General features: G+C 35.1%; 2 pseudogenes; both read right to left on the reverse strand.

Moving 5' to 3' along the window:
• Positions 1 to 1,179: 1,179 nt before the first annotated feature.
• Positions 1,180 to 53,639, reverse strand: LOC116582704 (annotated as a pseudogene).
• Positions 53,640 to 66,719: 13,080 nt separating this feature from the next.
• LOC116584052 lies at positions 66,720 to 67,726 on the reverse strand (annotated as a pseudogene).
• Positions 67,727 to 72,089: the final 4,363 nt, after the last annotated feature.

Genomic DNA, 72,089 nt, shown 5'->3' on the forward strand with positions numbered 1-72,089 from the left:
AATCTTGAAAAAAATCTAAATATGACATCCTAGCAAGTTTAAAACTTGTAGCCACAGGGAAATTTGGACACTTAAGAAAATTTTCAAGTCTAGAGAAATGAAATGTCCTTTTAATAATCCAATGAGAAGTGCTATAAAATGATGGGAAACCAATAGACTGCAAACAATTGACACTGAAAAGGGGAAATATATGACACTTAACTGCTGCCAAATACGAGTCACTAGCCATGTACATAATAGTAATAATAATACCACCAATTAAACAATTAAGATGTATTTATCTAGGGGCGCCTGGGTGGCTCAGTAGGTTAAAGCCTCTGCCTTCGGCTCAGGTCATGATCTCAGGGTCCTGGGATCGAGTCCCACATCGGGCTCTCTGCTCAGTGCGAAGCCTGCTTTCTCCTCTCTCTCTGCCTGCCTCCCTGCCTACTTGTGATCTCTGTCTGTCAAATAAATAAATAAATTCTTTTAAAAAATGTATTTGTTTATATGTTCTGAGATTTATGTCATTTCAATCTATACTGTAAAACCTATACTAAGGTTTGCATCATTACACAAGCATCCCTGCTATAGGAATCCTGACCAAGCAGGAAATAACTGAGAGAACAACATCAGAACAGAAATGTAGGTGTTGCAGGATAACAGTTATTTTGCTAACTTAACAATTTAATGATTTTTACTTGAAGGAAGGCAGAATTTCAATTTTATCTGTTTACCGAAATACACAATGATATTTTTGCATATTTTGAACTAAATCATTTCTTGGAACACTGAACTTACCCAAATAGGCTGAAAACTGTGATAGGTCCTCAAAGTCATGATTTCTCCCAGGAAATCACTTATTCATTAAAAAAATAAAACAAATAGGGGCACCTGGGTGGCTCAGTGGGTTAAAGCCTCTGCCTTCAGCTCAGGTCATGATCCCAGGGTCCTGGGATCGGGCTCCAGATCAGGCTGTCTGCACAGTGGGGATTCTGCTTCCTCCTTTCCCTCTCTCTCTCTCTCTCTCTGCCTACTTGTGATCTCTCTGTGAAATAAATAAATAAAAATACTTTTTAATAAATACATAAATAAATAAAACAAGTGAGCTAATGAATGCTCAACCTTTGATCTAATATACCTACATATTATTTCTTCCTTAAATAGTTGTTAAATTAGTTAATTATTAATTATCACAAGTTACCAACGGCACCTTATCTTTTTCTTCACCGCATCCTTCTCTGCAGCTTCCTTGGCCCTTTTTGCCTGGATGCCAAAGAGCCAGATATCGTTCCAGACCATGCAAAGACTGGCGAAGCCCCGGAAGTTCCCAGAAGTCTGGAATGACTCGGATGCTCTCTGTCTACTGGACATTCTCTGGGGGGATGACCCGTCCTGGCAGCTGGGGAGCCAGTCTGAGTTCTTCAGCAGGGCTGTCTCCCTTGCTGCGGGCTGAGGGCTCTGGGGGCAAGAGGATGAGCTTGGAAAGGTATTGCTTCCGCTTTGCCATGCACAGCAGCCTGCAGGGATCTGGTGGACTTGCTCTACCTTCTTGGATCCACCGAGATCCCAATGGTCTGAGCAACCGTGTGGATGCCAGCCACCTGCAACTCTTCCAAGCTGAAGCCCCTGCCCGCTCGCACTTTGGTGTGATGCCTCCCCCTGGGCCCGAAGAGTCTGGACGCTGGGTGCGGGGCCACAGTGCCCGCCTTGGCTTGTTTGGGCTTTGTGTCTGCGGATCTTCTGCCCCAGCGGGTTGAACCACGTGGCCACAGGCCACTGCCAGTCCTCGTGGAACTGGAGCTTCAGGATCCTGCCCTTGCACTCTGGCTCCTGCCTGTGGCCTACTCCGAAGGAGAACAGCCGCGGAAAAGAACCGGTGCTGCAGAGCACCCTGGGATGGTACTGGTTCTTTATTTCAAAACCAAAAATACAACGACAAAATCAATAGATATATTTATGTCAATAAATTAGAGGACAATAATGTCTCATGTGTGGAGAAATCGAGAAGATAAAAAAAAGTATAGGGGATTACAGAAGAAAAGGAAGCAGAAAAACTGAAAATAATGGAAAGAAAATTTTCTCAGGAAAAGAATAAAACTGATCATGAAGGAAATAAAAAAAGGAAGGCACTATATAAAAGATGGCCCTGGAATTTTGTTAAAGAAATATGGTTTGTGCATGTGTTTGTGTTTTGTTTGCTTTGTTTTGTTTTCTCTGTATGTTTGACTTTGCAGCTACAGAGGGGTTTTTCACATTTACAGCATTTGAACCAAACTTTTTTAGAAAACAGAAAACTGAGGTAGAAAAATGACTCTTTTGGCCAATATTAGTCTAAAGCCCATTCCAAATCAACGCCATAATGGCCTACCATAACATTCCTATCCCTGTCTCTTCCTCGTATTCTTTGGGAGTATTTCTTTTCCGATTACAAAATAAACTTGAAGATCGTGAAGCATTTTCTGGAATATTTCAAGCTTATTTTGGTTACGCCTCATGCTCCTCTCCAACCTGGCAAAGACATAACCATTACTGAAATGTCACTTCAAACATTTCAGTTCTTTCACAAAGCCAGTAAGTAACTGAGTACAGACAGATAGTAAATAAACCCTTTGCAATCTGTCTCCGCAGATTCCAATACCTTTCGTTAGAAAGAAGCTTATGATCATGCTAAATACTTTAAAAAATGTAATGGGCAGACTGCAGTGGGACAGTATCTTAGATTGTACGGATAGGCTTTGCTTAGTATTTTGGTGACCATGAAAATGGAGGACACCTTAAGTTACCCTCACCCTGTCCTGAAAAGATGGCGATTCATTGTTTGTTTTCAAAATAGTGATATTTTTTCCTGCCCTTGGTGATCAAATGCAGAAAATATGTGAAATTTTGTACATTGACTGTAACAAAAGAGAAAGGCCTGAATATTAGGATATTACTTGAAGACACTATCCTTGTAAATCAATTAGAAAAAAGTTTTATTTTGAATACCCTCACTCCAGTTTATAATTCTTCTATTGTCATTAAATAATAATACATGTTTATAATTATTTTTATCAATTTACCAGGTAAATTTCTGTTGAAAAGCACATTACATAGAACAGATGTGGAAGGCATTTTGCTGGTTTACTAGCCTAAAGTGCTAGAGCAATGGTGACACCTAGTGAAAGAAGAGCAAAACTGGTACAATAATCCTTGGGGCTATTCAATTTTCATAGATCCTTAGCCACTATAACCTATGAGAAAATAATTATAGTAATAATTAAAAAGTATTATCACTGATGTACCTTGACATATTCGATGATCTTTCTTTTCTGGAGTGTGTGTGTGTGTGTGTGTGTGTATGTGCATTTTCAAGCAAAACAAGTAAGGATGTGAAAATTATGATTATTCATTGAGAACATAGAAATTCAATTTATTTGTCAGGTAATAAGTAATTTTTCAAATCACAGATATATAAGGATATAATACCTTTATTTCACGCTTGATATTTTCTATCTTTGTCAGGAGTGAAACCAATTTAAGACCCTCAATCGGTTAAGTTCAACGTAGAAGAATATTGAAGAATCCCTTCCTTATCTTACTCATTAAACTTCCTTATCTGCCTTCTAAAGGCAGTTCGGTTAAAGAATAAAGATGCTTCTTCCATGGTCTGAAAGTGAATATGCAAATGTGATGCCAGCTCCTCAGATGTAAACAAAAATGGTTTCTTTTTCTATATTCCCTCTACATAGAACTTGCAAATCAGTAAGGTGTTCAACAAACTATTGGTACACAGGTTGATACATGCAAGCCTGAGATCTCTATTAATAGGCTTTGTAAGATATCTAAATTGTAAAATACCACAATATATGTACATGAAGTTATCTGTATCAGGGTGGTGATACGTACAGAGAATAACCAAAGACAATGTATTTTCCTTCCTTCACAGTCAGATTTCTGGAAATTTGTTGAATTTCAACTATAGAATCTCATGATGCTATTCAATTATCATATGCTATAATGACTTCATGAAACATCACAGTTCTTATAGAAAGTAATAAATCTTATAACAGTATTTTGAATTTTATTTGTTTTGTTATAAATAGTTACTCTGAAAAAGCGAAGAAACCAAGTTCTAAGACATTTTCATGGTAAACTGTTGGGAAATTTCTAATGTTATTTGGCATCAGCAATTAATTGTGAATTTTTGGCTCTTCGTATCCACCTCTTGTATTATAGAATATAGTTTTGTTATTTAAGCACCGAAAAAGAAATGTAGATCACCACATGCCCACATTACTGACACACTAGATCTTTATGGAACCCCAGCTGGAAGGGCCCACCCACCCCATCGGAGAGTCTTGAATGGCCTCTTCATTTTGTGTGGACTAAGGTTGAACTCTTTCACAAACCCTGTGAAGACTTTTGACACCTGGCCCCTACCTTCTCCCCAAACTCCTAAAACAGCCCAACCCTACACATACCACAATGCGGCTCCCAGAGAACTCTGTTCTTCAGTCATATTGTGCTCTATCTTCTGCACATTTGTCCTATTGCTTCCTCTGTGTATGGCATTTCTCTGGTGGAGAGGGAAGGCACGTTGGTGCCAACTCAAAACAAAAGCAAGTTCTACCTCTAGTTCTGACCATTAATGGCTTTTTATAAATAATGTGTTATCTCCATGTCTCAATTTCCACATAATGTTTAGATGGCTGAACGAGAAATAGTATGTATAAAGGGCTTGGCAGAAAATAAATGCTCAATAAATATACTAAAAATTGTATTCCTTGAAAAACTTGCTTCAAAGTAACTTTATTTGTAAAACTGCCCTTGAAGCACCATGCATGTTAAGTAAATTGACCGTGCATCTGTTATAACACTTCTCACATTACATCATGACCCATGATTCTTAATTATTTTTTTCCTAGCCTGGATCTGAACTCTAGAATTGTGTCTCCAACCACTGTACATTACTCTTGAGATGACCAACTAAGTACACCAAACTCGAAATTTCCAAAACCCAATTATTCATACCCCCACTTCAAAATATGCTCATCTCAAACTTTATCTGTTTAATAAATGGATTCATCATTCAATCTGTTGCCCAGGCCAAAATTCTATTTTCTCTTAAGTTCCACAAACATTCCAATACCAAATCTTTTGCTTTATGATTTTTATCTCTAAGCTAACCTTCATAAGCTTTCTCCAAATTGTCATCAGCTCTCTATTAAACTTCTATAGCAAACTCCTTACTCTTCTCTTTACCTATGCATTTTCTACCTTTAGTAGAAAGGTAGACAATTATATGAAATACCTACCCAAATGCTTATGGCTATGTTTATGCATAAGTCATAGGACTTATACCAATATTGGACCATTTGTTAGAATAATATCCAAACATCTTATTCTTGGAGGTAAGTTCAGCGTGATCTATCCTACCTCCTTTTCTGAACTTGTGTCTTGTGAGACTCTCCCTAATTCACCACAGCCCAGTCCAGTTTCCTCCATGTCCCTTGGGTGTGAGTCTTCGTTCAGACTGCTAGAACAACAACAGATTGGGTGGTTTAAACAGCAACTTATTTCCCATAGTTCTGAAGGTTGGGAAGCCCAAGATCAAAGCATCAGCGGATTTCGAGTCTGGTAAAAGCCTGCCTGCTTCCTGACTCCTAGAGGTCTGTCTTCTTTCCATGTCCCCACATGGCAGTAGTGGAATGGGAGCTCTACAGAGTCTTTCATACGAGGGCACTAATCCCATTCCTGAGTACTCTATCTTCACGAATTACTCACTTCCCAAAGGCCCCATGTCTTAATATCATCATATTGGGGATTAAGATTTAATTTAAGAATCTTGGGGGAGGGACCACAATATTCAGTCTATAGCAGTAGTCAATCTTATTCCCAATTTGGCTTTTGAATATGTTACTCCTTCTGACCTATTTCCCCAGAATTATTCACTAAGTTCATTCCCTCATTTCTCTGCTCAAATGGAAATGACAAATCATTGCTGATTACATCACCATATAAACACCTGAATCTATTTCATTTACTTATTTGTGATTTAAGTATTTTTAAGTCTTCCTACTCTTAAAATACAACCTTCTTAAGGAAAGTGCCTTGAAAAGTCAATTCCTTGCTGCATTTTCAGTGGTTAGCAGAGATTAGGTGTTTAAAAGGTTAACTGTTCTCTCACACTCTCTTTCAGGGGAACAGTGAATGGAGTTAATGCTCCACATTTTGGAATATTAACATTGTAAAGAACTGTACTTGCAACAAAAAGATTTATAACAATAATATAAGAACGTGTTAAAAATGGATCATAATTGTAAAAAGGACCAAGGCTTTGCTTTGTCTCTCACAGAACTTAAAATAGATGAATCACAGAATAAGTCTACTTGAAACTTGAAATCAGCCCAATAAACTCATTTACCACAGACCTTCCAGTTCTTAATGCTATTCTTTGAATAGCAAGCACTCACTAATCATCTCACACCTATTCACCTATTTTATTTATTTATTTTTCCTACTGCTTCCATTTTGAGTCAGGCACTTTCACTTCCCAAGTTTGGACCAGCATTTCCTTACATGATTGTGTTCCCATAGCTTTCCATCAGCTTTTGCATCTGCTTTCTGCCTTCTGTCATTGAACCCCCCCCCTAAGAAACCCAAGTCCCACATTTACCAGAGTTATTTTCCCCATGCCAATACCCTTCCGGTGTGTTTGTTCCTCTTGAGGTTAAAGATTCTCATCTTGATCCACTGTCAAGTAGCCTTTGCAGAAGCTCTTTGTCATTTCAGAGAATGTATTGTGAAAAACAATACATTTTTTCTCCTGTTTCTATTAAATATGTCTCTAGTTTAATGAAAAACACTATAGGAGGTGTATAGTTGCAGTGGAGAAACAACACACCACTGTGGTAAAAGCTTAAACCCTGGCATAAAATAACTGAATTTTCAGATTTTCATCCATTAGCAGCTTGGTGACTTTGAACAAATTACTTAAATCTTTTAGGCCTCAGTTTCCTCATTGGTAAAATGTAAATACTCTACTGATGATGTTATAAATTAAAATGTGAAAAATTCTATACTGTCGATATGTTAACATCAACACTATATCCTGATGTTATAAATTAAATGATAAAGATACATTGTGAAGTGTATAGTATAATGCCCGAATATACTATATACACAACTAAAATTGGATAGAGTTATTATTCAAATTTCCCTGAGTTTGATTTTACTTTTTATATTGAAAATACATAAAAATATGTTTTTAAAATACACCATCAAAGATAGTTCCCTTATTTCACTTGTTTAATATTAGAAAAGATAATAACACTTTCAAAATGTTAACAGATTTCATGTTCATTGTATTACTCTATCTTAACCAACTCATGGGTTAAGCAGGGTATATATTAACAAGTGTTTAAAGTCAATGAGTATAAATATTGTTAAATTCCACTGATAAGTGAAATCATGGTATTTGTCCTTCTCAGTCTGAGTTATTTCTCTCAGCATAATACTTTCTAATTTTCTCAGATGCACAGTTTCATCTTTTTATGGCTGTGCATTATTCCATTCTGTATTTACACCACATCTTCCTTATCCATCTTTCTTTGATAGGCACGTAGGTTGTTTTCATATTTTGATTATTGTAGCTAATACTGCCAATGAACATGCAGTGTGTATATCTTTTTGAATTAGTGTTTTCATTTTCTTTGGTAATACCTATTAGTGGAATTATTGGATCATAGGGTATTTGTTTTTGTTTTTTTAATGCAATTTTAAAAAAATATTTTATTTATTTATCTGATAGAGATCACAAGTAGGCAGAGAGACCCACAGAGAGAGAGGAAGGGAAGCAGGCTCCCTGCTTGAGCAGAGAGCCCCATGCAGGGCTTGTTCCCAGGACCCTGAGATCATGACCTGAGCCGAAGGCAGAGGCTTTAACCCACTGAGCCACTTGGGTGCCCCTAGGGTATTTGTTTTAATTTGGGGAGGAACCTCCATACTGTTTTCCACAGTCACTATACCAATTTACATTTCCCCCAACAGTTCATGAGAATTTTCTTTACTATGCATCTTTGTCAACACTTGTTATTTCTTGTATTTTTTTTTTTAATTTTAGCTGTTCTAAGGTGATATCTCATTATAGTTTTGATTTTCATTTCCCTGATGGTTAGTGATATTGAGCATGTTTTCATGTGTTTGTTGACCATTTGTATAGCTTCTTTGGGAAAAAAAAAAGTCTATTCAAATTTTCTGCTTATTTTTTAAATTAGATTGTTTTAGGGTATTTTGGTGTTGAGTTATGTAAGTTTCGTATATGTTTTGAATATTAACTCCCTATTGGATATATCATTTGCAAATAGCTTCTCCCATTCTGCGGGTTGCCTTTCTTTGTCAATGGTTTCTTCTTTCACTGTGCAAAAGCTTCTAATTTTGATGTAGTCCTAATAATTTATTTTCACTTTTGTTTCCCTTGCCTTAGGAGACATACCTAGAAAAATGATACTGTAGCCAGGGTCAAAGAAATGACTTCCTGTGTTCATTTCTAAGATTTTATGGTTTCAGATCTCACATTTAAGTCTTTAATCCATTTTGAGTTATTCTTGTGTACGGCATTAGAAAGTGGTCCAGTTTTATTTTGTGTGTGTAGATGTCCAATTTTCCCAGGGCCATTTATTGAAGAGACTTTTCTTTCCCCATTGTATATCCTTATCTTCTTTGTCATAGTTTAATTGACCACATAATTGTGGATTTATTTCTGGGTTCTGTTCTGTTCTGTTGGGTACTGGAACTTTATGTAACGTTTTGTACCAACTATCTTTAAATTAAAATAATAAAATAATAGAAGATAATTAGTAACGTTGGGTCCATGGTCAAAGGAGCGAGACTGATACAAATCGAAGGTCAAGCAAAGCTTTATTTCGTGCCAAGCATCAAGAATCAAACTGACCGGCCAGGGCCGTCTCTTGCAAAGAGGCGACCTCTCTCTGCTTCACAGACTAGCTTTTAAGGACAAAGGCCATGTGGTTGGGCCTGGCCATGCATAGGTGGTCAATGAGATTGTAACACAGAGAAAGCTGCACAGTCCTGCTAAGTCACACATAAGTGACCAATTGATTACAATTTACCCTATAGTAGATATTTGAACCAGCCTATCACCTTGGTCAGAATTGGCACCCAAAAGGCACCCAAAGGGCGGGGTCCATGCTCCTTGGTAGCTAGGGAGACAGTATGCACCCCCCCACCCCACCCTGCCGATTGAATACATCCACCTGTCCTGACCCACCCTTGTTTTTGGGTTTTGTTACCTGGGACTAGTTTCCAGGACTTGTTTTAAGTCCCCTTGGGGAAGGGGGGGACAGGGACAGTTCAAGTTTTACTGTATAAACAACAAGGTCATTGTTTAACCGGATGGAATCGCTCTGGCTAAATAGGCCCTTACAAGTAAAACTGGACTAGATAGACTAGAAGTAATTATTTAGAATACACCCTAAAAATGAAAAAAAAAAAAAAAAAGTAAAGCCAATGTGTATAGAAAGGTTTAAGAAACCTGAATATCTTCTACAAAATCAAGGTCAACACTAGAATCTAGATTTTCTGTAGCCTAGCAGTCCGGGTTATTAGGCTTTTACAGTATATCTCATTAAAAAAAAATCTGTGAAATCTTTTGATGAAAATAAAATATATTTATTAAACATTTATTCTTTCAAGCATTGTTCTATATAATTTCAATGCATTTATTCACAAAACCTAACTTATGAAGTAACTACATTTCTAATTCCCATTTTATAGGTTGAGAATCTCTAGAAGTTTAGTAGTTTGCCCAAGGTCATAGAGCCAATGTGAAGAAAATATGAGATTTGAAGCAAACAGTCCAACTGTGAACTCAGACTTTTAGGTATTATTTTCTATGGCTTATCATAAACCCATGGAAACTTTATTTCCCATGCTAGCATTATTTGAAATTAAAAATTAAATAATAGGACTAAAACCAAAACATAGACTCATTTGGCAGTCTACGACAAAAACAAAGCAGTGACAATTTAAAATAAGCTCTCTTAAATTGCATGAGCAAACTATGAGTTTATGATTATGACCCCCACTTGAGAATTGCTAATTTACAGAGCTGTGGCATGCTTAAACACAAGGCTATCTTTAAGAGCAGCTAAGCATTATCTGCATTTACCTAGTGCCAATTACTAACTACAACAATGTGCAGGGATTCAAATGCAACTGCAGGATTACCTCAGGATAACGAAGCCACTAACTCAGGTCTTCAGTCACACAGTTGCTTAGAAAACAAAAGAATAGGGTGAGTACTCTGGAGGTATCTTTCATGTGTTGTTATCTAGAAAAGAAAAGATAGAAATGTTGCTGTATGAAGTAGAACCATTCTATAAATCAAGTGATTTATCGTTTGGGATTTGAATCACACAATTCATAGAAGCGTTCTGTGAACACAACCTTGACAGGAATGAAAATATGCTTTAATGTGACAACCGGAAGCCCCAACTCATATTATCCATGAGTACTGACAAGAACCAGAAAAAGATGATTACTGAATGTGTATAAAATGGCTATTAATCATTAATCTTAGTCCAATTTTGAGTTCTAAAGGGCTGTATATGCACAATTTGCTTAATGTTCACAACTACCTAGTGGATTGTTACCTCTGTTTTCTGGAAAGAGAAATTCTGACTTGTAAAATAATAAAACTTAACAAACAATGACAGGTAAGATCAGAATCAGGGCCATCCTCTTTCTCGACTAGCTACTTTTCAATCCATGAGCTGCTCTGATGCCCCGAAAAAGACATCCACAAGATGACCAACAGTGACTAACATGAGATAGCAGTGTAAATGGTACATCAGCCTTCGGTCTTAAGAATTTGTATTTTACCTGAATACAAATTCAGTAAAAGCTTGGAATAATTGTTTTTAACTTAATTGTTAGTTATTTTGCATGCCTGAATGCTTATGGTGTTTTATGCAGTCAATTAATAAGAACATTCTAAGTACATAGCAATCAGAAATCCAAACAGCTCAAAGTATGTAAGAATCAGAATTTCCAGAGTAGCAAGTTGGGAACAAATATTAGTTTCTGTGGGAATATTTATGGATTTTATAAACATATGTGTGTGTGTGTGTGTGTGTGTGTGTGTGTGTGTGTAATCTGGAATCCTAATACTTAATAGGATAACCAGCAAAGCCATGAATCTATCCACATAATAATCTACAAGAATTTTCTGGATTTTTAAGTTAAATATATTCAAAATCAGTAAAAAGAAAAGGAATATGTTCTGTATGCAAAGAAATAGATCATGCATATTGTAGTTAGCACTTCTCTACATGAGGTGTGAAATGCTGATTTGATGGAAGGGAAAAAAAGATACTATATCAAAGGAGAAAAAAAAAACCTCCTGTATTGATGCAAGAAAATTTTCATACTAGTACAAGTAAGGTATGATTCCCTAATTTTCAAACAGAGCAATTACAGTCACAGAAATGAAGCCTTTTGAGTATTTTTCTGCATTCTTAAAGGTTGTTAAATACCAATGAAAGTAAAAAAGCTTTGGAGACTGGCAAATAATTAAAATTCGGGTTCGTTAACAAATGGGTTTTATGACATTGAGAAAATAATTGAAACTCCTCGACCCTCAGTATCTCAATATCTAAAATGGAGGTATTAATTTCATAGAGAGTTGCTATATAGAGAAATAAAAATAAAATGTTCTGTGATAAAAAGGGCCTATAGTAAAACATAGTATTTTTTTCCTGATTCTTGTTCTAAGAGTTGTCTGGATACAAAAGGGGTTATAAAATGTTTCCTAGATATTAATGAAATCTGACAGCATTCTTCATGGGGGAAGCTATGCATTTTTTTTTTTAAAGATTTTACTTTTTTGTCAGAGAGAGAAAGGGAGAGAGAGTGAGCACAGGCAGACAGAATGGCAGGCAGAGGCAGAGGGAGAAGCAGGCTCCCTGCCGAGCAAGGAGCCCGATGTGGGACTCGATCCCAGGACCCTGGGATCATGACCTGAGCTGAAGGCAGCTGCTTAACCAACTGAGCCACCCAGGCGTCCCAGAAGCTATGCATTTTTTAATGAACAAAATTAAACATAGTTCCTCAGTTCTTTTCTTCTCTGAGAAACGTTCCTTCCTTCTCAACACTTTTTGACCTACCCCTCCCATCTGCCCCGAAGGGTAGATAGAGCACTTGGAACATTTGTGCTGAGATCTGAGAGGTTTTATGAATGATTATGTCCTTTAATAACTTCACAGATGCATCTGGGCAGCAAATACATTCTTCTACACCAAATACACTCACTAGAGCATTTCTAAAGAAAATAAAACAATGAAGATAATAAAATAAACTAACATATATAAAGTTACAGAGTATCTACCATTTGCCTAGATTATCTCATTTAATTCTCAAACAAGCCTTACAATGTTAATATTGCTAATATTGTGATTTCCAAAATATATTTGAAGATCTAGGCATTTATAAATATTTTAATAAAATAATATCTGCTTTAGATTGATAGGCTAGATACAAAACTATTAATGTGATTAATATCCTGTAAGATAATAACCCATACACTTTGAGGTTTTATTTTTTTTACTGGATAGAAAAAATTTACATATCTAGTAGACAAAAGTCTACAAGTAACATGTAATTTCACTAATTCTCAGACATTTAATAAACAGTGAGCAAGGAATGAACAAAGTACATTTCCAAAATTATTAAGTAGTCCTTAGATGGGTCTATGCTACTAAATAACTACTTACCTTTTAGTCTTATTTCCCAGTTTTGATACCCTTTCTTCATGTTATCAGTGCACCCATATTTCAAGTAATTCAACAGAATTTTAGATAGTTTGGGTCAGGTCTTCGAGGTGTTATGACTGATTAGTGTTGAAGACAAGTTTAGGACCTACGGTTTCTTGTTTCAGACCCTTAACTGTTACCTATCATACTTATTTTATGTGCTTGGGTAGAATTAATTTTCTGTACATTTTATTCTACTCTATCCCTTCCATGCAACCTTTTCTTTCCAGTTGCAGCGTGGCTATGCTGTATTATACCTTGATCAGCAACTAATTGAGAAAGATAGGAAGGCTAGTGTTGCCAAGCTGTATTCAGTAAGATCATACAGATACAAATTTTTCTATGATTTTTGGTGAAAAGCCTGTCCTGACCCAAAATTACATAGTATTAAAATCTGACCTGAATTGACAGAAAGCTATCTAGAGATTTTACTTACCTGGCTAGCATGAAATGTTTCTTTCATTTTACTGTATAACTATGGATGTTTGAGTAGAGTACTGTTTATAGCAACATTGAACGTGTTATTTCCAAAAGAAAAAAATGTTTTTAAAAAATTCTGAATTCAAGAACACATCTAGTCCCAAGATTTTAGATAAAGATCCATACTATAACAGAAATGTTCTGAAAGGGAGGAGAGGGTTTCCTGGTGAACTGCTCTGTGACTTTCTAATGGTTCAAATTCTTTTATTTTTTTTTTAAAGATTTTATTTATTTATTTGACAGACAGAGATCACAAGTAGGCAGAGAGGCAGGCAGAGAGAGAGAGAGAAGGAAGCAGGCTTCCTGAGGAGCAGGGAGCCCGATGCGGGGCTCGATCCCAGGACCCTGAGATCATGACCCGAGCCGAAGGCAGCAGCCCAAACCACTGAGCCACCCAGGCGCCCCATAATAGTTCAAATTCTTGATGTTTTAGCTTGACTGCTCTTCCTAAAACATCATTTCCAACTTCCCTGGCCATGCTTGTACTCACTCTATCACACACACACACACACACACACACATCTATTGCTATCTCTCTATCATCTAACTATCATTTATCATCACATCATTTATTTTCTTCCTATTCTCTATCTCATTTACTGGAATACAATTTTTATAAAAACAGACCTTTTTTATTTTCTTTTCTTCACTGCTGTAATCACAAGAGCAAGTAACATATAATTGCTAAATGGTAATCATTGATGGAGTGAATAAATAGAATTAAAGTAGTTTGTATGTCTAATCCATTTATATTTTTATCAATTTTTCAATACTAGGACTTGAAAATTGTTGTTGTTAGCCAAAAAATAATTACTTCAGAATTATCTGGGAAATATTTTTCAAATATCAGAACCTAAAGTTAATAGCCATTCTGTCTGAGCCTTACCAATTTTTTTTTTTTTTTAACTGTAGACTGGTCAGAAAGTAATATGCCTTTGCTTAAATAGCATTATTGAGGGACGCCTGGGTGGCTCAGTTGGTGATGCCGCTGCCTTCGGCTCAGGTCATGATCCCAGAGTCCTGGGATCGAGTCTCGCATTGGACTCCTTGCTCAGTGGGGAGGCTGCTTCTCTCTCTGCCTCTGCCTGCCTCTCTGCCTGCTTGTGTTCTCCCTCTTTCTCTCTCTCTCTGACAAATAAATAAAAAAATAAATAAATAAATAAATAAAATCTTTTAAAAAATAGCATTATTGACATATAATTTATATATCGTATACTGAAAATATTTAAAATGTATAGCTTGGAAGTTTGGGAATATGGATATACTCACAAATTATGACCACAATTAAGATGCCAAAACAATCATTGCCCCAAAAGTCTCCTTATGCCTCTTGGTAATAGCTATTTCCTCTCCTTCCTCTACCTTCCTTCACTACCACACACTACATCCCCAGGAAATGCGCATCTCCTTTCTGTCACTAAAGATCTCTTCAAGGGGCGCCTGAATGTCTCAGAGAGTTAACCCTCTGCTTTAGGCTGAGGGCATGATTCTAGAGTCCTGGACTGAGCCCCAAATCAGGCTCCCAACTCAACAGGGAGTCTGCTTTTCCCTCTCCCTCTGCCTCTCCCCTGCTTGTGCTTTCTCTGTCTCTGTCTTTGTCTCTGTCTCTGTCTCTCTCTCTCTCAAGGGAATAAATAAAAAAAATCTTTAAAAAAATTTAAAAAGATCCCTTTGCATTTTCTAGAATGTCATGTGAATGGAATTACAGTGTGTATGCATACTTTGCCTGACTTTAGCATAATTATTTTCATTTTCGCCTACCCATGGTATTGCATGTGTAAATAGTTCATTCTATTTTGGTTCTGGGTTATATTTCAGTGTTGGATATAACAGAATTTGAGTATCAAGTTACCCGATGATGAACATGTTCTATCTATTGAAATGATTGGTTTTGTGTGTGTGTGTGTGTGTGTGTGTGTGTTTATTCTAACAATATGGTATATCACACTGATTTATAAAGTTTCAACTGACCTAGTATTCCTCAGATACATTCCACTTACTGTTATGCAGTATTCTTTTTGGAACTGCTGCATTCATTTTTTTTTTTTTTAAGAATTATATTGCAAAGTCTTTGATTTTGTCTTTTGTTGAGTTAATTGGTCTTATTTTTTCTTTAAGTATTTGGCAAAATTTGACAGTAAAGCCACCTGACTAACTCATTTTATTTTAAATAGAAAGTACTATATTATCTCTTTCTCCTTAAGTGGGCATTAGTAGTGTGTGTCTTTCTTGAAATTTGCCTACTTAATGTGCTATTGAATTTTGGGGTGTGAATTTTTTTTTTAAGATTTTATTTTATTTATTTGAGAGAGAGAGAGCATGAGAGGAGAGAGGTCAGCAGGAGAAGCAGACTCCCTGCCGAACAGGGAACCCTATGTGGGACTCGATCCCGGGACTCCAGGATAATGACCCGAGCTGAAGGCAGTTGTCCAACCAACTGAGCCACCCAGGTGCTCCTGGGGCGTGAATTTTTTAATACTATTCCCTTACTATAGTTTTAATATCTGTTGTGATGACTCCTATCTCATTCCTGACTTTATAACTTGCTGCTCTAATTTTTCCTGATCAAGAGGTTTATCCATATTATGGAACTTCATAAAAAAACTTGTTTGGTTTCTTTGTTTTTTCCATTCTTTTTTTCTGTTGATTTTTCTGGTTTCCATTCTGATCGTTATTATTTTCTTCCTTCTGCTTACTTTGGGTTTCACTTGTTCTACCTTTTCCAGTTTATTAGATGGACTCTGAGGTCATTGATTTGGGGCTTTCTTTCCTAAAATGAGTATTTAGTGCTATAATAATATTTCTACTGTTTTAACTGAATATCACTAATATGGATATCATGTTTTCATTTTCTAATTTCCCTTTTAATAACAACTTGAACTATAAAATATTGTGTATTGTGTTATCTAGTTCTCAAATATTTGGAGGTTTTCCAAGTATCATTCTATTAATTTTTAATTCAATTCAGTTTTATCAGAGGATAGACTTTGTCTAAGTTGATGAATTTGTATAGATTAAACAGTTGTTTTATGACTCAGAAAGTGTTCTATCTTGGTAAATCTTTCAAACTCATAAAAATAATGTTACTCTTCTGTTACTTGGTGGAATGTCCTATAAATGTTAAGTAGGCCAAGTGGATTGATGGTATTGCTCAAATATTTTTGTAGCCATACTTATTTTCTGCTACTTATTATTTACAGGTGGGTATTGAACACACCAAGCATATTTGTGAATTTGATTATATCTTCTTGTAGTTTTATAACTTTCTGCTTCCTAGATTTTGAAGTTTTGTCATTAGGTGCATAATATTTTGCTGTTGCTTCCTGATAGGTTGGTTCCTTTATCGTTATGAAATAACTCTATTTCTCATAGCATTCTTTGCTCTAAAAATGATTTTTCTAAATTAATATAGTCAACTAACTTTTGGTTTCAATTGTTTAGCCACAGGATATCTTTTTCATCCTCTTAACTTTAACCTGTTTGTATTTTACATTTAACATTGGTTTCTTACAGGTAACAAATAATTAGTTCTTGCAAATTTTATGCACTGAATACTCTCTGCTTTTTTAGCTAGGTAGTCTTTGCATTTGGTGTTATTATTGATATATTTGGATATGAATACACCACCTTGTTCTACAATTTTTATTTGTCTTAACTGTCCCTTGTTTCCTTTTTCTTCTGTTTCTACCTTTTTTGGATTGAGCGTTGTATGGCTCTTTTTAAATCTACTTTGTTGGCTTTCTAGTTATAATTATTTTTGTTAATAGTGGGTTCTTTAAAGTTGATTGTATACATCCTTAATGCATCACAGTCTACACCCAGGGGCTATCCCAGCCCTTTACATGTAGTGGAGGAACCAACTGATAATATGCTCTCATTTTTCCTCTCTTAGCCCTGGAGCCGTTGTTAATATTTATTTCTTTTCTTGGATCTGCTGTTTTATGATTACATAAATTTTGAAAATATTCTGTATTTTCTCAACTAATTCTATCACCTTTTCTCTCCCTTCTCTTTTTGATTCTCCAACTACAAATACATTAGGACACTTGATTTTTTTTTTTTTTAACTGTAGACTGGGCAAAAAGTAATATGTATTTTCTTAAATAGCATTATTGATATATAATTGATATATCATATACTGAAACTTCCCTAGAGCTCACTAATGCTTTACTCATTATATCCCCATCTTTTTGTTTGTTTGTGTTATTTTTGTAAAGTTTCTCCTGCTAGAGTGTGTTTCAGACTCACATTCACAAATTTACTAATCTATTCTTCAGCAATTTCTAATCTTCTGTTAATTTCATCCCATGTTTTCTCAGACATTGCTGTTTGAATTTGCAATAGTTCTATTTTTGTCCTTTTTGTACATCTTCCATGTTTCTACTTAATATGTATTTAGTTTCTTAAGCATATGAAATACAGTTGTTATAATTCTTTTACTGCTTCCAGCCACTCTTTCTATTACTCCTTTTATTTCTGGCTTGGCTTCAGTTAGATAATAGTCAAATTTTTCTCCTTTTTATATAATGGGTAATTTTTAATAGGATACCAACTATTTTCAGTTACACTCTGGTGGACCCTGGACATTTTTGTATTCTAAAAAAATATTAGCAAACTTTATTTGCAGACTCATTTAAAATTCTTGTGGATATTTTCTTAAAATTGTGCTATTAGAGTACAGAGAAGTGTTTAATCTGGGACTAGAATTTCCCCAATATAGAAGCAAATACTTCTGGGAATTTTACTAAATGTCCTATGAATCATAAATTATGAGGTTTTTCACTCTAGCTGATCACAAAAGGACTTGCTCTCGGTCTGTTGAGTTGCAAATATTATTTTTTTCTACTCCTCTGAAAATGTCAGATATCCTGCTTTAAAATGAATGCATATTAAGCTAAATAATAACCAAGTGTTTTGCAGGTTTTAGAATTTTATTTGTGCATACCACTTATTTGTGCGTACAGCAGAAGCAATTCTTGGGTGAGGTGTAAAAAATGCATATATTTAAAGATTGTTGAGAACAAATAATTGTAATTCATGTGCCATAAAATTAATCCACACTCAAGAGAAATTCTCTAGTAGGAGAAGGAATTTGAAATCTTTGATATTTAAATCTCATATTAATGAAGTATTCAAGGTCAAAAGTAAATAAAATTAGATTTTCAATATTTTGTCCAAAAATTAATTTTACGGCTTGAATGATGTATCTTAAGTATTTCTGCCTATAAATAAATCCTAAGGACTCTTCTATGCTACATAGCACTCTGCTCTACTGTGTGTGTTGCGTGTTTAATCCAAAGTAAAATGAAGAGCGAAGGCTCTGAAACTTTTAAAGATAGGTAATTAGAGCTTGCTTTTTAAAAACCTGAATCTTGAGAGTTGAAAGGGAAGAAAAAAAATTCCACAAGCTAATTTCCTTGTCTCTTTTGTCTTTGCTTCTATTCAATTTTCTTTTTTTTCCTTGTTCACATTTACTTTTGTTTCTTTGTTCCATTTTGTAATTTTCTACAGTGCTTTAAACTTGTTTTGCTCTTTTTAGAATCAGTTTTCCTTCTCTTTGTGTCTTTTTCTTAATTTGCCTTCATCTTATCCAAACTGCAGATCCTCATTCAATATCTAATTGCTGTAATTTCATCATAAAAAATCAATGAACTTTTAGTAGAAATAATGTACTGCATTAAGTATTACCTCCAAAAATTAAGAATCAGACTGAACTGTTTTTTTGATGAATAAACCAACTATAGGAAGTGCATTTGCCTTTATCTCTTCTTGAGTTAATGAACCCTGAGTTGAAGTACAACTTCAACTACTAACACTTTTAAGTATCTCAGAAATTATCATATCAAAATAAATTAGTAAAGAAATCTCTACTTAAAACAATAAATATTGGGCTGCCTGAGTGGCTCAGTGGGTTAAGCCTCTGCCTTCAGCTCAGGTCATGATCTCAGGGTCCTGGGATGGAGTTCCGCATTGGGCTCTCTGCTAGGCAAGGAGCCTGCTTCTTCCTCTCTCTCTCTCTCTCTCTCTCTCTGCTTGCCTCTCTGCCTACTTGTGATCTCTCTGTGTCAAATAAATAAAATCTTTAAAAACAAAACAAAACAAAACAACAACAACAACAACAACAACAAAAAAAACCAGATATTTATTTTCCACAGTTTTAGGCCCAGGCTTGTCCATAATCAAGCTGTCAGCACAGTGCGTGTCTGGTAAAAGCCCTTTCCTATACTGCGGGTTGTTGCCTTCTTTCTACATCCTCACATGGACAAGAGAAATAGATCATCTCTTTTTCGTTTTTTCTTATAAGGGTACCAGTCCCATTCATGAGGGCTTTACCTGCATGATCTGATTGCTTTCCAAAGGCCCCACCTTCAAAAACCATCATATTGAGGATTAGAACTTCAACACATGAATTTTATTCTATAGAAGGATGCAATTTAGAAACTCTTTCCCAAAAAATACTTTACACTTAAAATATTCAATGACTAGTATTTATAAAATGAATAAAAAGTTTCAGTGAATGAACAGAAAACAACATAGAAAAAAGTCAAAACATTGTATAGTCTCATTATTCACATTTGCCATCTTGACCTTAGATGCAACAACAATAGAAAAGATGTCACTGTCCCAGGTATTTATTGGCTTATATGTAAGTTATCCCTCTGGTTTTTAAATTATACTTATTTTGAATATTTCTTCAATGGTTTAAATGAAGAAATATAATAAATAATCATTGCTTGAAGAGTGAAAATATTTCAAACGATGCAAGTAAAATCCTCATCTCATTTATACCTGTTGCAAGGCTAAGTAATCTCTCCTTTTTAGTTCCCAGATTGCCCATGGCAAATCCCATAGACACTGTATGATATGCAGCATGTAATACCGTGTTTATTCTTTGTGCATGATTTGAACATCCTCTGTATTAATTAATTAATTTTTCTTCTGGAAACACTCATTAGTCTGAATTTTCTTCATTTGAATTTAAAAACTGAATGACTAATTTTTTCCTCTGGTTCATCTCTGATCCCATAGAAGGTTATCCTCAGGCAATTATCTGGCGCCTCCATAAAGCACATCATGTATATAAAGTACTATAATTCCGCACTTTCCCGGTGAAAGGCTAGATGGGCCTTATCCTTTTACTCCTCACACCCATTCCTGTGGTAGTACAGCAAGGGAGTTGAGAATAGAGGATATGCTGTCAGCTGGCTTATGCTAAAACCATGGTTCTACCAGCTTCTTGCTGTATGACTTTGGGCAAATGACTTAGCCTTACTGTGACTCAGTTTTCTCATCTCAAAAATGTTGATAGATAATTATTTGAGAAGATTACTATAAAAATTAAATCAGCTAATACATAAACAGCAGCTTAGAATAGCGCCTGTTGTGTAGTAAAAGGACATCTGAGCTTTTACTGTTATTACTGTTATTCCTATAGTATGATACTATATTCCTATAGTATTTACTTCAATTTAATGTATGAGCCTGATTGTTCCTTGTATACATTATACATTTCTATAATCCATCCATGAGAAAACAAGGAGACCCACTACTCTTTCTCTAGAGTGTCACCACAAATTGCACTAGGGACAAGGTAGTGTAAATAAATATATCCTCTCCAACAACCTTATCTCCAGGTGAACTCTGGATTTTACTTTATCCTTTAGAAGTAAAAAAATAAGTTACCCACACATGCAAATATTTTCCTTGGTCACTGTCGGCTTGAAGAAAGGATATAGTCACCAGACATCTGGCATATTTCTTAACACACACTGTGTACTTAAACAAACAAAAAAATCTTTTTATTTCCTCTCTTAGACTCTGAGAATACATTAACAAAGATAATAGACACATATTTTCCATTTAACTTTGCCTCTTTGTTGCTGTAAAACCAATAGGCATGGCTTACTCATTTCTCAAAATAAAAACTCCAGTGTAAATGATAATAAGCAAGATTCAAATATAAAAGTCAGTGCACTAGGAAGTTGGGTAAAATACTACACAGGGTTTGAGAAGACGGAGAGGACCAAGGTCATGTAGGCTTTCCGGAAGGCAATTACTGTGATATTGCATGGCAAATGATGGAGATCAGGGTTAAAAGGTAGCAATGACAACACTGAGTGAGAATTTGGAAGAAAACATTCCTCTCTTGGTGACTGCTGTGGAACATATCCAGGCAACTTGAGAGATCCATGAGCCAAGTCCTGATCCACGTGGGATAGGAGAGTATGTGGCCAGATTGTCCTTGCGATTCAGGGTAGTTCTGAAGTAACAAGTCAGTCACCTAATCCTGCTTTATGGCCAAACAAATATTTTTCCTTTAACAGTGGTTAGAAAAACAGGACATAGAAATTGTGTTTTATCTTTCCCCACATTGTTTTATTGGTTTCTAGTTCTAATGGCATAGCTGTGCATATCATCACCAGTATTCTTATCAGCAATAAAAGGAATGATAACTATACCGCATTATATGTTTTAAAATTGAGTCAACTCTCAAAAAGCAACTGCAATTAAAACAGCGGGTCAAGGATGGATAACTCGATCTATACTATTTCACTGAGCAACTGAATTAAACTTCACAAGATTGTATCACACCACTTACTGTATTCGATAATTCTCAGAAAACCCCATTAGCATTACAGTTCGTGTGGATGCATAATTTTCAAAGCAGTTTAAAATCGTGATTTGATTTCTGTAACCAATGAGTTGGATTAACATTAGTCTGGAAGCAATTATCCTAGGTCTTCAATGTGAAAAGAAGGAAATAAAATCAAGAATTTCAAAAATGCTTTTCCAAACAGTAGGCTTGGCAGATCAGTTTACTAGAACTATAGGAGTGGTTTATTTGCACCTCTAATTAAATAAAAAATAAATTGACTCACTGTTGAGGACATTAATAAAATTTAGAGGATAACAAAATTACATCTGAGGTGGACTTTGGCAACTCAAATATTTATGTTTATTTGACACACAGCATGCTAATAAAGAGAACAACAGACTGATTAAGATCATCTTGGTAGCATCTGGGGAAAAATGTTGCCCCTTAATGGTTTTATATGTGAGAACTTAGATAATTCTCAAAAGCTATAATAAGGTTGTTTTTAAGATTCCATTTAACATCAATTATTTTGTTATCAAAACAACTAAGGAATGTATCATCATTTTACTTATTTTCCTAGCCATACTTACTTACATTAAGGTAGCTAGACTAAGAGCGCCTGGCTGGCTCGGTGTGTACAACACTTAACTCGTGTGAGGTCAAGCCCTACATTGGGCATGGAGCCTACTTAAAAAAAGAGAGAGAGAGAGAGAGAGAGAAAAGAAAAGAAAAAAGAAAAAGAAAAGAAAGAGAAAATCCTACCTTTTTAAAAATTTTCCATTTACCACAGATGGTATTAGATTGTGGCCATGGTTAGAAGATAGTAAATAGTACTCTTGTATTTTACCTTTAATATAATAAAAATATTTCATGTTTTCAATAAAATAAATAAAAAAGACATCTGGACTATATCTTGGCTTTTTTGGGGACTTTTTAAACCTAAGAGTAGATCATAGAATATTGATATTAATTTTCTTTTGTTGTGTAAATGACATAACAGCTAACTGGCAATCTAAAATGTAAGGTTTGTTGGTGTGTATACTAGTGTGTGAAACTTGATAAATTTCTAAAGTTCTGTGATTACACAAAATGCAAAGTGAAGATAAAATTTGGTTATATTACCTGGTAGAGGAGAATAACATGAGATTAAAATTGAACTTTAGGTTTATACATCCAACAATGTCATACCAGCTACTTTGAGGAGCCAGCCCACAAAAATATAATTTGATGCCAAAAAAAAAAGTACAACAAACATAATTTTAATACATTTCTACTCTCATTGGAAATAAAGAAAAATGTATTTTTTTAAGCAGCTCAACTCTTTCATCCAAATTATTGTCTTGAATAATTATTCCTGAAATATCAATAGGAAATATTAAAGGTAATCATGTTCTATTTCATCCAACCAATAGTTGGATGAAATAGTTGACATCTACTTATCAGTCTAGTTCTCATCCAACTATTTATCCATCTTAGAGTCATAATATTTTAGATATATGAGAGTATGCTAAAAAATAATGATTGGCTATTAAGAATATTTTTTCATCTTCCTTGTTCTCAAAACACAAAAACATAGTAAGCTCTCTCATACACCTGTGTCCTGGTCTTCCACTTGATTTAAAGAAGAGTAGTTGCTCCTTTAAGTTAAAACATCGTTACATCATTAGTTTAAAATAATTTACATAGGTCCTAACACTGCTTTATATTTGTTTTATTCAGATTCATAAAATAAATATTTTGAATGTTTTTTTTAAATATTGACTATTTCGGGACGCCTGGGTGGCTCAGTTGGTTAAATATTGACTATTTCAAATACATTATTTTTTTTTCAAATAAGCACCTTATTCCCTTTCCTTCATCAAATACTTCTAACAACATTTATCCATTCTTACCATGTGCTTATTAGGTTTAGCTTAATATAAATGGAATAGTTTAGTGACTCCTCTATAAATAATGTACTTTAAAATATTGTTAATTCAACATTTTTAATTCTCCTATTTACTAGTGACCTAATATTTCTTTTTTTGTTTGTTGGTAATTTTCATGCCAATTTTCATGGGTGGTTCAGTGGGTTAAACCTCGGCCTTCAGCTCAGGTCATGATCTCAGGGTCCTGGGATCCAGTCCCACATTGGGCTCTCTGCTCAGCAGGGAGCCTGCTTCCCCCTCCCTCTCTGTCTGCCTCTCTGCCTACTTGTGATCTCTCTCTCTCTCTCTGTCAAGCAGATAAATAAAATCTTAAAAAAAAAATAAAGAAACAAATTACGCTTTCAAGAAGAGAATATCTTTTTATGTATATGGATATTACAAGTGTTACCAAACTCAATTTAAGACATAATAGCTTAAAATTTAGGAAAGCAGCTTCATTTAATTAGCATTAATTGATCCCTTTCAGATATTAATGTTATTAAACTTTGTCAAATATGTAACTCAGAACTCAGTTTTCAAGCAAGAAATAAAATCACTGTTTCATGTATAACAATCTTCACATGCCCTTATCTCTATTATTCCTTTATAATAATTTTTCTTAGGGAGAAATCATTTTATTTCCTAGGTCTTTTTGAATTAAATATAAACATGTAGTTTTTTTCAGTCTACAATAAAATGCTAAAATATTTTTTCTATGTTTATGATCATTTTGTTTTCTAATTTCATCGTCATATATATCTATTTTTGGCAATCTAGAAAAGGTAAGTGAGAGAAATTTAAAAAGTTATAATTATAATTTAGTTACCATTTTAGGTTTACACTTTGTCATGACTTCTATTATGTAATATTATGTTTATCAGCTGTGAATTAGTGTTATCTTGTAAAATAACAATCTAAGAGATTGCTAACACATAAAACAACCTGGTCATTGGAATTTTAACAACTAATTATGTTATGCAAAATAGGTCAGTCAGCAAAAAACGAGTATCATATGATCTTTGGAAATTATATTCCCTGTGGAAAAGAAATCGAATATCTATCTAATCTAATCATCTATCTATCTATCTAATCATCTATCATTCCCCACAGAATGTGGTATGAGAAAATTTTTTAAAATAAATAAATAAATAGTTCCCTAGTTGGCTAATAGGATTATTGGCCACATAGAAAACTAATAAAAAGACTTAACACATGCTCACCTAAAACTTGAATAATTTGATTAGAGTTCTTTGACACAGAATGGGAGATAATATGTGTTGAAAAATTGAAATAAAAATGACAGAGCTACAGGGGCTCCCATGAGGCCCAAGCTCCCTGCTTCAATGCTAGAATATGTAAAATTCTACCTTACTTGGTAAAATTGGCTGATGACCTTTGTTTGTCCTAAATTGGGAAGACAATGGAAAGAATGGGCCTTTTCTGGAATTATAAATAATTTTTGTTTTAGTTTATTGTGTAATCTCAAGTATAGCATTTTATATAAATACTATTCTCAGTCTCCCAAATCAAGCTCCTGTATTCTTTCTTATTGATCACCTTGAAACTTAAACTGATTTCTTCTACAAGACTGGCCTAAATCAATACCTGGATTATATCACTGTTATAGAAATCTGCATAATTTATATAGTTTTAATTATGTGGCTATGTATGCTTAGAGATATCTCTGTTAGATTATTAGCAATAGACCATGTTAAGTGAATGTAACTAGGAAAATTTAACCAATCCAACACTGTAGAATTTTTACTTTCTTCTAACTAAATTACATGATATTAAATAGGAGTATAGCTGGTGTTTGACAATGTAGACCATGATCTGGCTAAATCAAAACTATGTAGCTGACCCTCTTACTTGTTCTAGTTGAGAATTTTCTTCCACTCATGTAAGAACACATTGAAAGTATTCTCACATAAATGAAGAAAATGGTCCCTAAGAACAGAATTCTAAGAGTTTTATAGCCTTAATCTGAGGAAGAATTTTTTTTTTAAGATTTTATTTATTTATTTGACAGACAGAGACTACAAGTAGGCAGAGAGCCAGACAGAGAGAGAGGAAGAAGCAGGCTCCCCTCTGAGCAGAGAGCCTAATGTGGGGCTTGATCCCAGGACCCTGAGATCATGACCTGAGCTGAAGGCAGAGGCTTAACCCACTGAGCCACCCAGGTGCCCCTGAGGAAGAATTCTGTTGCAATTTTGGAGTTTGAGTAGAGGACAAAGAATGAGATGACGTGATGTTGGACTTTCCACCTTTTTCACAGGCTTCTGGCCCCTCTATCTAGTTTCCTTTGACCATCTCAGACCTCTATGCTTTTTGGCCTATCTCCATGGTCTCCCTCAAAGATTTCTTTACTTTCTTTATGGTTTTTAGTCTAAGTGTCTGAAGCTCTTTTGGAAAGCCTTTCCTGATGTCACCATCTAAATAACTATATGTCACCTTGGCCTGCTTAATTTTTCTTCACAGATCTCACCACTATATTTACCTATCTAATTTATCTATTATCTATCTCTCTATCTATCATCTATCTATGTCTACCTTTCTATGTTACTAAAATGTATACTCCATGAAGATAGAAGCTTTGTCTAGTTTTTTCACTCCTATATTGATAAACCCAGTCCCTAGAACAGTTCCTGCACATAGAGGGTTTTTGAAAATTATTTGTTGAATGAAAGAATGAATATGGTGGTAGAGATAACTTCTTAAGTAACAACACCTAAGTCCAAATCATAATGTATGTCCAATAATTATTTGTTAAATGCTCTGATAAATGACCTCACACCATTGATCTGACAGCCACTATTCCACCTACAGTTTCCCAAGTCAGGAAGAAATTTCAATAATATAATGAAAAGTGTTTTCTGTTGACTCAAAACCTCCATCAAATACAGAAACAAGGAATTATGCACATATAACTAAGGAAATGTTAGGTCTAAGTGGATTAAGAGAAAATAGGATGAAATAAAGATATCTTGAGTATTTTAAAAGCAAGATATACTTTTAATTTTAAGATTACAAATTCGGGCTCCAGGGTGGCTCAGTGGGTTAAGGTCTCTGTCTTCGGCTCAGGTCATGATCCCAGTGTCCTGGGATCGAGGCCCCCATCAGGCTCTCTGCTCGGCAGGGAGCCTGCTTCCCCCCCTCTCTCTCTGCCTGCCTCTCTGCCTACTTGTCATCTCTGTCTGTCAAATAAATAAATAAAATCTTTAAAAAATTAAAAAAAAGATTACAAATACAAGATAGAGTATATTTAGGGATAAAGATGAATAAATAGTAATGATACATCATACCATAGCAGTCTTTTTTTTTAATGTTAATTTTAGATATTAATAATCTAATTAGTTTTTAAACTTCTTTCTTAAATAAGAAGACTTTTAAATAAATAAGGGAGATACCAAATACAATTTTGATTTTAAGAATGATGCACTTTATTTTTACATGAACTATTTATTGTTTATTTTTAATTGGCACATAGAACTATAACAATGTTAGCTAACGTTAATCATGTTTTAGAATATTTATTTTGAAAACTTATTTCATTACAATTGTAAAGTTCACATATATAGTTAGACAAAACAAATTCCAATCTTGGGAAGAAACAAATTTTCTAAAATTAAGCCTAAATAAAATAGTAGGAGTAAGCAAGATAAAACTTGTGTTCATTTGTTATTTTCTTTGTGGGATTTCTTGAGTAATATATAAAAATAGTTTTGCACTCTGAGTTTGATGTCAAATTACCTGATGTAATTGACACAAAAACCTTTCACATTTGCTTTCTCCAACATTCATTCATTATAAGAAACAATTTCAGTTGGTGCACCTGGGTGGCTCCGTCGTTAAGCATCTGCCTTCAGCTCAGGTCGTGATCCCAGGATCATGGGATCCAGCCCCACATCAGGCTTCCTGCTCTGTGGAAAGCCTGCTTCTCCCTCTCCAACTCCTCCTGCTTATGTTCCCTCTCTGACTGTTTCTTTCTTCAAATAAATAAAATCTTAAAAAAAAAAAAATGAAAAACAAATTCAGTAATTTGTTGAACTTAAATTCAGCTCAGGAAAATTTCTATTAAAAAGCTATCTAGGGGCGCCTGGGTGGCTCAGTGGGTTAAGCCACTGCCTTCGGCTCAGGTCATGATCTCGGGGTCCTGGGATCGAGTCCCGCATTGGGCTCTCTGCTCAGCAGGGAGCCTGCTTCCCTCTCTCTCTCTCTGCCTGCCTCTCCATCTACTTGTGATTTCTCTCTGTCAAATTAATAAATAAAATTTAAAAAAAAAAAAAAAAAAAAAAAAAAAAGCTATCTAGCTGATCTCCTGCTAGCTGAAGTAGTCTCAGCCTGCTGCTTCTCTGCCATCTTGACTCCTCCCCTAAAAAAAAATTTTAAATGTAAGCCTACTGAAAATGCAGTTGTGCAAGGTGGAAATACACAAGCCAAACTCTCCAAATAGATTGAATATGGAGTTCTGTTGTATTACTGTGTTATACTGTAATTTAGGTACTGTGTTAATTCCTATATAAATCAGTCATACCTCCATCTTCAAGATGGCTACTCTTATTTCTCCTTTTCTTCAGCCACTCTCATAACACAAAAGCGTTCCTGTGTTCTCTATTATAGAAACTGTCACTATGTGTATTTTTTTTTTACACAAGAAAAAAGTAAAAACATGCAATTGTGCAGTTCTTATAAAAACACCACTCTTGAAACATAGAGACACATAAAGATCAAAAGCATAAGGATGAAAAACATATGTACCATGACCATAGGATAGTTGTCATGGCCTCGTTAAATGTTCAAAGTACATTTCAAGACTGGGATACTGCCAAATTTAAAGATGTGTATTTCTTAGTAATTAAGGGCCAGTTGATCAAAAACATATGTATAGTAATCAAGAAAATGCCTTCAAATAATAGACCTTCAAAAAATGTGTCAAAAATTTAAAAAGTTAAGAAACAGACAAATTCAAGGTCATATTTTGAAATTCAACAGCTTTCTCCCAGGAACTGATAGAAAAAGTAGAACAAAACATTTATATATATTTGAATGATAACATTAACCAACTTTACCCAAAATGCTATTTATTTTTAAGTCCATGGAGTACTTTACAAGATAGGTTACCTGATTTTGACAAAGACACAATGGTAATTTTAATGTATAAAAGATACTCTTTTCCACAAATGGTTTTTGAACAACTGGACATCCACATGCAAAGAAAGAAAAATAGCATAAACACACAGATCTTATAGACTTTATACCTTTCACAATAACTAATTCAAAATAGATCACAGACTTAAAACCGTATGTATTCTAAATAATGTGGGAGAAAAATCTGAAATATCTTAGTTTTTAAGTCAGTGTTAGGTGCTTTAAATAAGAAGTTCAAAACAGGGGCACTCAGGTAGTCCAGTCAATTAAACGGCCAAATCTTGATCTCAGCCCAGGTCATAATCTCAGGGTCATGGGATAGAGCCATGCACGTGGCCCCACACTTAGCCGGGAATCTGCTTCAGGATTCTCTCTCTTCCTCTCTTTCTGCCCCTCTCTCTGCAAACTCTTTCTCTCTCTCTTTAAAAAACAAAACAAGGGACGCCTGGGTGGCTCAGTTGGTTAAACAGCTGCCTTCAGCTCAGGTCATGATCCCAGCGTCCTGGGATCGAGTCCCACATCGGGCTCCTTGCTTGGCAGGGAGCCTGCTTCTCCCTCTGCCTCTGCCTGCCACTCTGTCTGCCTGTGCTCACTCTCGCTCCTCTCTCTCTGACAAATAAATAAATAAAATCTAAAAAAAAAAAAAAAAATTTAAAAAAGAAGTTCAAAAGAGAATAATCACTAAGAATTTATTGAAAAGCAAGCTTGCACAATTATATTTTACCCAACACCAAACTAGCAAAGGATATAAACAAAGAGTAAATGCAAATATAGCAACATCAATCTCTGCAAAACACTCAAGCAATAAGATATAGATTAAAAAAAGGAAAAAGAAATGCATCTCTTTCTACGCTAGCACATGTTTTCTTTCTGAAATAATGGAAGATTACTAAGTGTGCATCACATTAACTAAGAGGAAATCATTTAATTTGGAGCTTCTTAGTTTTTATACTTCATTAGGCTTGTGGGTAGAGCGTCTATGTGTATATTTCCATTCTCCAGCTAGCTGCATCCAATAAATTCAAGTTAATTTACCATAAGCAATTTAAAGAGAACTATCTAGAGAGAGCTGCTAAAACATTCTTAGGTGAGGACTTCCTAGGTCATCTACTTATTAACCATTATCAAAAAGAACTGTGCCAAAGCCATCTTCAAGTATTTTCCCCTCTGTGCATATTGAGTACAGCTCCTTGCACATTAGTGGCTTCACCCGGTGAAAAGATAATGGATTGCTGTTTGCTCTCTTTGTACATGTATTGATGAAGCCCATGTTTGTCATTTCATGAACAAAATTAATCAATTTTAGAGACCTGAATGAAGCATTTTCATTAGCATTTCAATCCTCTCCTATGCCGGCAACAGGGTCTTTATAGTGGGCATATAATTGAAAATCACCTTTATTCTTTCTCTAAATTACCCTAGAGACTTCCTTAACTTAGTACATTATATGTGAATTTTTTTATCATCTCACCATCTAGGGCCCATTTACCTGAACATATCAAAAGGTGGTTATATTCAGCCTAATAGTATGTCAATATCCAGATATGTTCCTCGGGCAGGAGACTAATTCTTAAGTACATTCATGACTTTCCGCTCTACCCATTGTGTATATTTACTTTCTTTCTTTTTTTTTTTTTTTTCCCACCAGAATTTACCATCTGTAGGTCCATCAGAATTCACAACTTTCATTTTATGAACTACTGTCAGTGAACTAAGTAATATGTTTTGGCTTGGCTGGGAGAAATTCATAGGGTTCAGAGCTTACAGCAAAGGAAGTAGACCAACCATCAAAGTACTCTTTCATTGACCACCCAAGCAGTGAGGCAGTCTATGTATGCAGAAGTCCTCCCTTTTCCCCATTTGTGTGTGAGTGTGTGTGTGTGTGTGTGTGTGTGTGCAGTTTCAGTTAACCACTTTCAACTGATGTCTAGAAGCAGATGATACTCCTTCGGTCATATTGTCAGAAGATCATAGTAGCCTAACATTACGCCGTATCACTTATATCACTCATCTAATTTCATCTAAGCACGTGGGCGCTCTACCATCACATGTCATCACAAACAGGGTGAGCACAGTACAACAAGATATTCTGAGAGAGAGAGAAAGAGACCACATTCACATAACTTATTACACTGTATTGTTATTTTCTCTTTTATTATTATTGTACTCTTACTGTGTCTTGTTTATAAATTAAGATTTATCATAGGTATAGGAAAAAACCTAGTATATGCAGGGTTTCGGGCAAGCACTGGGGGTCTTTGAATGTATCCTCTGTGAGTACTGGGGACTACTAACTATGTGGTGAACTGCCCCTGAATTCTCCCCTGTGAAATACTCTTGAATATGTTATGCCATTTCCAATTTATCAATAAACTCTGCTGAGCTACTCTGTCTCTACTCAAACTTTTATTTACTTTTCCAAGAGTCATATGCTTTGCCTTGACAGCAATCTCTTTCCACACTCAATAACAAGCTAGTATTTTTCTCTTCAGTAGGTATATGAAACTGCTGCAAGCAGCTTTGAGTCTAAAACCCCAGAAGTCTCCATTAAACAACTGTATTCGATTGTTAGATCAGAGGCTTTCGTTCTAGATACAGACACTTCTAAAATCATTTAAGCAAACAGGTTGTAAAGCTCAGTGACTTTGGCCTGAGGCACAATTTTCTGGAAATCATTTACAGTTTCTCCTGGAGACGCTATTAAATTCAAATTTATTTGGGGGGGGGGGGCTTTAGAATAGAACTAAGTATCATTCTTATTTGGGAATAGAGTTCACCTAAACCTGGATAACTTGACCAAACTCGGAGCTTTCTACTTAGTCACAGAGTCAGAAAAAAAGATACTTTATTTCTCACAGTTTTAGGGCTGATTAGGAAAGAATAAAATAAAAAAAGATTATTGTGAGGGGAAAATGAGAACGAAAAAAAAAAAGTTTTAAGAAATACCAGTCCAAGGGTTTGAGTTTTGTTTTACCACATGGATAGCCATCATTTTCCTGTATCAATTCTAGAAGAGACTACCATTTCATCATTGAATACACTCAATACCTTTTTCAAAAGATAATTGAATACATATATTTTTGAACCCATTTTTGGTCTCCCTTCTGTTCCACTGAGCTCTATTTTTATAGTTATGTCAATACTAGACAATAATGTGAAAGTATGGAGTTTAAATTGTCCAACTTTGTTCTTTATAAGAATCATTTAGCTATTCTGGGTCCTTTGAATTTCCTCATGGATTGTAGAATATGCTCATGACTTTTTATAAAAAGCTGGTTGGATATTGTTTGGAAGGCTCCTCAGTCTTTGGTGTTGTATAGAATATTGCTCTTAGGAGTAGGCCAAGAAAAGATAACATACAGAAGGCAATAACTGATTAGCTAAGTCTGTTGTTTCCATGCTTCAGACCAACTGATGAGAAAAATATTTGTACAAGCCAAAATACTGTTGACTTTAACAGGAAACGGAAAATACTTGTTCTCATTCCTTTCTAGGTCTCATTCCCATGAAGAATTAAGGCAGGAGAGAGTCATGTCTACCTTCCCAAATTTACCAAGACATAAGTCATTCTTCTCCAGAAGTGTAATGAATAATATGGTAAAAAGAGTGAAAGAATGTGAATTAAGGGGAAAATTTTTCCCTTTTGGAAATTAGGAAAAAAAGAATAATCTATCTCTTAATAATTCAAAAATACCTGGTGGTTTGCTTCATGGCAAATCCATTGTTGTTTTTGATTTAGATAAATTATTTTCCTAGTTAACTTAAAAGTTATTCTGCAATAGCCAAACACTATAAGTGACATGTATACTTTGATGCTGAAGTAAACATGACCAGTTTTTTAAAAAGCCGTGAGATCAATGTACTCAAGCCAATTTTTTTTGTGGGCTCAATTGGGAAATTAGAAGTTTAAAAAGAGCTATCTATGGAACCTTAATTCAAAGACATTGACTTACTGACTTAATTTGTTATCAGAAGATACAGGGGCCTATATAAGATCTTCTATTTAACAAAAGCCCTGCCCAGTAGAAATTTTTGCACTGATGGAAGTGTTACATAATCTATGCTCTCAAATGATAGCCACTAATCGTATTAAACTATAAGCACCTGAAGTATAGACAGTGTGACTACAAACAAAATTTTTTTATTTAATTTCAAGTCATTAAAACTTAACTTTAAATAGATTTGCATGGGTTTTGGCTATTATATATATTCATTTTTTGTGATAACATAATATTATGTTATGTCCAAAAATGGTCATGACCACAGCTATCTCAGGAAAATATATTGCTATTTTCATGTTATTTACTATTTCACTTTACTTTTTATAGACATTCCACAGATCAGGGCTTGTCAGAGCTTGTATTTTCCTTTTATATTAAAATTTACTGAATTAATATACAGAGAAGATTTTGTGCAACAATTGCATGAAAATATAATTTCACAATAAATATTTTATGTTGCTTCTTCAAAATACTTATTGTTTAATAATTATATAAAATTTAGTTATGGATATGGAGAAGGATTAGAAAAGAATATATTCTAAATTAAAACCATTTTTCTTGGTGGAATGATAGAAACCTAGCTATTTTTTTCTTGCTTTATAAATGTTTTTCATATAGTTTCAAGGCTGATTGTATGAATATTTTCACAAAAGCAGCTTTTCAAACCTCTAGAATTCCTTAAGATCAAGATGATAGGCAAAACATGGTTTATTATATATGGGCTTAAAATTATATCATCACTATGCAGAGAAGGCTATGAGTCATGTTTAATAGGATAGAAGGTGCACAGAACAGTTAAAGCAATCTGATAGGGTAAGCATAAAATACTCTCTGGGAGAATAATGAAAAATTTGGGGCCCAAGCAAAGCTTTCAAAGGTTACAAGACATTTTATATGCCATGAAAAGTAATTTGGGACATAAAAGCCAAATAAAACAAAAATTAGAGATTTTGCTCTACATATCATATGCTAAGAATAAGGTGAAATGCACAGCAGAGAAATACATGATTCAGAACATACAACTTAGGCAACATTAGTTTATCATATATATATTTAAAGAAGAATTTGTAGATATATGAAATTCATCAGATATTACTAGCTAAGTAAATAAAAAACAAAGATATTTAAAACACATTACTGATGCCAAGAAGCCTTGTTATTTAATACTGTGTGTAGCATTTATTCTATAGGAATAAAATGAGTCATGAGTTTATGTAGGTGAAACTTTAAATTTAACTTGGAGAACAAACTATGGCTTGTCTTTTTAATTATACTCTAAGGAGAATTTACATATTCAGTCTTATAGACTAAAGAAACACCATATCTATAAGAAAAATTGTGTGACTTGCCAGCGCTTCAAAGACCAGTGAAATAAAAGGTGTTGGGGACAGAGAATAGTACTACAATTTCCTAAATAAGTGAGATATGTTATTATATTGCATTACAAAGTTTTGGTGAACTTTCTTGATTTGAGTTTTAAAACAAATCATTAAGCACAATCATATACAATGCATGAGAATGTAAGAGATATTGATTTGTGATTTAGACCAGATTCTGATTTCAAACACTAGTTTAAAAAAAAAATAAGTCCTGGGTAAGTTATTATTTCTGTACGTTTGATCTTAATTATAAAACAATTTGATGATGACTAAGGCCATTTAGAATTTATTTCTAAATTCTAAGACTCTAATATTAAATCAGAAACCAACGGCATAAAATAGGCCAAAGCAATGCAATAAAGTGGAGGTAAATATAAAAAATATGTAAATAAAAACAAATGTGTGATTAAGTCATGAGGACAAAGATCTCATGAATGGTATTAGTATCCTCTTAAAGGAGGTCCCAGAAAGATCTCTGGTCCTTCCACTATGTGAGGACACAGCAAGAAGTTGGCAGTCTGCAACTCAGAAGAGGGCTTTCACTGGAAGCAGACCATACTGGCATCTTGACTTCTGAATCGTGTGAAATAAATTTCTGTTTTTTTAGAGATTTATTGATTTACCTGAGAGAGAGAGAAAGAGAGAACACACATGCGTAAGCTGAAGGAGGGGCAGAGGGAGACGAAGAGAGAATCTCAAGCAGACTCCCCACTAAGCACAGAGGTTGAGGCAGGACTGGATCCAAAGAACCTGGGGTCCTGACCTAGCCAAAATCCAGGCCAACACTTAACCAACAGTCATCTAAGCATCCTAAGAAATAAATTTCTACATTTACATTCTACAGTCATTCTAGTCTGTGGCATTTTGTTATAGCAGCCTCAACCAGACTACAACAGTGATGTTCCAGCTAACATCTCTGCATGTGAGCCACTTCAAAACAATGCCTTAAAGCAACAGTTAACAATTGTCAGCAAAATATTAAGACCTTGAACGTACAATGTGGGAAGTACTCATCAGGGAAGATTCATTCTGGCTGATTGTGGCCTGAGTTGGGATGGCCTGATTGGGAATTGGAAGAATTGTTGTGGAGATGATTCTCTCAAGTGGTTTGCAAGTTCTTCCTGCCTGACCTTCAGCATGGGGGCTGGAACTCAAAAGTGAGCATCTGAAGACAACCAAGGGGTTGGTATTGCATTTTAAGATATGATTTTGGGAAGTTATAAAACATACTTTTGCTGTGGGCACAGGCCTATCCAGATGCTAGTGGAATGCAATAGAACCATCTCTCCATAGAAGGAACATGACATCTCATTGCGAGAACAGCCCATGGAATGTGAGAATTGTTTTGTGGCAATCCTAGAAAATAAGATCTGCCACAGAGGTTTAGCTGGGTGTTTTTTTGATAGAAAAGATAGGTAAGAAATTTCAAAAAATAGATTAGCATGGACAAAAGCATAGAATAGAGGAATATTTGGGAAAATGAACTTTTCAACAAATATTTTTAGTATTTCAACTGTTCTTCATTACATAGTCATAATTTTTTAAATAACTGTAAAGATAAATGGGTACATATTACAAAATTTTTTTTTATGGTGTGATAGCCTCACCTTCTTTAGCAGTAAATATACACTTAATAGAATTTATCTTATTTTGGGGTGCCTGGGTGGCTCAGTGGGTTGAAGACTCTGCCTTCGGCTCAGGTAATGATTCCAGGGTCCTAGGATTGAGTCCCACATTGGGCTCTCTGCTCGACAAGAAGCCTGCTTCCTCCTCTCTCTCTCTCTCTCTCTGCCTGCCTCTCTGCCTATTTGTGATCTCTGTCAAATAAATAAATAAAATCTTAAAAAAAAATCTTATTTTGCAATATAATTTTATTAAGTGATGGATGTAATTTTTATGAAAACCCCAAAGGAGAAATTAGAGAAAACGAAATAACTCTGCTTAGTAAAAATATATGGAATAATCTGATTCCATCAGGGCTTTCCTATAAAATAGAATACAAAATGATTAATAAAGTGGAACATTTGAAAGTTTGAGAAAGTATAGTTGGACTTAGGAAGGAAGCAGAAGTGGTACTGTCTTTTTTTTTCTGTCTTCTTAAGTTTAGACAAAAAGCATTCGTCTCTACAATACATGGAGTTGTTTGTAGCTGCACGTCCCCCAGATAATCAATATATGTAGGAGGTGTTTTGTTCTTATTATTGACCATTTTTATCCAATTTATAGCTTTGAAAGCATGTAGATAACAATGTCAGGAGTCAGCCAATTAACGACAGTTTTATAACATTTTTCTTATTTAGAACATGATAAAATGTTGAAAATAAATAAAATGTCATATGAGTGTTTGGGGTTTATCTTTTTTTTGGAATGCATTTTTATCTCCCCTATTAAGTTCTCTGTTTTCTAATATTTGTTTTTAAAACATTTTAAATGTTTTAAATGATTAAACTGTAGTAGCTCAAGCTTTTTGTTTTTTTTAATTAACATATAATGTATTATTTGCTTTAGGGATACAGGTCTGTGAATGATCAGTCTTACACAACTCACAGCACTCACCATAGCATATAGCCTCCCCAATGTCAAGCTTTATTTTTATTTCGCAGCTATATTATATGGCAGACCTATCAAAAGAGGAGTGGTTTTTCCACAAGGGATATGAATATTGGTTTTTCACAAGTGATAGGAATTTTAATGGCACTCCCACTAATACACATACACATACACCACACGCACAGGTACTACAGCAATTTTCCTTAGTGGCAGAGATTTGGTTTGAATCCTCTAAGAAACAGATGTCCAGAGAGAGTAGGATGGTGTGAGATTAATTGCAGGAAACTCCCGTGAAGAATAAAGAGTGGAGAAGGAGTAGGTGAAGGTAGCCTTCAGATCCTAAAGCAGTCGGACATGTGTAACAGGAGAGGATGAATGTATGAGAATTGGGTAGAAAGAGTCTCGAATTTCAGCAAAATTCTGAAAATTTCAGCGAGGCTAATGTAGACACCAGAGACAAAGTTCCCCATGATTCAAGTCTCAGGAACCATCAGAATGAGTCAATGCTGGTACTGCAGCTGTGCTAAATTACTGGCTGGGAATAGCCCCGGGAATGTGCAGGCTCAGGGTGAATGCCACTGTGGGTCTCGAGGGCCAACAGCTGGTGCTGTCAGTCATTGATACCGCACAGCGGGCATTCGCAGCAGTGCCTGTTCATGGCTGCTATGGGAAGACATAATAAATAGGTAAATGGTAGAAGTGACACTAGAAAGAAATTTCACTCAAAATAGCATCATGACTCTGTGGACTTCCTACCTCAAATTCAGAGGCAGATGTTTTTTGGAACCATGCTCATGTGTAAGAAGCAAAATACCTGAAAATAAGGATCAACTGATGACAAAGAGGGAAACAGAAAACATTCTAACGTAGTAATTCACAATAATGGAGTTCAGAAACATGAGCAAATCCTATTACGACGTCTGGCAGCTAATACAGACAAGGAAGGGGATCAATGTCAGGAGTGAGAAGGGGACTAAGTGTCACGTGTTGGAGTAAAGATGGTCACCAAGTGCTGTGTTACATCAGTAGTTTGGTAATCTGTACCTAGCAAAACTTGTAGTAAGGTATGTCTGCTCATAGTTCCTTTCAGTTTTTCCCAGCTCTAGGCTGGCCTGGGAAGGAAAAACAAAATATTAAATAAATAAATAAATAGATAGATAGATAGATAGATAGATAGATAAATAGTATTTCCCTGGGTTCCGTGGACCCTGCAAGATAGAAGAGCTTTGCATTTCAGAATGCTAACCACTTTTCCAGTGAAAGTAGCTTAGCAAGGCTGCCTCCTCACTCTAATTGCTAGAACTTTGGAGTTTTGTTAACTTTGAGGCATAGCAGGGCTAATGTTTATGACAAATTTTATTTTTTAATGTATTTTTTAATAAGGATTTTATTTATTTATTTGACAGAGAGAGCGCACAAGCAGGCAGAGTGGTAGGCAGAAGGAGAGAGAGAAGCAGGCTCCCCGCGGAGCAAGGATCCCAATGGAGGACTCGATCCCAGGACCCTGAGATCATAAACTGAGGCAAAGGCAGCCACGTAACTGACTGAGACAACCAGGTGTCCATTTACGACAAATTTTAAATATTTCTTTTTGTAATGTACATAGCTTTCTTCTATTTCATAACGGTGAAGTGAGCTTTTTCAAAATGTTTTTGTGGGGTGCCTGGATGACTTAGTTGGGTAAGGGTCTGATTTTGGCTCAGATCTTGATCTCAGGGTCCTGAGGTTGAGCCCCGCTTCCAGCTCCATGCTCAGTATGGAGTCTACTTGACCCTTTCTCTCTCCTTCTGCCCCTCCCTCTGGTCTAGCAAATAAATAATAAAGTCTTTAAAATAAATGAAAATTTGGTTGCTATATCTTTTTTTTAAATCTTATTAAGTTATCACTGACATGCAATAGATTCAGGTGTACAACAGTGATTCAACATTTGTATACATTGTGGAATGGTCACCGCAATTAGTCTACCATGTGTCACCTTAGAAAATTAATACAGTATTGGGGCACCTGGGTGGCTCAATTGGTTAAGCCAATTGATTCTTGATTATGGCTCAGGTCATGATCTCAGGGTCATGAGACTGATCCCTATGTTATGCTCTGCACTTAGTGGAGAGTCTGCTAGAGATTTTCTCTCTCGCTCTCCCTCTGGCTCTCCCCCCACTCATGAGCAGCCTTTCTTAAATGAATAAATAATTTTTTTAAAAGAAAGTTAATATAATATTATTGGCTATATTCCCCACGCTATATTTTATATTCCCATGACTTATTTTAAATTTATATTAGCCTTCGGGTATTTAAAAGTCAAGTGGAAATTCTTAGATGAAGCAAGCTGACATGCTGTATAGGCAAGTCAGGCTGGTTTGACCTTATGGTGATCAAGATATTCACCTGCTTATTATGATCTTTCCCCAGATCATGGTAAATCCTGTGATTAAGGACATCTCCTTTGCATGGGATTGCATTCTATGTGCATTAGTTTGAGAGGATACCACAGCAAAGTACCACAGACTCTGGTTTTTAAACAACAGGAGTTTATTGTCTCACAATTCAAGAGGCTAGAAGTCCAAAATCAAAGTATTAGTAAGGCTGCTTCTTTCTGAGGTTGTGAAGGAATTACCTGTTCTAGGTCTCTCTCCTTGGCTTGTAGATGGCTGTCTTCTACCTATGTATCTTCACATAATCTTCCCTCTATGCATGTTTCTGTATCCATATTTCCTCATTTTTAAACTCATCAGTCATATTGGATTAAGACCCACCCTAATGACCTCAATTTAACTCGAGTACCTCTGTAAAGACCCTATGCCCAAATGAAATCACCTTTTGAGGTACTGGGGGTTAGGACTTAAACATTTGAGTTTTGGGAGAGATACAACGCAACTCATTAATACTAAGTAACTTTTCCACTGCAAAATCAAGCCATAGTATAAGAAGTCACATCATGATTGCTGTCTCTGTTTCCCCTTTGGGTTATTATAGATGCTACAAAAAGTAGAGTGTTTTATAAGAGAATGAGGAAAGTCAGATTGGTTGGTCCTAAGATTTTTCCCCGTCAGGATAAAGATTGTTAATTGGTTGTTAAGAAATGGGATGACTCAACAAGTCAGGAAATGACAGATGCTGGCGAGGATGCAGAGAAAGGGGAACCCTCCTACACTGTTGGTGGGAATGCAAGCTGGTGCAACCACTCTGGAAAACAGTATGGAGGTTCCTCAAAATGTTGAAAATAGAACTGCCCTATGACCCAGCAATTGCACTACTGGGTATTTACCCTAAAGATACAAACCTAGTGATCCAAAGGGGCACGTGCACCCGAATGTTTATAGCAGCAATGTCCACAATAGCCAAACTATGGAAAGAACCTAGATGTCCATCAACAGAGGAATGGATAAAGAAGATGTGGTATATATACACAATGGAATACTATGCAGCCATCAAAAGAAATGAAATCTTGCCATTTGTGACAACATGGATGGAACTAGAGTGTATCATGCTTAGCGAAATAAGTCAAGCAGAGAAAGACAACTATCATATGATCTCCCTGATATGAGGAAGTGGTGATGCAACATGGGGGCTTAAGTTGGTAGAAGAATAATCAATGAAACAAGATGGAATTGGGAGGGAGACAAACCATAAGTGACTCTTAATCTCACAAAACAAACTGAGGGTTGCTGGGGGGAAGGGGGTTGGGAGAAGGGGGTAGGATTATGGACATTGGGGAGGGTATGTGCTTTGGTGAGTGCTGTGAAGTGTGTAAACCTGGTGATTCACAGACCTGTACCCCTGGGGATAAAAATATATGTTTATAAAAAATAAAAAATTAAAAAAAAATTAAAATGTTTCATACAAAAGCATAGTATTGAAGGAATGCAAGGAGGTACTCGAGAGCAGGTAACCTATCTTCCTCTAGAACTGACTTTGGAACCATCTGAGGAGCTCCCAGATTTATTGACAAATGGGTAGTATCTTATGAACAAATCTCTATTGACCAACCAAATTCTCTTGGTGTACAGATGGAAGTTCCAAGGTGGACAGAAAGCATGCTATCAGGAAGACCACTGCCCTATAACCAAATGTGGACAAACTGAAGAATGTATAAAAAGCAGCTCAGTTGGCTTCCTGGCATGTTTTTTCCTTGCGGTGAAAGAAGAATTGAGTAAAAAAATGACTCCCAAAGTCAGACTATATTCCAGTTTATGGGGTTTTCAATAAATATTTTTCAACAGATGATGCTGGAAAAACTTGATAACCATATTTTTAAAAATAACATTTATCCTTACTTTAAAACAATTATAAAATTAACCTAAATGTATCATAGATAATAAATGTAAAAGCTAAACTGTGAAACTCATAGTGGATAGAATAATATATGATATCACCGTAGACAAGACAAAGCACAAACAAAAGATGAAAGGAAAACCTGAAAACTTAAAAAAACATTTTCTCTTCAAAAGACTATGCTGATTCTTCTCCTACCCACTTAAGGCCCCATGTTGCATCACCACTTCCTCATATCAGGGAGATCATATGATAGTTGTCTTTCTCTACTTGACTTATTTAGCTAAGCATGATACGCTCTAGTTCCATCCATGTTGTTGCAAATGGCAAGATTTCATTTCTTTTGATGGCTGCATAGTATTCCATTGTGTTTGGGAGGGAGACAAACCATAAGTGACTCCTAATCTCACAAAACAAACTGAGGGTTGCTGGGGGGAGGGGTTTGGGAGAAGGGGGTGGGGTTATGGACATTGGGGACGGTATGTGCTTTGGTGAGTGCTGTGAAGTGTGTAAACCTGGCGATTCACAGACCTGTACCCGTGGGGATAAAAATATATGTTTATAAAAAATAAAAAATTTTAAAAAATAGAAATGCAAAAAAAAAAAAAAAAGACTATGCTGAGAAATGAAAATATAAGCCACAGCATGGGAAAATATTTATATGTAAACCATATATCTGATAAAAAAACATTGCACATAGTACAAAGGGACTCTTACAACTTAATAATACAAATACATTTTAATAGTTGAAAAAATTTTAACAAATACTCTACAATATATGTAAATGGCCAATAAGCACATCAAAAAATGTTCCACATTATTAGCTATCAAATAAATGAAAATTAAAATAACAAGTACCAGCAAATGGTCATTAAAATTTAAAAGTTTCATAATATTAAGCACTGACAAGGATTTAGAAAAGCAAACTCTCATACCTTTCTATTGAGTATTTTATTTATTTATATATTTATTTTAAGATTTTATTTATTTGTTTGACAGAGAGAGGGAACACAAGCAAGAGCAATTGGGAAATGGAGAAGCAGGCTTCCCGCTGAGCAGAGAGCCTTACACAGGGCTCAATCCCAGGACCCCAGGATCGTGACCTGAGCTGAATGCAGACACTTAACCAACTGAGCCACCCAGGTGCCCCTCTGTTGAGTATTTTAAATGATACAACTATTTTGGAAAAATCTGGCACAATATTATTTTTTTTCTTTAAGATTTTTTTATTTTGGGGGATGAGGAGCAGAGGGAGAGTCTTTTTTTTTTTTTTTTAAAGATTTTATTTATTTATTTGACAGAGAGAGAAATCACAAGTAGGCGGAGAGTCAGGCAGAGAGAGAGAGAGAAGCAGGCTCCCGCTGAGCAAAGAGCCCGATGCAGGGCTCGATCCCAGGACACTGAGATCATGACCTGAGCCGAAGGCAGAGGCTTAATCCACTGAGCCACCCAGGCGCCCCAAGAGGGAGAGTCTTAATCAGACTCCATGCTGAGCTCAATCTCATGACCCTGAGATCAGGACTGAATTGATGCCAGGCTTGATGCCATGACCCTGAGATCAGGACTGGAGCTGAAACCATGAGTCAGACGCTTAACCAACCACACAGGCACCCCGGTACATTCCTATAAAGTTAAAAACTCATCTAAAACATAACCAATTATTCCAAGCTGCGTGTTCAGCCAAAGTAAGTAAAAACATATATGCACATATAAATCTGAACATGAATGTTCATATCTTTTTCATAACAGCAAAATTTGAAGGCAATTTAATTACTCATTAATGATGAAAAGATTAAATAAATATAATGTATTCATATAGTGAAATATTACTCAGTAATTTTAAAAGTACCAAACAACACAACTTCATGCAATAAAATTCGTGCAAGAAAATGGATTAATAGCAAAAATTTTATGTGGAATGAAAGATGCTAGAATTAGACTATATAAAACATATAATTCCATTTTTATAAGGTTCAAGAAAATACAAACTAATATATATTAATAAAAAATGGATCAGTAATTCTTTGAAGCCAACAGGGCGAAGGAGAGAGTAAACTATAAAGAGACATGAGGGAACTGTGGGAAGGAACAAAAACATTCTTATTAGTGATTATGTGTACAATTTAAGGATTTGGGCAACGTATTAAGTCAAAACTCATCAAATTCTAAATCCTCAAATCAATGAAGTTTACTAAAATAAATTGGGAGAAGCAGGATCCTCACTGAGCAAGGAGCCTGATTTAGGACTCGATCCCAGGAATTTGGGATTATGACTTAATCCAGACCCAGAGCCTAACCCACTGAGCCAACCAGGCATCCCAAGACACTGTCTTCTATGTACCTAATGTAATATGGCTATTGGGCAGAATGAAAAAGAGTAATGCTAGGAAGCAACAACCAGGGTATTCTTTTTTTTTTTCCTTGCCCAATTTTATTTTATTTTATTTATTAATACATAATGTATTATTTGCTTCAGGGATACAAGTCTGCCAAGCTGCAGTTTTTATTTAATATTCATTGGATCATCTCAACTTCTTTTATCAGTTCTCTTGTCATTTAGAACCAAACTTCTCTTAAATTTCTCATTCTCAAAAGTTTTAAGCCATCTTTCAATTTCAGTATACTGTACATTCTTCATTCCATCTGGTGAAATATTGCTATTATCTCAAAAATACCTCTCTACATTCTAATTTTAAAGTATTTAACATACAGATAAGTATAGAAACCTCTTAAACAGTGTTCTTCGAGCGTCTTCTCTGCATTTAATTTATTGTGCATATTGTCGTAGAAGACCACTTCAATCTTGTCATCGCCAATAATGACAGCCTAGTAGGGGCAAAATCAAGTCAACATCATTCTGCTTACCCAGATATACTCTATATTTCCATGTACTTGTTTAACTCATGACTCAAATTTACTTCAAGAAGTGTAACACTGAGGCGAGTTTTGGCATGGGCTATAAAAGTGTAAATACTAGTGAATGAGAAAACAGGCATACATATATATGTATATATATTATATATAGTATATACTATATATAGTATATAGTATAGTATATATATGTATGCTTGTTGAATATGTATGAATATATATACATATATGTATATATTTCTGTATAGTATATATACTATACATATATAGTATAGTAGACATATAGTGTATATATACAGAAATATATACATATATGTATATATATTCATACATATTCAATAAGCATACATATACATACATATATATACTATATATATGTATATATATTCATTCTAAGAAATGAGACACAAATGGGATTTTAGAAAAATCAACTCAAATCTTGAGCATTGTCATTTCAAATCCACTCTAAGGCCCCACCACTTAGAGAACCTATAGTTTTTTTGATGTCTCCAATAATAGAAGTCTTATAATCACTTTGACTTCTAAGAACAGTGTCATTTCAGTAATTAAAATGTTTGGTCAGCATCTTTACAAGTAATTCTGTGCTCTGATCCAGTGTAAAGCTCTCTTTGCTCCCCTACTGTTCCCTACTTTAGGCAGGAAAATGGCAGACGAGATGTGGATGTGGACAGACTTTTTGTTTTCCCAGCAGATTCATGCTTCTCCTTTACTGTAACAACAGGGTCTGCTTCTGGATCCTCTGGGCTAGGGTGAAGGGAAAGTCAAAGGTAGGAAAGACTTTCATGGCTGGGCATCCCAGCAATCTCTCTGTAGCCTCGCACAGTAGCCTTCTCGGTGAGGCACATTCTCAACACTACTTCCTTTCCCTTTCCCTTTAGGGTGATTCCATGAGCTCTTCTGAATACCAGCCCTGGTGCCTCCAGAGGTAGCTTTTTGATATTGGTAGTTCTGCCCTTGAGCTGGCTGCCTTCCTTAAACGACCCCCTCAGCTTTTGCATCTGACAATAGTTGTCAGCCTCCTCCTAATGGGAGGCCCTCTGGACAGATTGCTTTTCTAAAAAGAAAATGAACTCAAGAAAGCTGCAGCCTCAACCTAATATTTGGTGGAAATATATTCTCAGAGTGCCAGGCTAGGCCACGAAGCCACAACATTACACTTTTAATCATTTTAGGCCCTTTGTTAATACTGGCATCTCTAAGCCCCCTTAAAATGTTGGATCACACAAAAAGCTTTCCAAAAGTTACCTTTGATTAATATTCTCTCACTTGGTTTGAGTTGAAGGAGTGTCATCATGGAAGCAAGAGCTGCTCAACAAGGCACTGAACCAGGATGCCTGGTTGGTTCAGTCAGTAGAGCATGCAACTGTCCATACACCCATACACCCATACTGGGTGTAGAGATTACTTAAAAATAAACTCTTAAGAGAAAGGAAGGCACAGAATCTTATAAACTGTCTCCAAAGAAATCTTCTTTCTTCACCTCTTTATACTATTTTAATGTTTAAACATGCACTTTAGCTCTAATCGACAGACTGTCTTCAGTAATGTATACTTTTGCATATCGTAGTGCATGACTGTATTGTTTTATGCAGACCATTGGAAATCCAGGCACAAATAGGATATAAAGAGTTCCATTTCAATACTGTATCATACAATGATTGCCTGGGTGTTTGCATTTTAGGATAATAGGCTCTTAAGTCTTCACCAAGCGTAAAAATTAATCAGAGTAAAAATTACACTTAAAATACTGTTATATCATCCTTAAAGTATCTTCCATATCAGTTACTCTAATTTTTCTGTAATCGAAGTTTCTTTATAGGCCTCAATTAATTTTTCTATTTTTTCTTTAAGGATATCAGTGAAGCTATCTTTTTCCAGCAATCTTAATTACCTAAGCAAAAACTTTTAACATTTTTTCAGTAACATTCAAGCTCTTAAAAAACATTCTTTCTGTATGTTTTAATCAGTGAGCATTGGCAATTTCAAGCTTGATTACATCTAATGTAGGTTTCTGTGGCCAAGGAGTACAACAGTCTGCAGAGCACCCATCCCCATGATTTCCTTCCCTCTCTTTTAATGGGAATAGCTAAATATAAAAATATATGTCATTCATGCATCAAAGTAGTCTCATGATAAATTTCTGTTTAAATGTGTCCCATTGCCAACATAAAATCCCAACTTTTTATTTTGATTACAATGTGTACTACAGGGGTGCCTGGGTGGCTCAGTCAGTGAAGGGTCCACCTTGGGCTCAGGTCTTGATCCCAGAGTCCTTGGATCAAGCCCCACCTCTCAGTGGGGAGCCTGCTTCTCCCTCCTGGCCCCTGACCCCTGCTCCTGCTCTCTCTCTCTCTCTCTCTCTCTCAAATAAATGAATAAAAATAATATGCAGGATCACAATTGGGTTCTTCCCCGCCTCATTGACTACACATGTTCTACCCTTCATCGTACATGGAATAGGCTAATCTATACATGTCTCTCTCTCTCTTTTACTTATTTATTTATTTTTATTATAATTTTTTATCTTTTATAAACATATATTTTTATCCCCACGGGTACAGGTCTGTGAATCACCAGGTTTACACACTTCACAGCACTCACCAAAGCACATACCCTCCCCAATGTCCATAATCCCACCCCCTTCTCCCAAACCCCCTCCCCCCAGCAACCCTCAGTTTGTTTTGTGAGATTAAGAGTCACTTATGGTTTGTCTCCCTCCCAGTTCCATCTTGTTTCATTTATTCTTCTCCTACCCAGTTAAGCCCCCATGTTGCATCACCACTTCCTCATATCAGGGAGATCATATGATAGTTGTCTTTCTCTGCTTGACTTATTTCGCTAAGCATGATACACTCTAGTTCCATCCATGTTGTCGCAAATGGCAAGATTTTATTTCTTTTGATGGCTGCATAGTATTCCATTGTGTATAAATACCACATCTTCTTGATCCATTCATCTGTTGATGGACTTCTAGGTTCTTTCCATAGTTTGGCTATTGTGGACATTGCTGCTATAAACATTCGGGTGCATGTGCCCCTTTGGATCACTACGTTTCTATCTTTAGGGTAAATACCCAATAGTGCAATTGCTGGGTCATAGGGCAGTTCTATTTTCAACATTTTGAGGAACCTCCATGCTGTTTTCCAGAGTGGCTGCACCAGCTTGCATTCCCACCAACAGTGTAGGAGGGTTCCCCTTTCTCCGCATCCTCGCCAGCATCTGTCATTTCCTGACTTGTTTATTTTAGCCATTCTGACTGGTGTGAGGTGATATCTCATTATCATCTCTCTTTTTTAAACATACCCCTATAAAGGCTTTGTACACAGATAGTGTCCTCTTTTTAGGAGAACAAAACTACTCATCACCAACATCTAGATTTTTACCTGTAGCTCTCTCTGGTCATTCAAGTCTTAAAATTGTCCTTGAATTTTCTTGACTGTTCATTATAATGAACCTCTATCCCTCTCTATTACATTAACTCTCTCTCAAATTACCTTCCTTTTTGATGTCTGCACATCTTCATTTCCTTTTACACCCATACCCACTTGTAGGTCACATTATTTGGGACAGAATGCTTGTCTGATTTTTTTTTTTTCCACTAAATTCCTAACACCAAGGAATATCTATTTGAACTAAATTTAATATATATTTTTTTCATAAACCATAATATTTTTGGCATGTTTACACTTAATTTTTCTTCTAAGCAAATGTTTTTATTTTGACTGAATCTCAATAGAATGCAAAATTTGTAATATGTTTTTATGTTTTAATTTAGAAAAGGTAAGATGAAAATAGGCTTAAATAATTAAAAAAACAGATTTTAGCACAGATTAATTTGGGGTTAATATTATAAAAGAATAAAAATGAAAGAGTAAAAAAATAAAAGAATGATGGTATGAAAACCTTATTATTTCTCCATTTTACACATTAGATATGCTTATCAATTTGAAATATTTACTTAGTATGTATGATTTAGGCATTCAGAATGCATTCCTAGTATTCGCATTAACATTTTCATTTTACCTGTTCTTGTAACTGAAAATTTAAAGAAGGCCCTGAACTCTGACTTCAGGGAATGAAAAAACACAGTCCTGTTCTGAGCCAATTGCTTTTGAAATTTCCAGTGACCTTAAAAATTGGTAAAATATTAGTCACCTGTCCCATACAAAGCCTTGCAATACATTTTATTTTTTTTCCTGTGAAAGCTGTAAAGGATAGCATTGAACTCTTCCTTCCAGTTCTAAATGAAAGACTACGTGGTTATCGGACTTAATGTAATCACGTCCTAAAGAAGTGAAACAAAGAGGTAAGGAGAGATCTTTTAAGTCCTAGTGATATGATTTGACACCTAGATTGTACCTGATGCTAAATAGAACCATATATGGTTAAAGCATATGGGACAAGACTTTTTTCTTTGATTAAACTAACTCGAATTTCATTTTTCATTCCAGCAACAGAAAATAGCCTAATCAATATTATAATGATAATAAAGAAAGAAAGAAGATAACATGGCTATACCAGTCATCTCCATTTTTGCAAATGTCTTGTTAAAAAAGCAATTAATTAGTTCTGAGAGCTTACATTGCTATAAATATTATAATAACTATTTTAAGTGTGCATTTCACTGAATTTTGGTAAAAAACACTTTGATGAAGGCATTAGTATTATCTATAAAATCATAAACGAATAAATTAATGCTTAGAAACTTTAACCTGACAAGTCCAAAATAAGTAAACAGCTGTCCTTATACTAATATTTAGAAATATTTGGTAAAAACATTTTGTTTTTAACCACTGTTACATAACTGTTTGGATATCAAGAATATCTTTAATTTTGCTTTTTTTATTTTTAAATTCCACACCTGTTAATAGTTGAATATTTTAAGTAGAATATTTTAAGTAGAAAGTAAGTAGCATTTTTTTACTATGAAGTGACAATTAAGTGATGAAATAAACATGACTGTCTCATGAAATTGTTTAAAATATAACTAAGCATTTCATTTATTCTCCATTAACTTTGTTGTATGTTAAAATCATGAAAATCACATTACTTGGCATTATTGGGAACCCAGAGATAAATAAAGCTTTGATCCATTCTAAGAGAATTTAAGATTATTGCAATACAGGTCTAGAGATAGCAATGGCTCTAAGTATGTATTTATCTCACATACCTTATGTTTCTTATTATGATTATAACATTTGTTAGATTTATAGGATTACTATGGAAGAAAGTATAAAGTGAAAAGTAAATAAGTGATACTTTGAGGGCTTAAAAATGTTGAGTCGTTCAAGAGATTTATAAATGTTTTATAAAGTAAACTTGTTGTGAGTCTCCCAGAGAGCATTTACATGTGTTTGCTGTGCTGATGGATGTCTCTAAGCTTGAGTAATCCAAAGGTGAGAGGCGTATGTAGTATTGATCCATGCCAACAGATCAAACTAGCGAAAATTTTAAGGTCAGAGACGGAGCCTGGGTTAGAAAAGTCAACCTGAATTCATCTGAAAAGTTTCCACCCAAGAAAGCTCTTGCCAGATGGTCTAGGAGCCCCAGTAGCAACAGTGTGTGGGCGGTGAACTGCTAGAAAGGCAAAAGGCTAGTTGAGAGTTTGACCAGCCAGCTGCCTTACTCTCCCTGTGACAAGGTTCCCATCAAGTGGACTCGTCCAGGAAGAACAGAATGCCCTCATCCACGAGAGAGCTTGGTAACTTTTAACAAAACAACTGGCAAGTCTGGAGTGAATGGGAAACCATCTTAGATCAATTCTAGCGAATGAGAGTATTTCTGTACCTGTGTTCACTTGATCTCTTGATCTTACCTTTGGATTTAGGCTTGAGGGACCATGAAGTGCCTATGAGGCAAACGTCAGATAGCCACAATGGAGTCAGACTTAATCTGCCTTTGTTGTTTGTCAGAGTTCCTATGCTGCCTCATATAGTCAATCTTATTTTTTTTTTAAATAAACATAATAATAGGAGCGCCTGGGTGGCTCAGTGCCTTAAAGCCTCTGCCTTGAGCCCAGGTCATGATCCCAGGGTATTGGGATCCAGCCCGCATTGGGCTCTCTGCTGTGACCTCTGTCTGTCAAAAAAATAAATAAAATCTTAAAAAATAATAATAAGAGCAAAACTTATGTATCTTTTACCATGTGCCAGATATTGTGTCAGGTGTGTTATATTAATAATTTTGTTTAATCCTCACATCACACTCACAAGATCGTGTCCTGACTGATTTATCCACGATAAAACTGAGGTTCTGAAGAGCGAAGAGAAAAGGCGGGGGCGGGGTGGGGGGCAAACTAAGAAACAGGTTTAATCGTTTAATCGTTAATTAATCGTTTAATTAATCGTGTGTGTGGAAGGGTATGGTGAAAAAGATGACTGGGGATTAAGAAGTGACTTGTGATGAGCTCCTTGTATTGACTGGAAATGCTGAATCGGTATATTGTACACCTGTATATTGTGTGTTAAGTAACTGGAAATTTAAATAAAAACTTCTAAAACTAGTAATTAAAAATTTAAAAAAATATTTTCAGTGAAAAAATATTTCTGGTAAAAAAAAGAAATATTTTTCTAATGTCAGGCTCATTTGAAAAGTTACAGTGTTACACCACCACCCTCTGGTGGACATAAGTAGAATATTTTCTTTCTACTTTGAAAAAATAATTTTTTTGCTGAAGTTAAGATGTTTTTTTTAATTGATTCTAGTTGACTTTTATCAAAAACAAAACTTTTATCCTTTTTTATTTAATTTTATATCTAAAACAGTACACATATGTACATGCACATGTAAATTTATTTCACTGAATAATTTATGTAAATGTAATAAATGATCATCTCAGAGTTTTAATCTATTTGTACACATTTCTGTTGAACCTGCTCCCACCATGTTACTCTAATTCCACATATTTTCCATTTTGCCAGAAACCTCATGTCCACTTGCTGTATTAGGAACGGGCATCTTTATAGTAACTCAGTTCATGAAACAACATTGATTTCCTGTATTTCATTTTCTCAGAACTCTACTTTTTTTATATAGACATAATTATTAAACCATTACCTAATGGTCTTAATGTGTGCTGCTTCACAAGGGAGACATTTCAATTTTAATAATTACGTCTTAAGTGAATTAAAAAAAAAAATCAAGCCTCAGAGTTTGACAATTTAAATAGAAAGCAATATGACTAGAATATATAAATTAAATACATGTGTATAAAGAGGAATGTCTTTAAAGAAAGTAATTTATGAACATACAAATATAGGAGGTTTAGAGCAGTAAAGACAAACATAAAACATACAAACCATATTATGGTTAGATATTCATATTTATTCATCCTATATAACTGCAACTTTGTATCCTCTGACTAACATTTGATTTCCCCCTTCTTACCACCCTTGATAACAAATTCTACTCTCTGGTTCTACATATTCAACTTTTTAAATTCCACGTGTAAATGAGATCATGCAAGGGTTTGTTTTCTTTCTGTGTCTTATTTCACTTAGCATAATGAACTTGCCAGTGACTTGGGGGAGGGGAGATTCCAAAACTTAGATAACCAAAGAAAGTAAACAAATGGGACTTAATCAAACAAAAAAGCTTCTGCACAGCAAACAAACAGCAAAATGAAAAGACAACCTGCAGATTGGGATAATATATTTCCAAACCGTATATCTGATAAAGAATTTTATCCAAAATATTTAAGAATACAGATAATAATAACTCAACTGCAAAGAACAATAATAATAACCCAATTAAATAGACAACAAGAGTAGACATCTTTTCCAAAGAAGACTTACAAATGGCCAACATGTATATAAGAAGGTGCTTAACATTACTACGTATGAGGAAATGTAAATCAAAACCTCAATAAAATACCACCTCACACCTGTTAGGATGATCTAGCACTCATGAAAGACATTAGAGTAAGTAATTGGGTGTTACGTGGCGTACAGATAGAAATGAAAACATAGAAATTACATACAATCATCCAGAGATTGGAGAGCAAACAAGAAGAGCTTTTCAAGAGGAGTCCCTCCCAATAAAAACATTTATGAAGGCGATGCTTGCAGCCCACTGGATGTGTCCTATTTGGCCAAAGGTAACCACAGAACCAAACTCTGAGTCAATGTGAAGAAAACTAGTCAGAGATACAAATACTAGAAAGTGTTGGCCATCGGAGGCCATGGATGAAAGGTCTACATTAGAAAAATCAATCTACTGCAAATAACAAATCTCTGCTGTAGAATTCATCGTTGTTAGTTAACGAGGCTGAAGATGTCCTAACTGCCTCCTTTCACAGTCCGTTCTGTTGTCTTTGTTCTTATTCTAAGAAAAGATTCGCCACCATGCACTTGGTTTTAAAGGAGAAAAAAATGCTTTATTGATATTTCAAAAATCTAACAGAAATAGAAAAAAGGGGGAAATCTCATATAGTGAGGGCAATAGGAAGCAGTAAAGGAGAATAAGACAGTTACAGCAAATCGGGTCCTTACAGCATCCAACCTCTTTAGCTGAGGAAGCTGCAAGAAGACAACCAGTCTGGAGTGATACTCAGGTGATACTTATAACTGATCATCCCCATAAGGGCCAAAGAGCAAATGACAGGGTCTGAAGTTAAACATTTGTTTGCCTAAGTGCAATTTGGAGCGAGCTGTGTTCTGTGCTAATCACATCTTTACATCTTCAGGGAACCTGGGCTAGATATGCTTGCCTCCCTTCCCAGATTCCATTCATGGGGACCAGCCCAGTCTGGAGCTGGAGGGGATATAAGGCAAGATTGACAGGTCTTGGCATCTGGATCAGAAGGGCCAATGCTGACCTAGAGGGCATCTACTATCAACCTAAACAGCTTCCAAGGTCACTTATGCAGCACAAATCTCACAAACAACATTTTTTAACCTGCCCGCATAAGTGCAGGTCGGGTGATCCATTATGCAGGAGGAATCACAGAAACTATCCGTATGATAACGGTTCTCAGATAGGAACTCAATTGGTTCCTCTTCTAGTCAGAGACCCCAAATTTGGTTATTGAAACTTCTGAACCCTCCATGGTCCTGTCTATTCTTTTTAGTGTAAATTTTCCCTTGACTTAGACCATTGGAAATATAATTAATGAATGGAAGTTCAGAAAATCCCCTGAAATTCAGACCTGGTTGTTCCTGACCTTATTAATAGCAGCAACCATATTTCCCTTTGCTGATAAGCATCAAGAACTCCAAAGAGAAGAGAACCCCTTTCTTTACTTCTTGATTCAATGTGCCAAAGCACAAAATGGCATGGTGCCAGTTTCATGTCCCTGTTTAGCAGGATTTATATTGTGGTCCCTGATAGATGCGTACCTCCCCTTGGAAACCAAAATCTCCCAATGAGAAACACTCAAAAGTTTCGGGGGGAGGAAGCAGCAAGTCTGTGGGTGGTTATTGGGTATAATGGCAAGAGGGTTTCCTCTTACCTCAACCCCTTGACTCACAGATTCATGTATTCTAGCTATCGGACAGATAGTGCCCTATATTGGTTGCTGATTCAAAGTATCCACTTTACCTTTCAAGATAAAACTCCAAATCTTCATGGGATTCCTTCTGAATGGGTGATGTAACTGGAGCCCATTCTCGTGTGTTATTGGCCATTCCACCATTCTGTTAGGCTGGGCACTTCTGAGAGGTAGTTCTAGTCTAAAGGGAAATCAGGGTAGTTCATGAAGGCAACTGCTATACGGAAGCATGAAAAGAGAACACGTGAGAACAGAGTTGGAAGTTGTAGAGGAGTGGAAAGTATCTAAACACTTGTGAAATGAAGAGACTTGTAGACAATGTGAAGAAAGTGGCATTGCATATTGTGAAAACAGTGAGCACAACAGCTTTTCTAAGGTGGAGACAGACACTTGCCTTCACCCATTGAAGGATAAGTAGGGTGTGGGGGGCTAAGTAAGATAGAAGCTCACATGTCTTCTGTCAGACTGAATGCCATATGATGCTAAAGGCATGTGAAGACTTAAAATTTATGATTTAAAAGCAAGTCATTAGACACAGCCTACGCTTAAAGAATAAGAGTTAAGCTCCAACTTTTGGAGAAGGGTATGAATATAAATTATTTGGAATTCTTCTGGATAGGAGATGTATCTCTTCTCCATTTATTTCTTTAATTTTTCATTAATATAAACTCATGGATATATATTTTATATTTTGAGTTATAATTCACTGCTGCATTATTTATACATTTGTTTCTCAAATTTCCCTAGCTCTAGCCATTGGAGATATTTTCACTGGGCTCCTGTTTTCCTTTTAGGTACCCTAGTTTTCTTCTTCTTCTCCTCCTTTGTTTTTTGTTTGTTTGTTTTTGTGGTTTTTTTTTTTGTTCGTTTGTTTTAAGTTTTTTTGGTGTTTTGTTTTGTTTTGTTTTGTTTTTGTCTTTCCTTATTCTATGATAGTTCAATATATTATAGGCTTACCTTGTATATTCCCTGCCAGCTCTAGAATCAACTAATTCTCTAAGGATCTTTGGTTCTTTTTGGGGGGAAATAGTATTGGAATTTAAGATTTGAGTGCTGAGTGTGCTTCTTATGGACTGGAGTATTATTGTCCCTAAAACTCCAGGGGATAGAATGTGCTACACATACACACATGCATACACAAACACATAATATTTACAAACTATCAATCTGTACCTATGTATCTATATTAAGCTATATACAATCCATACTAATGTCTCCACTTCTATTCCAATACCACATGGTTCACTGTGCATTCCCTTCTTGGTTATCTGCAACTTCCTTCTATGAAAGTTAATAAACTGGATCCCAATATTAGCCATCCACCTAATTGCATGTTTGATACCAGCATATGGATGGCAGTTTGAGTTTGGGCCTTTATTCTTGTGATACAAAACTTTACCAACTATAGTGTTTATGTATATTTTTTTGTTTTTTGTTTTTCGCTTTTTTTTTTTTTTTTTTTTTTTACTTATACTTTCCAGCTGAAACACAGTGTTCCATAGTTACTTAGGTCAGAACTTTCGTCTTCATTCTTTTTTGGTGGTACGATGATGTATTTTTTAATAATGTTTGACTCTTTTTTTTTCCCACTAGGCATTCCATCCAGGGACATCCTGATCTTCTTGTTGATTTTTTAAATTTACATATATTAAGATTCTATGGTTCACTTTTAATTCTGTAAAGTTCTGTTGAGTTTTGAAAATGCATACTATTATTTATATACCACAGATTCATTTCAAGAGCAGATTTGAATGTCTTATAATGAAACCGATAACTTAACTTTAACACATAATAAAAAGAAACAATTGAAAGTACTATAAAGAGAAATTGGCAAATTTACAATCATAATGGGATACTTCAACACTCAAAATAGCTGATTGAAAAAGCAGGTACAAAATTAATAATGATAAAAATATCTGATGAAGACAATTAAAAACTTGATCTACTTGTTATATACAAGGTACACTTAAGAATAACAGATTTACATTGTTTTCGAATGCACATGGGAAATTATCATAGAAAATTACATATTGGGACATTAAAATTTCTCAACAAAATTTAAAGTGTTGACTTATTTCAAAGAATACTCAACAAAGTGAAATTAAGGTACAAATTTACAACAACTTTTATTTTTCCTTAAATTCCAGTGTAGTTAACATAGTATTATATTAGTTTCAGATGTACAATGTAATGTTTCAACAATTCCATACATCACCCAGTGTTCATCATAAGTAAAGCAACTGGTTTTTTAAAGACTTTATTTATTTATTTGACAGAAAGAGACACAGAGAGAGGGAACACAAGCAGGGGGAGTGGAAGAGGGGTAAGTAGGCTTCCCGCCAAGCAGGGAACGTGATGCAGGACAAGATCCCAGGACCCTAGGATCACGACCTGAGCCAAAGCCAACTGCTTAACAACTGAGTCACGCAGGCACCCATAAAGCAACGTTTTATTTATAACTACACAATCTGCAAATTCTTGCTAATAGTGATATAACTCTAAGTAACCTATGAGTCAAAAAAGAAATAAAAATATCACTTTAAAGAGATTTTAAGTAGGTAATGAATACATGTAGAAGTAAAACTTTTGAAATAAAGATAAAGCAGTGCATAAAACAATATTTATTATAGCATTAAGTGGTATCTATTAGAAGAGATTAAAGGCCAAAAAGCTTTTATCTCCAAAACCAAAAGGAAAGGAAAAGAGAAAATAAGGAAGAAAAAGAAAAGTAAGATGAGAAATAAGATAATATTAAAGAAATATAAATCAATAAAATAAAAACTGAGCATGCAACAGCAAAAATTGACAAAGCCAAGTGAGTTCATTGAAAAGCTTGAAAAACAGATAAAAGAAAATCTGATTTCAAGAAAGAACAAAGGATAGGGTTCTGAAAGAGAAACAGTGATATAGACAAAGACTTGAGACAAAATGTCTAAGACGTATCAGGGTAAAAAAGAGGACAGACCTTTACAGGTATGTAAATTATAACAAAAGAATAGTCTGTATGATCTACCAAAAATTTTGGAATGGTAATCATATGGACAAATACTTTAAATAAAGCAACTTTGGTAAAACCTTTACAAAAGAAAAGAAATGTAAAAACCAGGAAAATAAAAAAAAACTAGGAAAATCTGCTAGTAATTAAACTAATTTAATTATTTAATGGAAATCTTGAAAAAGAACACATTTAAGAAAATGTTTAGTAGGCTTCTGTAGTGAACATTTTGAAAACATTATTGGAAGGAATTTGAACATGACCTGAATATATGAGAAGATATGTCATCTTCATGAATCAAAGAACTAATATTTAAATGTCAGTTATCTCCAGATTGACAGATTCAATGTGATGCCAACAAATATACCAGCACTAATATGTGCATTATAAATTTTTTGTGTGCATATTTCAAAATTGATGAGATCATGGGAATGCAATGGAAAAACATAACTGTAGTAAATTGTTTTCTAAGGTAAGTATGTTAGTTCTTTCCCTCTTCATTTAATAAGTGGCTTTGTCCTTTTCTTACTCAATATTGCAGGTCTGTTTTCCTTTCTCTTAAGTTTGATCTATCTTCTTTATTTCCTTTGAGCAATAAAAAGAGATTGAAGTAAGAAACTCAGATTTAAGGAACCTCAAAGCGCCCACTTTTGTCCTCATGGAATGCTACCCTAAATTTGTCACACTATGAAGAGCTCCACAATAAATGAGAGGCTCAGCTGTACTAGCCGTTCCCACTGAGTGCAGCACCTCATCTACCCAATAGTGTAATTTAGCCCGAACAAAACCAGCTGAGAAATACTTCAGGCAATACACAGAATCACAAGAAATAATTCATTGCTCTTTTAAGCAGCTGAATAAGAAAGACATGAAAAAGGAATTCATGCTTATAGTTGTATACCACTAAGTTTCTGAGTGATTTATTGTGTGTCATTACTGTGAATGTATCTGATTATATAGAAGTTGTCACAAGTGCAATAAATATCGAAACTTATGTGATATTGGCATAAAACCAGTGTAAAGGGACACCTGGGTGGCTTAGTCAGTTGAGTGTCCAACTCTTCGTTTCAGCTCAGGTCATGATCTCATGGGTCATGGAATCAGCCTCACCTCGGGCTCCACACTCAGCAGGGAGTCTGCTTCTTGAAGATTCTCCTCCTCTACCATCTCGTGCTTTCTCTCAAATAAATAAAATTTTTTCAAATAAATAAATAAATAAATAAATAAATAAATAACCAGTGGTGGGCAATAAGACAACTGTTTTAGAAATATAGAAAAGGCGTGGGGAAGAAATTTAGAAAATGGTTCTCTGTGTTAAGTAGTGACAAAATATTTAGTAAAACTGTCAACTACCTTAACTTGGAAGAAAATAACATCTATCTTAAAACTCTTAGTTCCTTAGGAAAAAAATTTGTGACGATGTTGAAATATGAGTTGATTGCTAACTGATGGTAGGTGGCGGTATGATACTATAAGAAAGACATGATAGCATTGTGTCAGCAGAATTGAGACAGAACATAAACAGGCCAGAAATTGCAGGGTTGAAAAGAAGGTGCTTTTCACTAATTCAAAGGTGTGACCATTGTAACAGTTAGGAAAATTGTCGAATGCAAGGTGCTGCGGTAAAATAATGGCCTCAGAGTAAAGACCTAGTTAAATCCATTTAGAAGTATTCTGAAAAGATCAAAATTATGTCTACTAAATCTTTTTATTTTTTTTTAAGATTTTATTTATTTATTTGATATACAGAGATCACAAGTAGGCAGAGGGCAGGCAGAGAGAGAGAGAGAGGAGGAAGCAGACTCTCACTGAGCAGAGAGCCCAAGGCGGGGCTCGATCCCAGGACCCTGAGATCATGACCTGCGCTGAAAGCAGAGGCTTAACCCTCTGAGCCACCCAGGCACCCCCTACTAAATCTTTTTAATTGGAAATAAAATGCTCCTGCAAGATTAAGGTCATGATCCCACAGAAGCCTGATCCACTTCAGGTACCATAGTTAGAAAGTTGTGTTTCATATGAATTGCGGATGGGACTATTTGTACATATAAACTGACTGTAATAAAAAACATGGAATATCCACAATTTGTTTGAGATACTGATATACCAAATAACCTCTGTCCTGGAATATAAGAAACCAAGTTTGTTTGAGGTTAAAAACAAAACAAAACAAAAACAATTCTGGGGCTCCAAATTTTTAGAGTTAGGAAACCATCTGAAAAAGCTGTTAAGTTACAGAACAAGTAGGGAGGGGGTGCTGTTTTCCAATGCTCTATTTTGAAGAGAAGTGGTGGAAAAGAGACCCCCCCACACAATGTCCACATAGCAGAGTCAAGAACTATAGAAACAACAGATGAAACATTGATATCTCAAGAGCAGAAGTAGGGAATTGGGACTAAACAGAATTTCATATATGCTGTGGATTACTGACGGTTCTCTGCCATCTATTCTTTATCTTATAAATAAAAATATTTACCCCTGTTACCCTATTTTTCTTCTATCATTATATAATTGGTATATGGGAAAGAGATAGCCCATCTTTGTAGTTTGTGACTGGATGATATATTGGTGGTGTGTTTGTTAAGTACAAAAAATATATGTCAGAGGAAATGACATGATAAAGTAGTGCATCAGGATGAAAAAATAGAGTGTAAATGGTGATTTGTCATGAAATTAATTGTTGTTAAGTCTCATCAAGGAGGAAAAGGAAGGCATAGGAATAGATGCTTCATGACAGAAGAAATGTGATGTCACTGTGTTCAAGGTCTTAATAAAGTCAAAGAAAAAGTACAAGTATAGTGTTGGTACATATGAGCTGCAGGGCTAGGAGATTGATATCTGAAAGTGAGATTTTTTTTTAATGATTGTATAGTATTGACAATCATATGACCATCAAGAATATAACCATTGGGGGGTGGTGCATGGGTGGTGCATGGGTAGCTCAGTCAGCTAAGCATTGGACTCTTGATCTCAGCTCAAGTCTTGATCTCAGGGCCGTGAGTTCAAGCTCCATGTTGGGCTCCATGCTGGGTGTGAAGCCTACTTAAAAAACAAAAAAGCAAATGAAAACCAAACAAAAAAATAAACGTACAAAATTTAATCTCAGAAGAGGCTGAGTATGACTGAGTTAAAAATATAATTAGAACCAAGTGCCTGATTTGTCCAGTGTAAATATTAAAGCCCCAGAAGTGGTGAAGTATATGAATGCGGAAAGAAGGCAGAGAAAAATTGCTAATTATATAGAAGTAAGGCAATGACCACATGACCATGCTATCCCTATAGATGGCAGCAACTCTAAGACATCGTAGATAATAAAGTGTGATGGCATGAAGGTGGATGAGGAAATATTTGGGGAAAAGCAATGGGGAGCGATACCTATTTGATCTCTGGGCTCTGTGAAGCTTTAGAGGGAATATAAATTCCTTCATTATAGTGTTAATAAATATTTGTTACTATTCTTGTCATTACTATTTCAGTTGTTCCTTGTTCTCTGTACTTAACACTACCTGATGTTATTAAAGAGAAATCACAGTGATACTGTTTTCTTTCATGCTGAATTTGTGTCCACAAACCTTAGTAGGCATCCGCATTAGTTTCCTAGAGCTGCATAACTAGTTACTACCAAGAGGATGTCTTAAAACAAAAGAAATATGATTCCCTCATAATTCTGGAGGGCAGGAGTCTGAAATCAAATTGTCCTCAAGGCTGATTCCTTCGGGAAGCTCTAGGAGAATAATTTTCCCCTGCTTGCCTCCTAGCTTCTGGTGCTTGCTTAAAGTCCTTGGAGTTTCTTGACCTGTAGATAGATCCCTGCAATCTCTGTCTCCAACTTTGCATTGTCTTCTCTGTATTTCTGTGTGTCCTTTTCTGTCTCTTATAAGGAGACTTCCATTGCATTTAGAACCAACGCGAAGCCAGAGCAATCTTATCTCAGTCTTTATACTAATTCATATAGTGATCCAAAGACACTATTTCCAAATAAAGTCACATTCTGAGGTTCTGAGTAGATATGAATTTTTGGAAAACACTCTTCGCCGCATGCAGTCTGTGCACTCACTGAGACAAGGATGCTTGGCATCTTCATAACTCTTCAGTCACGGTGTGCTATGGCGTAGCAGGTGGTGAGCTCAGCGGGGCAATTGCAGTGCTGCCAGAATAACTGAAAGGTTTTTTTTTTTTTTTTTTTTCACTGTAGAATGTACTTTATTACCTGCTGTCTATAAAGATTTCTGATTAATTTTAGTAAATAAATTTTTTAAACATGTAGCATTAGATACTTTCAGAAAATGCCTTTCTTCTAAATGAACTGAAATGTTCAGTGGAGAATGAGACTACCCTGATATGAGAAAACATATTGAATCTATTACAAAGAGATGGGTGTTCTAAGTAACTATACTAAGTATGACTCAGTTCAAAGTAATTCTAAGAAGAAAAAGAAAAAATAAATAAATAAAAGAGAGGCAAGGCAAGCCATGGATGGTTATGAGGGTGTTACAGAAAATGGTGAAAAACACTAAAATTTTATATTCTTATAACAGGAAGGGTACCCACTTTGATGAGTCTGAGAAAAAAAAATTCATTACAAGATAGTCATCACCAAAAGTTTAAAACACAGCTGAATATGCCTGGAAAAAATACCAAAATTAGGAAAATTGTTTCTAGACCGGTAGGAGAAGAAAGATCAGTAAGCAACAGAAAAAAAGAAAAAGAAAAAAAAGTAACAGCTGGATAGATAAATACCAATAAATTTTCATTCTTTACTTGAAAAAGGATATTTCAAAATGTGTATAGATTATGAATTTAATTTTTAATGAATGTTGAGATAACAGATTTTGTGTTAGGTAAGTTGTACAAATTTAAGATTTTTCCCAAATGGAAAATATGGCTACCACTATTTACTAAGAGACAACTAATAAAGGTAAGACATAACTACAGTGACCCTATCTTCAGGAAAATGTGGGAAGTTATTTGAGAAAAGATTTTTGTGGAATATCAACAAATGATGATCAGGATTGTTGATATAAACTGGATCAAACACCCAGGAAATTTCTATTATTGTGAGGGAAGTGGGATTTGTCATTTGTCTAATTCAGTAGTGAGTCAATGTTTTCTGTGTACCAGCCTCAACAAGTTGTAATAAAACTTTTAACCGAGTGTCTCCTGTGACTACTTGAAGCTCCTATTGTTACTTTAGGATATCTATCTGACTGTTTAAAGTCTCTTCTCTAGTTTCTATTGAAATAAAAAATGTTATAGGGAATATGAAAAGCATAAGCATCTCAAATAATTACCTTTAGCAAAAATAATTACTATTATTAAAATAAAGTCTGCTAATACAGTTTTTAGAGCACACAAAGATACATCAGGCTATGCCTGGGTGATTCAGTGGGTTAAGCACCTGCTTCAGCTCAGGTCATGATCTCAGGGGTCCTGGGATCGAGTACATCTAGAGCTCCGTACTCAGTGGGGACTCTGCTTCTCACTCCCCTTCTGCCCCTCCCCACTACTTCTGTTCTCTCTCTAATAAATAAATAAATAAAATTAAAAAAAGAAAGAAATAGATATGTTAAGATATCTTAGGTTGAAATGTGGCTGAGTAAAACCATTAAAGACCAGGCGTTTAGTGGGAGATTTCATAGTACTGACATATTCTAATATATAGATAATATGTTACAGAGTTAGCAGAAAAGCAAGAAACACTGAGAAGCCAAAAATTATAGAATGCTTTTTTTATATAAAAAATAGCAAGTGTGCAATATTCATTCATGCAAATGAAGATAATAACATTATAGAAATTAATTTAGCCAATAAGAATTTTTAAAGTAATCCACAAACTAATATTACTTCACCACTGAAAGAATAAAAAACAAAGTATTATGTTGGTTCATTATAAGTTTTAAAAAATGCTATACAGTCAATCTATAGGTGCATTGAGAAATGTCTGAAAGTTGTTTTTTAAAATTTATATCAAGATACTGACAGAAATGACTACAATTCACTTTTATTTATCAGAATATTAATATATAATTATGAGGAATTTGCCACTGTTGAAACATCAAGTCCCCAGTGATATTTTATATTTCAAAGATGTTCTGCTAGATAGTTAAGACAATATTTTAAGACAATGGATGAAATAAGTTGGTTTTGAATACTATTGAATTTTTTTACTGAAGAATCCATCCATTTTTTTTTAAATGAACATGATATATCAAATTGAGGGTATACCCTGTTTCTTTTCTTCCTGTCTGTGAAAATAAATAAATAAATAAACCCTCTATTTGTTTTTGTTGTTGTTGTTTTTACAGTAAATACTTTGGAACAACTAATAATAAAATTCTTTAAATTTGGATGAAATAAAATATATTTTTGCTTGTATATATATATATAATATATATATACATATATAGAGAATATATATATACATATATATATTCAAATTGGAAAATATCAGGCAATGTATTTGTTTGTAAAAAAAAAAAATTAAAAAGCTTCATCATCCTAATTAGTTATTGGAATATACAGAAAAATACCCAAAAGTATCATATGCCATATGAGTCTGTGTATTTATAAAAAAATTTCAAACTTTTTCAATTATGATATTAAAAGTTATATAAAAATCTTATGTTTTTCCTGTCAAATATATGAAATAATGTTTATAACAGAATGGAATATGCTTTTGATACAAAATGTATCCAGGCCAGTTAGTAATGACTATTAATTTCCTAGTAAGTAGAAATAAAATGAATTATTCAAGAATTTAATAACTACTTAAGGTATTCAACACTGAATTATATATGGAGTGGAATTCAGAAGTATACACAAAATATGATGCTCATCTTAAGTTTACAAACTAATTATCAATTTAGGACTGGAAATATGAAGAGTGAAATATATAAAACAACATCAAGTTGCATACTACTGGCTATCAGTGCACTAAGAGATTGGAGAAATAGAATAACAAGGAAAGATGGTCAATGGTTTATCTCCACAAAAGTGGAATAAGTCAGGAGTGCATTCTAAGTAAGCTGCATTTTATGTTACTTGTTCTACTGAAATTTGGCTAGAAAAAGACCAATCAATAAAAGTTTGTAAATATCAATGGAACAAAATAGAGAACCCAGAAATAGACCCTCAACACTACTAATCATCAAAAAAGCAGGAAAGAATACCCAATGAAAGAAAGATAGTCTCTTCAACAAATGGTGCAGAGAACATTAGACAATCTTATGCAAAAGAATTAAACTGGACCTCTCTCTTACACCATACAGAAAAATAAACTCAAAATGGTTGAAAGACCTAAATGTGAGACAGGAATCCATCAAAATCCTAGAGGAGAACACAGGCAGCAACTTCTGTGACCTGGGTTGCAACAACTTTTTGCTAGGCACTTCTCCAGGGACAAGAGAAATAAAAACAAAATGAACTATTGGGACTTTATCAAGATAAAAAGCTTTTGAACAGCAAAGGAAACAGTCTACAAACTTAAAGTCAACCTATGGAATGGGAAAAGGTATTTACAAATGACTTATCAGATAAAGGGCTAGTACCCAAAATCTATAAAAACTTATCAAACTCAAATAACAAACAAACAAAAAAAAAACCCAGTCAAGAAATGGAAAGAAGACATGAACAAACATTTCTCCAGAGAAGAAATACAAATGGCCAACAGACACATTAAAAAAAATGCTCATCACTTGACATTGGGGAAATACAAATCAAAACCACAATAATATATTACCTCACTCTAGTCAGAATGGCTAAAATCAACAAGTCAGGAAACAATAGATGTTGGAAAGGATGCAAAGTAAGGGGAACCTTTTTACACTGTTGGTGGAAATGCAAACTGGTACAGCCACTCTGGAAAAGAGGTTCCCCAAAAAGTTAAAAATAGTTTCCCATGACTCAGCAATTATACTACTAGGTATTTACCCAAAGGATACAAAAATACAGTTTTAAAGGGGTACATCCACCCCAGCGTTTATAGCAGTAATGTCCACAATAGCCAAAACTTGGAAACTACCCAGATGTCTATCCACAGATGAATCAGTAAAGGAGAGATCGTATATACATACAATGGTATATTACTTAACCATCAATAAGAATGAAATCTTGTCATCTGCAACGACATGGATGGAACTAGAGGGCATTATGCTGAGTGAAATAAGTCTGGCAGGGAGACAAATACCATATGATTTCACTCACGTGGAATTTAAGAAACTAAATTGATGAACATAGTGGAAAGGAAGGAAAAATAAAATAAGATGAAAATTGAAAGGGAGGCAAATCATAAGAGATGCTGGACTCTAGGAAACAAACTAAGGGTTGCTGGAGGGGAACTGGGTAGGAGAAAGGGATAATTGAGAGACAGGCATAATTGGGAGGAAGACTACTTGATATAATAAACAGTAAGCATTATATACAACTAATAAATCACTAAATTCTACCTTTGAAACTAATAATAATAAGGAAAAGTCTTACATATGGGAACAACCCAAAAGTCCAGCAACAAACAAATGAACAAAGAAAGGTAATGTGTACATACATGGGATATTATTTAGCCTTGAAAAAGATGGATGTGTTATCATTTGTGTCAACATAAAAAAAATAGGGAATATTACACTAAGTGAAATAAGCCAGTCACAGAAGGACAAATACCACATGATTCCACTTACATGACATATCAAATACTAAAACTTATAGACAAAGACAATAAAATAGTCTCTGTTAGGAGTTGGAAGATTGGGAGAATGAGGGGAAATGATGAATTATTGCTCAATGGATATAAAAGTCCAGTTATGCAAAACAAGTATGTTCTAGTTATCTGCTGTATATCATAGTACATATATTTAACATCATATTATGCACACTAAAATATGTTGAGGTCACTTCTCATTTTAAGTGTTCTTACCACAAAAACAAGCAAACAAACAAAACAAAAAACAAACAAAAAAACACAAAGAAATTTTGGAGGTGGTTGATATGTTTAGTACCTTGATTATGGAAATGTATGCATGTGTTGAAACTCACCAGTATGTATGCATTAAATACATGTATTTTGGTTGTTTTTTTTTTAAACTAAAATGAATACAATAATTATTGAATGAGCCAAATAAAATTCAAGTCAGTTGAAAATAAGACTATGCTAGGAGCACCTGGGTGACTCTGTCAATTAACCTCTGCCTTTAGCTCTGATCATGATCCTGGTCCTGGGATCAAGCCCCACATCAAGCTTCCCACTCAGGGAGGAGCCTGATTCTCCCTCTCCTCATTGCTCATGCTCTCTCTTAAATAAGCAAATTAAAATCTTTAAAAAAAAAAAAAAAAAAAAAGACTATGCTATCACTTACCAGAGTTGATGAAAGTAAATCCAGTTCTGAAAAATCAAAACTACAGAGTAAAGAGGGCTACCATAAGTGGTTAGCAATTAAGTAGCATCTAGGTTCATATTTCCTGAGGATCTTAATCCTTCCTGGTAGCTACCTATTTCACACAACTGAATAGCCCTGCAAAGAAGAAAGGGAAACGGCCTTAATGCTTCTAATCAAACAAGGAAAGTCATGCCACAATAGAGGCATTCAAGAGCACTTACCTTAAGAAAGTGATAAACACTGGCCAGGATAAATAGGGAGTCAGAGAAGGCACTGCTTTTAACTACCACAAACAGTAGTTGCCCCCCACCCAAATGTTAACACTCACTGAAAACCAACTACTGTATATGCCATATCAAGTCCAACGGCTTTTTCTCAGAGAGAAAGATCCCTTTACCTCTTACTTAGTCATGGACCTTCCTATGGCTTTCTCACAAATCTGTCCACTGTTGTACTTTATAGGACTCCACTAGCATTTATTTTATTTATTTTACTTTTCTTTCTTTATTTATTTTTTAAAAGACACATTTATTCAGCATCATGGTCAGACTATTACATTTAGCAATCAACAGCATGGGTGAAAAAAAAAATCTACATTAAAACCCTTTGTTGGAATGCTTTACACTTTCCACAGAACAGAAACTAAAATAACCTGTTATACAATTAGTCACAAATACAGTCCTGGAGTTTTTTTGCCCATACACATGAGCATTGTCTAAAACATGTCTTCTTCTTTGTAGCAGCTAGGCCCTGCCACCACTGTGCTTGGCTGAGTTCACAAATCGGTTGTAACCTGTAGCTTCCCTGTCACTTCTCTGGCTCTCCTCTCCTGCTAAGCTTTGTTTCCTGGCAGTAATTAAAACCTTCTGCCACTGCCTTAGCTGCTGCTGCTGCTGGAACCACCATAGCCACCTTGGTTTCGTGGTTTGGCGAAGTATTGGCCTCCACCACCATAAGGCCAGAGCTTCTGCCTCCAAAATTGCCTCCTTTCATGGGTCCAAAATTTGAGGATTGATTGTTGTAATTGACAAAATCATTATAGCTTCCGCCACCTCCAAAGTTGCTTCCATCATTACCAAATCCATTATAGCCACCCCCACTGCCACCATATCCACCACTACATCAACTGCCACCAAAGCCACCTCGACCACTGAAGTTTCCTCCATGACCAAAGTTGTCATTCCCACCAAAACCACCTCCATGACCACCACCAAAGTTTCCAGAACCACTTCGACCTCTTTGGCTGGATGAAGCACTAGCCATCTCTTGCTTAGAGAGAGCTTTCCTTACTTCACAGTTGTGGCCATTCACAGTATGGTATTTTTGAATGACAATCTTGTCTACAGAATCATGGTCATCAAATGTTACAAAAGCAAAACCCCTCTTTTTGCCACTGCCTCGGTCAGTCATGATCTCAATCACTTCGATTTTCCCATACTGTTCGAAATAATCTCTTAGATGATATTCTTCAGTGTCTTCTTTAATGCCACCAACAAAAATCTTTTTCACAGTTAAGTGGGCACCAGGTCTTTGAGAATCTTCTCTTGAGACAGCCCTCTTTGGTTCCACAACTCTTCCATCCACCTTGTGTGGCCTCGCGTTCATGGCTGCATCCACCTCCTCCACAGTGGCATAGGTGACAAACCCAAAGCCTCTGGAGTGCTTGGTGTTCGGATCTCTCATTATCACACAGTCCGTAAGTGTTCCCCATTGCTCAAAATGGCTCCTCAGACTCTCATCGGTTGTTTCAAAGCTCAGACCTCCGATGAAGAGCTTTCGCAGCTGTTCAGGCTCTTTGGGAGACTCTGACTTAGACATGACGGAGGTGGGAGGGGAGACTTTAACGATGCTTACTCGGCGGCATCCACGGGCAGAAAGTACTTTTATTTTTAAGTAATCTCCATACCTAACATGTGGCTCAAACTCACAACCCCAAGATCAAGCATTTCATGCCCACTGACCGAGCCAGCCGGTTGCCCTGGAATTCACTAACATTTAATACAGTGTATGAGGATGTAGAACGAAGAAACCTATTGTCACTATGACATCTATTCATAAAATTCTATGTATAAATCATTTCTCTTTGGTGTCATACTAGGGGGGAATATAACAATTGATTCCAATTAAATATTTGACTTAATGTTTGAAAATCTGAAACTTTTAAAATGTTTTTAATACTTCTGTCTCAATTTTTAATCCAAATTTTTATCTTAATGAAGGGGGAAATTGACATAGTGCAAGTGATGAGAAATTATGGAATCTGGCAGATTACATCAGCATTCTTTTTGCCAGAATAATCTTCTACTAGTATCATGGCTAATAGAGAGTAGCAGGTCTTCAATAATTGAACTTCAAAAATACTTCCATTGAGAATGATCCCAGCAAGAAAAAGAGATCACCAGTGATTCATACAAAGATACTTTGGTAAAGGAACTACTCCCTAATGGATGTGACTTCCTAATGTAGGTTATAAACACCCCTTGCAAATAACTTGGATCTAGTAAAAATGATTTTTTTTTTTTTAAGTTTAGAGCCCAGAGCTTTGGTATCTATTATAACTAAGTCTAGAACAGGTATTTTAAATCTCTTCACCAGAATAACCTATGAACCATTAAAATAATCTATACACACATGTGGCCAATCACAGAGTAGATTTGAATATCTGCTATGATCAGCCCTTATGCAAATCCAAGGTTGGAAATCCCTGTTCTAGGAAATATTTATGCCAAAAGCAAGGAGAAACCAGGCCCTGAATTATTCTTTCCAGAAATAGAAAAAAAAAAAAAAAAGAAGAAGAAGACAAAGCATCAAACCAGAAATATAATTTATTTCATTATTCTTTTAAAATATAAGCATCTCTTAGTATAATATTAATAATAATCCATATATTAATTTATTCATTAACATTTGTAATTATCAAATGTATGCTGTTTGTTTTACAGTGGACATACAAAAGTTTAAGAAATTCTTCCTGTTTTTAAGAGAGTCACAGTTTACCAGAAAGATTATTCAATGCTATCTATATAATTTAGTCTGTAGGGTAGCATGATAATACCTAGTAAGTTACACTAAAATATTCCAAATTATAATGGCATAGTATTTGGGTATGTATTCTACTTGTCCTTACAAATCAGAATAAGTCAGATACAGAAAATTTTAAAGTACCATTATCTTTTTTATAACTACCTAAATAATAGTTGAAAATGGAATCTATTATTTTACATTTCTGGAAAAACAAAAACATTGCATTCTAAAGCATTTTGACCCATTAAATGTCCTTTGTGATAAGAAGTCCTTCTGTCTCTGACATTTTATTCTTTCTCTTTTCAAAGATATTCAGTCCTTATCTTTAATGTGTTTCTGTCCATATTCCCACCTTTGAAATGGTTAACTGAGTTGACCAGAATTTGACCTCCAGTTTAATGGAAAATTGTGTTCATATCTGAGACAGAGTCAGTCAAATTCAAATGCAGTGAAAAAGGTACTGTCAGTCTGAATATATAACATAGCACTAATGACCTAAAGTGTTGCTTACCCTCTGCACTATACAAAGGACAAAATCATAGAAACTATAAAACTCATTTCAGGAAAGAAGCAAGTTTCCAATAAAGCTCTGAAGACCAAACCACTTTGCTATATGGCATCATTAAACGTAATGTGCATGGATGCGGAATCACTTACTTCAAATTATTTTAGTAGCAGGTTGATGGCTATCCTCTTAACCTGTAGCTTCATAATGAGGATCTTCTCACCTTTAAAATAATCTTGAACCAATAAACACATCTACAGATAATAACATTTGAAAGGTAAGGTAAGAACATTTCTGGGATCGTGAAGATTTAATTGGGGAGTTCTGCCATTAAATTCCTATTACTGTGCAATGGGGCTTTACAAACCACCTAGAAGAAAATGAGTCATTTCAGGGTAATGAAATAGTACATTCAATGGGTCTTATCAATATTAATATTACAAATTTTGAAAATAAACGTTTAATTATATAGACATCTAGAAGAAGAAAATAGATTTTATTTTTTTAAATTTTATTATGTTATGTTAGTCACCATACAATAAATCATTAGTTTTTGATGTAGAGTTCCATGACTCATTGTTTGCATATAACACTCAGTGCTCCATGCAATACTTGCCCTCTTTAATACCCATCGCTGGGCTAACACATTCCCCCACCCCCCTCCCCTTTGAAACCCTCAGTTTATTTCCCATAGTCCATTATCTGTAATGGTTAGTCTCCCCCCCTGATTTCCCTCCTTCATTTTCCCCTTCCTTCTCCTAATGTTCTCCACTCTGTTCCTTATGTTCCACATATAAGTGAAACCATATGATAATTATCTTTCTCTGCTTGACTTACTTCACTTAGCATAATCCCCTCCAGTTCCATCCATGTTGATGCAAATGGGTTTTCATCCTTTCTGATGGCTGAGTAATATTCCACTGTATATATGGACCAATCTTCTTTATCCATCCATCTGTTGAAGGACATCTTGGCTCCTTCCACAGATCCTAGAGGAGAATATAGGCAGTAACCCCTTCGACATCATCCACAGCAACTTCTTTTAAGACATGTCTCCAAATGCAAGGGAAACAAAAGCAAAAATGAACTTTTGGGACTTCATCAAGACAAAAACCTTCTGTACAGCAAAGGAAACAATCAACAAAACAAAGAGGCAATCCATGGAATGGGAGAAGATATTAGCAAATGACACCACAGATAAAGGGCTGGTATCTAAGATCTATAAAGAACTTTTCAAACTCAACAGCCCAAAAAACAAATAATCAAGTCATAAAATGGGCAGAAGACATGAACAGACAATTCTCCAAAAAAGACATATGAATGGCTAACAGACACATGAAAAAATGTTCACATGATTAACCATCAGGGAAATTAAAATCCAAACCACAGTGAGATACCACCTTATGCCACTTAGAAGGCGAAATTTGATAAGGTAAGAAATAACAAATGCCAGAGAGGATGTGGAGAAAAGGGAACCCTCTTAAACTGTTGGTGGGAAGGCAAGTTGGTACAGTCACTTTGGAAAACAGTGTGGAAGTTCCTCAAAAATTGAAAAATTTAGTTTGAATACCCTATCAGCAATCGCACTATTGGGTATTTACCCCAAAGATACAGATGTAGTGAAAAGAAGGGCCACATGCATCCCAATGGTCATAGCAGCAATGTCCACAGTAGTCAAATATAGATTTTATTAACAGAGTAATATATACTATATATTCAAAGATTGCTTTTATATAGCAATTTTTAAAAACTTCATATCTGTATAAGTTTCTGGCTTAATGACTAATAACTCCCAACTAATTAGGGCAAAACAACTGAAAGTGTTTCAAACATATCTCTACACAATTTTTGACATTATTTTTCTATCTTTTTTAATCTCCAGTGGGTAGAAAAATGCACTTTTAGGCAAAAATCCACATCCTAATTCCTGAATCCTGAGGATAATTTATACAACAAAAGTCACTTTGAAAATGTGATTAAGTTAAGGGACATCTGATGGGGAGATGATTCTGGATTATATACCTGGGCCAAATGTGTCCTTATAAGAAGAAAGCAGTAGGATTGGAGAAACAGATGTAACAAAGAAAGTAGAGGTCAAGGCAATGTGGAGCTACAAGCAAAGGAATGCAGGTAGCCTGGAAAACTAAAAAAATGTAAAGAAACAGATTCTCTCCAGAGGCTCTAGAAAGAATGATGACCTGATGATCCATTCAGACTACTAACCTCCACAACTGTAAGATAATAAGTTTGTGTTGTTTTGGAATACCAAGTTTGTGGTAATGGGTTATAAGAGCAGTAGGAAACTAATACAGAATCAGAGAAGCAGAATATGTGGCTGTGTATACATTTATATATGTGTGTATACGTATATAAAATATTTTATACAGAGTATTATATTTATAAATTACTATTTAGTATGTCTACAAAGTAATATATATTATGTGTGTATGCCTATATGCATTATATGTGTGCATAATACATGAATTACTATGTACACATATAAATGTCTTAAATATTTAAGATATTACTATAATGAAAATATTTTATATTCTAAGTGTGTACAAATGATAGGCTCTACTTTATATGTATTGATTTCTTTTGCAAATTTTAATGTGTATATTGATACCTTTTCTTATAAGCAACAGCAGTTTAGGAGTTTAATACTACTCCTACAATGATATACCTACAGAGTCCCAC

Source organism: Mustela erminea, chromosome 2 (genome assembly GCF_009829155.1).
Source record: "Mustela erminea isolate mMusErm1 chromosome 2, mMusErm1.Pri, whole genome shotgun sequence".
NCBI lineage: Eukaryota > Metazoa > Chordata > Mammalia > Carnivora > Mustelidae > Mustela > Mustela erminea.